Below are 72,089 nucleotides of genomic sequence, written 5' to 3'. Positions count from 1 at the left end.
GTGTAGCACGAGAGTCAATCAATATAGTAAAAGGAGAGCCAGCGCTAGAAAGCTGACCTGTCACTACCGAGGGACTAGCCTTGGCCTCTGCCTGCGTCAAGGTGAACACGCGAGTTGGAGTCAAGCTGTCAACCTTCCCTGCTTCTCCTTTCCTCGTTGTTGGGCAGTCTTTCTTGAGGTGTCCCACCACCCTGCATACATAACAGGCCTTTTGCCCAAAAATCGCCCGGATGGCGTCTTCTGCACCTCATGCACTCTGGGTAACTTCTCCATGTCTCACTGCCTCCTTCGCGGCCACCCTGAGCACCCCGACCCCTCCAATCAAGACCAGCAGTGGTCGAAGTATCAGGGGTCTTCCTCTTCAGATCACTTGGGCCTCCGCCCCTACCAGACCCTGAATATGGAGGCATTGCCCTGTGAACCTCCCATTTTGCACCGTTCACCCTCCAAATCTTATTCTATACCTCCTCAACGGTAAGAGCCTTCTCAACATCTTGGGCATAAGTCGTCCCCCCAGGTACTGTTGTAATCCTCACGTCTCGGGCTATCATAGCATTAAGCCCTCTAATGAATCTGTCTTGTCTAGTTGGGTCAGTAGGCACTAGATCTGGTGCGAACTTTGCAAGCCTGTCAAACTTCAGGGCATATTCTGTAATTGTCATGTTGCCCTGTACCAACCCCACAAGCTCATTTACTTTCGCTACCTTGACAACAACATTATAGTACTTCTGGCTGAACAAATCCTTGAACCCATCCCAACTCAGAGTAAACACATCCCTGGTCTATGATGCCACTTCTCACCAAATGCGGACATCATCTCTCAGCATATAGATGGCACAGGCCACCCTATCATTACTTACTACCCTCATGAAATCTAGGATAGAAGTAATCATACTCATCCACTGTTCGGCCTTCAATGGATCCAGTCCCCCCTCAAAGGTTGGAGGATGCTGCTTCCTGACTGTTCATACAAGGGCCCCCACCTGTTTCCAGTCTCAGGTGCCTGAAAAACTGGTGCCACAGTAGGTGGAAAAATAGGTGCACTCCCTGATGGAGCCTGCTGCCTCAATAAGAAAATCTGCTCTTCCTGACTCTGCAATCGAGCCTGCATGTCTGCAACTATCTGCTGCTAGTTCTCAGGGATTGGCGGAGGGTTCTGGCCCTGGTCATCATCTCTAGCCTCAGACCTTGTGCCGACTAGTCGTATGGATTTCCTTGGACGCATATCTATCCAAGTTTATCTGTAATTAACGACTCGACGGCTAGACTATGATGACATGGTAACAATCTGTTAGAAAAATATGTATTTTGCCTCAATGGAAATAATAATAAATTACAATTCTATGCAATATATTACAAATAAATAATGATTGATTAAAAAGAGTTACAACTCTATAACTAAAAATTACAAATAAACAAAGAAAATGAAGAAGATGATGAAGAAGAAGAGAATAGTAAAATACAACTCTAAACAAAAGGTTACAAATAAAGTAAAGTGTTTGAAACAAAAGAAAATAAAATAAAAGAAAAGATTACAACTCTTGAACAAGAAATACAAGTAAATAGAGAAGAACAATATAAAGATGAAAAGCAATAGAATGAAATAAAGGGACAAGAAACAAAAGATAAACAACTCTCACTCACAATACCAAAGTGAAGAGTGTTGGGGATCACCAACTTGAACAAGGTTTGAAACCTTTGTCCAAAAGCTTATTTCCCCCTAACTCAAGCATTAAGGGATCTCTCACAGATTATAGGAAATGCTTTCTGGAATTATCAAGCCTCAAGGTGTTTCTAGCCAAGTGCTCTAATGGATAGAAATTTTGTGTCTTACAAGTGAGCTATACGCTCCTATTTATAGAGTTTAGAGACACTCTTTGAATTTCAAATTCCACCAACCCCCATGGCTATTACCAATGTTTAATTGGATTAATATGGAATTAAAAATGAGATTTGGGAGTTATTTGAGCCGTTCAACAAAGATTGAAAAAACTGAAAAATTGATCAATTTTTGGCCTGTGGCCGCGGCCAGAGACATTAGTGGCCCCGACCACTAGTCTCTGTCCCACAGGCCGCGGCCACCAACATTCAGTGGCCGTGGGCACCGACCAATTTCAGCACTTAAAATTGTGCTGTTTTTCCAAACGGTTCCAAACCCTCCCAAATGATTTTGTAACCCCCAAAACACATTATTGGGGTTAAAATCATATCTCTAACAGCCATTTCTCAAATGGCTTTATGAAATTCATCTCAATATTGTGTAACATCAAATTTACACAATAAAGGGTAATATTTGGAAGTTACAAATTTGTAACACCAAATATGTTACATTATTTGGATATATCTCATATATCTAAATATTGTAACTCTCTATTATATGTTACAATGTTTGACACTCTTTGTCACATTTATTTAATCTAAAACATTATATTATGATATAATATAATATTACATTATATTATAAAATAATATAGCATTCTCCCACTAGATTAAATAGTTATCTATTATAACACTTATTTAATCAATCATTATATTTTGAATTATAACATATCCCCCGCTTGATTAAATAAGAACTCTTTCTTATAGGAGTCATTGCATTAGTGCATAAAGCAAAGTGTTTTTCAACTTGAACTTTACTATAGTGTAATTATCACAAAATTTGTCGAAAATTAGGTTGCACTAGGCATTGAACCATCTTTTCATGATAACAAATCGGTGATAACACACACACCTTTGCGATGTTCACTTGAGACCTCTATGTCTCGCTTTGCACCGTTAATGGCCATGTGCACTTTCCATTCATGTACGTTCTTGAGAATACTCCCAATTCTCATGAGAGGCGGCACCACCCCTAGGTCCATATAGGTAGAATTCTTACAGTATTTTGTTACCAAAAATACTTGTCTTTACAAGGCTGAATTCTATTAAAAAACCTTTTGGTTTTAACCCTCCACTTGGTAACACACAAGTACTCAATATCTCATATGGGACTTGTTTTGAGTACAACTAATATTCACTTGATTGACTTGTTATTACCTATTGAACCCAACACTAGTTGAATAACTAGTGATAAGATAGGTTACCATCAATCGTGAATCTCTTTAGGGAGTTTAAGTCCCATCCCTCGAGATGATGCAGCCACTAAATCCCTCGTTAGTGGCTTAGTGAAAGGACTTGCCAGATTTTCACTTGTTCTCACATAAGATATTGAGATGACTCCTCTTTGAATCAATTCTCTTACATATCCATGTCTTAGACTAATGTGTCTAGACTTCCCATTATACACTCCGCTGTATGCTCTAGCCAATGTCGCTTGGCTATCGCAATTAGGATGGCCTAGACACATGGCGCAAGGAGGAGCAAGGAACCTGGACACATGGCGCGAAGGGAGCACGACACTTGGCAGCTGGGGGCGAGAGGAAATAAGAGCTGGGCCTGGGCTTGGAGCTTCGGTTTGGGCCAAATTCTTTCAAAAATGCCATTTCCTTCATTTTCTGTTTCAGTTTTTAACTATTTATTTGTTCTCTTTTTTTTTATTAATGTCCAAATGCAATTTATTTCCTGAAAATTAAACACAATTAAATTTAAAATTAATATTTTCAATTATAAACTATATTACAATAAATTCATGAAAATATTAATTAAAACTTAATTTATTTTACACTTTAAAACCGATAAATTTGCATTTTTGAGCACTAATCACATATGTGGCCGCTTGACCACCACAAATAATGAGTTTCTCGGAGGAACTAGCGGGTTAACCCTATTTTTGCCGCTTAGGTCGGCAGGTTGTAAATTTTACATTGTAATGACCATTTTGTATTATAAATAACTTGTAAACATTTTTATGGGCCCATGAATAGTTTTATTTTTTGAATAAAATATATCATTTCCTTTTGATTGGTTTTTCACCTTAGCCTGTTAATAACACCTAGATGCACGTTTATAACCAAAGAACTCGATTAGCGAGTTAAGCACGGTTCAAAGCTCACAGTAACAGTCTTGGAGTAACCAGGGCGTTACAATGACCCACGTCTTTGGGGAATGCACAATACTTAGTTTGATCTCTTCGTTCCACCGACGAAGTTGTTTTAAATGGCTCCCTCCAAATTGGCTTATCTTTGTTCTCGTTGTAAATTTGATCCATCGACACTGTAGTTTCTATGTAATGCCCCGAAATCCCTAATGCAGTTTAATGGCTGGATTAGTAGGCCGGGAGGGCCATAATTGTTTTATTATGCCATTAAATGATTATATGCATGTTTATGTGAATTATAGTATAATATGATGTTAAATGCATGCATGTGGGTCCACATTTCATTGCAGGGGTGTTTTGGTAATTTGGCCCGTTGAGGGCGCAATTGTATATTTGTACGCATATCGGTGACCTATTGTTGAGGCCACATTATAATGTGGATTTGTTCGAGCCATTCGGCATGAGACGATCTTGAGTGCAGATTAGCGGTTTAGTCATAACGGGATAAAGTTCGGGGCTCGGGGCGAGTCTCGGGGTGATTTTAATGATTAGAGCGTTGCCGGGAATTAAAGGGGTGACAGGATATGAATTATTGGTAATTGAGAATAACGGGAATTGGAGAGTGTTAATTATGATTAACGAAATAGGCAGGAAATGACGGTTTTGTCCTTGTGAGCCTGTAGAAAACTTTATTTGACCCAGGGGTATTTTAGTCTTTTCACCCCTATGATTGATTTAAGCCATGAAGGTTGTGGAAGTTTGAAGAAAATAGAGCATAGAAATGTTATATTATTTTATAATATAATGTTTTAGATTAAATAAATGTGACAAAGAGTGTCACATATTGTAACATATAATAGAGAGTTACAATATTTAAATATATGAGATATATCCAAATAAAGTAACATATTTGGTGTTACAAATTTGTAACTTCCAAATATTACCCTTTATTGTGTAAATTTTTTGTTACACAATATTGAGATGAATTTCATAAAGCCATATGTGATATGACTGTTTGAGATATGATTTTAACCCCAATAATGCGTTTTGGGAGGGTTTGGAAAAACAACACATTTTTTAGGGCTTTAAATGGTCTGTGGCCGCGGCCTGTGGGACAGAGGCTAGTAGCCGCGGCCACAGGCCAAAAACTAACCATTTTTTTAGTTTTTTCAATCTTTGTTGAACGGCTCAAAAAACCCAAATAACTCCTAAATCTCATTTTTAATTCCATATTAATCCAATTAAACATTGGTAACAGTCATGGGGGTTGGTGGAATTTGAAATTCAAAGGGTATTTCTAAACTCTATAAATAGGAGTCTATAGCTCACTTGTAATACACAACATTTCTATCCATTAGAGCACTTGGCTATAAACACCTTGAGGCTTGATAATTCCAGAAAGCATTTCCTATAATCTATAAGAGATCCCTTAGTGCTTGAGTTAGGGGAAATAAGTTTTTGGACAAACGTTTTAATCTTTGTTCAAGTTGGTGATCCCCAACACTCTTCACTTTGGTAGTGTGAGTGAGAGTTGCTTCTATTTAGTTTGTTTGTTCTTTCTTTCTATTCTATTTTTCTTCATCTAGATATTCTTCTCTTTTGTTTATTTGTATTTCTTGTTTTGACTTGTAATATTCTTTTCTTTATTTCAAACATTTTACTTTACTTGTAACATTTTGCTTTGAGTTGTATTTTCACTATTCTATTCTTCTTCTCTTCTTCTTTAGTTTATTTGTATTTTCAGTTATAGAGTTGTAACCTTATTCAATCAATCAATATTTATTTGTAATATATTGTCTAGAGTTGTAATATTATTTGTTGACCCTCGTTTTGGTCAACTGACACGGAGTCAAAATGCTTGATGTGATAGAAAGTATTGAAATAAATCTAATGGAAAGAATAATAAATGACACAACAAATTATAATGGTTCGGCCCCACGAATTGGTAATGACCTACGTCATCTTAAGCTATTATTGATCTTGATTCTCAAATGAGTGATCAAAGAACTAGGGTTCTTCGAGTTTCACAAGCCTTAGAGGGATGAGTAATACAATCGAAAGATAATAGTTAAAATTCTCTTCTAAAGCATAAATCAAAATCAGCCAAAAAAATCCCTCCTTTGAGTTATTTCTCTCTATTTATAAGCTTGAGGAGGGTTACATGAATTATATACAGATATTTTTTCCTAACTAATCGGATCATCAGATATCATGGGAGATAATCTTTGATATGATTACAATTGTACAAGATTATCTCAAAATATTCAGAGTACACGACCAAGCTGGTCGTATATAAAACCCAAATGCTGTGTCAGGGGAATCTCCTTGGTCGATGGTCGAACAGAACCTCTGCCAGGTGTCAGCCACGTGTTAAAAATATTTGCCACGTCATCCACACCTGCTTTTTGGATAACATTATTATTAATTTCCATTGAGGCAAAATAATTTTTCCTAACAGAAAATACCTTTCCCGTACACCATTTCCCTTCATTTTCTCTTAGGATTTTTGAGCCTAACTTGAGGATTCAAGCTTGGGAAGTAAGTCTTAAGGGCTTGGGAGTGTGTTCCACCATTGAAGAGCATCATAACCTGAACTTGAGGTAAGATTCTAGCCATTAAATCTCTGGTTTGCTCTGTTTTTGCTTTGGATTTCAGTTGAGATTTCTAGGTTGGTTGATTGTCTTTGCTTGGAGTTTTTGGCTAGGGTTCTTGGGGTTGTGATGCCTAGGACATGTGGGGATGGTTTTTGGGTTCATTTGACACTTAATTTGAGGTTTGGAAGCATTTGAATCAAGTTGGAAATGGAGGAGTCAAAGGGAGAAGATTCAGGGCCAATCAGGTTGGGTGTAGTGCTGTAGCGACCACAAGGGGGCTCTACAGCACTACCCAGGGTTGGCTTTGGGCATTTTTGGTTCTGAGTAGAGCATTGGGGCGCTACTCTGTTCCTTCAGAATCTTGTTTTGAGTGTGTTATCCAAAAAGCAGGCGTGGGTGACGTGGTAGACATTTTCAACATGTAGCTGACACCTGGAAGAGGCTTTGTTCGACCATCGACCATGAAGATTTCCCTGACGTAACATTTGGATTTTATATACGACCAGTCTGGTCGTATACTCCATATATTTTGAGATAATCTTGTACAATTGTAATCATATCCGAGATTATCTCCCATGATCCATGATGATTCAATTATTTAGGAAAGAATATCTGTAACTAATTCATGTAATCCTCCTTGAGCCTATATATAGAGAGAAATAGCTAAAGGAAGGGAATTTTGGCTGATTTAAGTTTATGCTTTACAAGAAAATTAGAGCTATTATCTTACAATTGTATTATTCATCCCTTTAAGGCTTGTGAAACTCAGAGAACCCTAGTTCTTTGATCGCTCCTTTGAGAATTAATATCAATAATAGCTTAAGTGGACGTAGGTCATTACCAATTCGTGGGGTCGAACCATTATAATTCATTGTGTCGTTTACTGTTCTTTCCATTAGATCTATTTCAACACCTTCCATCACATCAAGCATTTGACTCTGTGTCAGTTGACCAAAACAAGGGTCAACATTCTGGTACTTTCATTGAGAGCTTGAGACGAGGTTGTTGAAGCATTAATGGCAAAAACAACAAAGAAGACTGGGCAGGTGGTTGGCGCTGCACCATCTCAACCTCCTCCTCCGAACATGGCTGAAAATGAGCCACACTTGGAATTTGATGAGGAGGAACTGGATTCTGAAATGCTAAGAAATACCCTGGGAGTATTGCAAGATGAATTGGCCAATCTGAGGGCCAGCCAAGAAAGTGTTGTTGAGACTATGGCACGACAGCAGCAAGAAATAGAGCGTCAGCACCAAGAGCTGAGTGAAAGACAGGCGGAAATGGACCGCTGTCAGAGGGAGGCCATGGCAGCCCTCAAAGCAGCCCTGCAATTGGCTAGGAATCAGGCTGCACCTGCCTCGCAGCCTGATCAACCCTCGAATGGGCCACCTCAAAGGGGTCCCAATCCTAGCCCTCTGATCCAACCAACGAGCCCTCAAAGGCCAGAGTAGCCACCAATGCCTCAGGATGATGTCCCACCTAGGGATCCTGAGATGCAACCTTCATCCCAGGTTGGTCGAGGCAATCCCCCACAGCCAAGGCAGAATAGGGCCGGGCAGCAGCCCCGCAATCCTATACTCCAAGGGGGTGAAGAACCCCACCCACCGAGCAGGGGACAGCATCCTTCTGGCAATAGAAGGAACTCGGAGATAAGCTCTGTGGTCAGGGGATCCCCACGGCATGATAATGCACGGGGACCTACCGACCAGCGCAGGCCTCCCCCTAGCGCTCGGGAAGTTCCAGCCCAAGGAGGCAACCGAGGGGATAGTCGGTCCCACCATAGCCAATCGAGGTTCAAAGATGGCCAGGGCTACAATGAAGCTGACTCAGGCAGAGGGAATGCTGGTCAGAGAAATGAAGAGAGAGGTGGAGGCAGAAGCCCACCACCTAGAGAAGACCAACAAGCGAGACGTAATGCTGGGGGGCAGCCCAGACAAAACAACGTCTTTAACCGGCTCGGAGCAAGCGAACAACGGGGAAGAGATGAAGACTTAAGGGATATACTCAACGATCGCTGGGAACGGCACGACGAGCACATTCCCCCGGCACCAGAGGCCCCGATGATTCCTGAAGCCGTGCAGGCCCAGATAGATGCCCTGAACCAAGCAGTGCAACAGTTGGTCGGGGGAAGAATGTCCCACATTGAATACGACAGGAGAAGGGGCACTCCTTTCGTCCAAAGGATTGCTGTGGCAGAAACTCCCAGCAAGTTTAAAATGCCCACACTTCCAAGCTTTGACGGGTGTGGTGACCCGGTATCTCATGTTAAAAAGTTTGAGATACAGATGGACATTCAAAAGGTGTCTGAAGACGCTCGGTGCAGGATCTTTCCTGCAACACTTTCTGATGTTGCACCGGAGTGGTTTTTTAAATTCCCTCCTGCAAGTATTGTATCTTGGGAGATGTTCGTAAATGAGTTTTATGGACAATTCTATGCGGGTCGTGTGAACCCAAGTGAGGCAAACCAGCTGGTTAAGATACGCTAGCAAGAAGGAGAACCACTGAAAGACTACGTCCAGCATTTTATGCGAGCAGCTGCTGGAGCCAAAACAGTGGGAGACGAAGGCAAAATGATGGCCCTAACTGCAAGAGTTAGGCGTCGTACGCCTCTTTGGAGTAACCTCAGGAAGCATGGGGTTAAGACTACCCAAGAATTCTTGGATTGAGCTGATCGATACATCAAGCTCGAGGATGCCATTGCCAGCGAGGGAAAGACCCCAAACAAAGATAAGGGGACTGAAGACCCTGCCAAAGCCGCCAATGGGTCAAAACCCAACGGCAACGGGAACGACAACGACAAAAATGGGGGGAAGAGACCCCATAACAAACCTTCTACCTCTGAGAATAAGCATGCTAAGGGTAACCGTTATGAGCCACGGTTCACTAACTACACTGCCCTTGTCGAGTCTCGAGCAGAGGTGTATCAGGCCACAAGTTCCAGTGTGCCTTACAAAAGACCCGCTACCATTCGAAAGGATATTTCGAAAAGGGATACCACCAAGTTCTGTCATTTTCATAACGACTACGGACACGTTATGAACAAGTGCAACCAACTAAAAGATGAAACCGAGTTCCTTATTAGACAAGGACACCTGAGGAGATACGTACGGGCCTCAGGGGCTTCCCAACAAGAGGCTCCAGGTGGCAACGAGCAGGAGCCTGCACGCCAACGCTCGCCACCTTTGCAGCCTGATCCCATGGCTGGCACTTTACTCACCATTTGCGGAGGCCCGTACCTTGCGGGAAACAACGGAAAGGCAAGGGAACGATATGCTCAGACCCTACACTATAACCAGGACATCGAGATGATGACTGTGGAGGACCGGGCATCAAAGAAGGCTCGGTCAGAGGACGGTGAAATAACCTTCTCTGATTGCGACGACCAGCATGTCTGGTTCCCACATTCCGATTCGCTGGTCATGGATGTTCAAATTGCCACCATGATGGTGAAGAGAGTGCTGGTCGATACAGGAAGTTCAGTTAACATCTTGTATAAATCTTCTCTGGAACGAATGAAGTTGTCCGTCAAGGACTTGGAGCCCTGCAACCAAACAATTTACGGTTTCTCTAGTGAGGGACTCGCTCCAACAGGGTCAATCAGGCTTCCGGTAACAGCAGGTACAGCGCTCGCTACTAGGACATTACTCACTACTTTCATAGTGGTCGATTGTCCTTCGACTTACAATGTTGTAATTGGAAGACCCATACTGGTTGACCTTCGGGCCATCACCTCAATATGGCACCTGGCCATGAAATTCCCAACAGACACAGGGGTAGGACGCGTATTGGGAAATCAAAGGGAAGCAAGGGAGTGCTATAATGCCTCAATTACGAAGGCCAAAAAGGGAATGTCGAGGAGCACTCCCCCAGAAAGGTCGCAGATGGCCATTGATATACATGCCCAATCAGCTGATGAAGTCACCAAATAGGGTGTTGCCCAAAGTGAGGATAGAGACTTAGATCCTCACTTTGGGGATTTTGAGGAAGATGTTGGACCTGTCGAGGACCTTAAGGAGGTCTTGCTTGACGAAGAGTTTCCGACCAGAGTTATAAAGGTCAGCAAAAATTTGGAAGCAACAACAAAACACGCACTGGTGGAATTTTTGAGGAAGAACCAGGAAGTTTTCGCCTGGTCACATAAAGACATGGCTGGGATAGATCCTGCAGTCATCAGCCATGTCCTGAATGTCGACAAAAGATTTCCACCCATGCAACAGAAAAGGAGGCTGCTCGATAAAGATAGATCGAAAGCCTTAAAAGAAGAAGTTGAAAAACTAAAGGAGAATGGGTTCATCAAGGTGGAATTTTATCCATCGTGGGTCTCTAATCTAGTACTGGTTCCCAAGCCTAACGACAAATGGCGAACTTGTGTGGATTTCATAGACCTTAATAAAGCCTGCCCTAAGCATACTCAAGATACAATCAGATTAGTATGTATCCCCCTGACGAGGATCACACTAGCTTTCGGACCGATACGGGGCTATACTGTTACAAAGTAATGCCCTTCGGATTGAAAAACGCTGGTGCGACTTACCAGCGACTAGTTAACCACATGTTTAAGGAGTTGATCAGAGTAAACATGGAGGTATACATAGATGACATGCTGGTAAAGTCAAAAACTTAAGGAGTTGATCAGAGTAAACATGGAGGTATACATAGATGACATGCTGGTAAAGTCAAAAAAGGCAGAAGGACATGTGAAGGATTTACAAGAGTGTTTCAATGTTTTGAATAAGTATCAAATGAAGCTAAATCCTCTAAAGTGTTCCTTCGGAGTAGGATCAGGGAAATTCTTGGGGTTCATTGTCAATTTGAGGGGAATCGAAGCTAATCCCGAGAAGATCAAAGACCTGATCGATATGAAATCGCCAGTAAAGATCAAAGATGTGCAAAGTTTGACTGGAACGATTGCCGCACTCAGTAGATTTATTTCAAAATCGACGGATAAATGCGTCCCTTTCTTTAATCTACTTAGGGGCAACAAGAAGTCGAGTGGACTGGAGACTGCGAACAGGCTTTCCAAGCCTTAAAAGCCCACATGGCACAGCCTCCTGTTTTATCAAAGCCTATAGATGGGGAAACTTTGTTCATTTACCTGGCGATCACCAAATATGCTTCTAGTGTGGTGCTAGTAAGAGAAGAAGAAGGCGTACAAAAGGCGGTGTATTATGTGAGCAAGAGGTTATTTGAGGCCGAATTGAGGTATCCTCCCATTGAAAGATTAGCCTATTGCCTACTTTTGGCCTCACGAAAGTTACATCCTTACTTTCAAGCCCATCCAATCACAATCTTGATTGATCAGCCCCTTCGGCAAATTCTACAAAAACCGGAGGCTGCTGGTCGCTTGTTGAAATGGGCAGTCGAACTCGGGCAGTTCGATATAACATACTCACCGCGAGCAGCAGTAAAAGGACAATTCTTGGCTGATTTCATTGCCGAGTTTACTGAACTCCCAGACAACAAACAAAGTGAAAAGCCTAGTGCGACTGAGCCTCAAGTTGGAGCTCCTTCGTGGAAACTATTCACTGACGGATCGTCCAACGAATCTCACGCAGGAGCAGGAGTGATATTGATAACGCCAGAAGGGCATCGATTTCACTGCGTAATTAGGTTTGATTTCACCGCTTCAAACAACGAAGCCGAGTATGAAGCCCTACTCGCTAGGTTAAGGTTAGCCAAAGACATGAGCATAAAAGTGCTAGATATTTATAGTGATTCACAGCTGGTAGTGAATCAGGTATTAGGGGAGTATCAAGCACAAGGTTTGAAAATGGTGGCCTATCTGAACAAAACAAAAGATCTGTTGGCACAATTTGAGAAATATACCCTCTAGCAAATACCTCGAGATCAGAATTCAAACGCAGATGCCTTAGCCAAACTCGCAAGTGTGAAGGATGCTGACACTTTAAATATAGTGCCAGTTGAACGGCTACGCGAGTCGAGCATACGAGCAGATGAAACCAATATGGAGGTCCGGTTAGCAGATACATGGATGGCACCATACTTGGAGTATCTCACGAGTGGTGTACTACCAGCAGATAGAAACAAAGCCAGGACTCTTCAGAGACAGACTGCTAGGTATATACTGATCGATGATGTTCTATACCGAAGAGGATACTCCATGCCACTGCTCAGGTGTGTCACACCAGAAAAGGCTAAAGAACTGATGAAGGAGGTGCATGAAGGCTTCTGTGGAGATCACGCTGGGGGGCAGAGCTTATCAAAGAAGATTCTTAAGGCAGGGTTATTTCTGGCCAACCATGAATGAAGATTCGATGGAGTTTGTGCAAAAATGCGATAAGTGTCAGAGGTTTTCCAAGATCCCCCGGGCAGCTCCTAATGAGTTAAAGCAGATGCAAAGTCCACGGCCCCTCGCAGTATGGAGTATAGATTTAATCGGGTCCTTGCCGACAGGAAAAGGCGGGGTGAAATACGCAGTGGTGGCGGTCGACTACTTCACCAAATGGGCCGAAGCTGAGCCACTCGCTACCATAATGACAAAGAAAGTGCTTGACTTTGTCATCAAGAACATTGTTTGTCGATATGGATTGCCCAGAAAGATTGTCTCAGACAATGGCACCCAGTTTGATAGTGACCTTTTCACAGACTTCTACGAGAGGCATGGGATCATCAAGAACTTTTCTTCAGTTGCTCATCCACAAGAAAATGGGAAAGTCGAAGTAGTAAATAAGACATTGAAGAATACCCTGAAGAAAAGGCTCGAGGAAGCTAAAGGAGCATGGCCAGAACAGCTGCCTGAAGTACTCTGGTCGTATAGAACTTCTCATCGAACAGCAACAAGTCATACCCCGTTTTCCTTAGGATACGGGTATGAGGCTATGTTTCCAGTCGAGTTATATCCGCCCTCACATCGAAGAATCACATACGACCAAGACCAGAATAGCCAACTGCTGATGGAGTCCTTAGACTTGATTGAGGAGAAATGAGAGAAAGCCCAACTCCGAGTAGCTGCATACCAGCAAAAAGTCGCTCGATATTTCAACTCCAAAGTAAAAGAGAGAAAGTTCAGTGTAGGAGATTTAGTACTTCGAAGAGTTTTCTTAAACACCCGCGACCCGGCTGCTGGAGTACTTGGACCAAACTGGGAAGGACCTTACCAGATTGAAGAAGTCCTTCATCCAGGCACATACAAACTTGCACGCTTAAATGGAGATCTCGTTGCGCGTTATTGGAATGGAGAACACTTGCACAAGTATTATCAGTAAACAGTCCTTCTTAAAGAACTGGCTTGTATAAATTTTTACTTTTTACAAGTTTTGAAAAAGGGTTAGTCATGTTATACGACTAATCGCTTATAAGTGTAAGATCTTTCAAAAATCACTCGTAAAGACATGTTTAGTCCATTTAAATACGAGATTTATAAGGGACTGTGCGCAGCCAGTCATTCTTGCCAAACTTTGTAATTTTTCTTACAAGTATTTGTTCATTACGCATGTTGTTTTGCTGTATTATAAGTTTCGCATTCTATACCGAGCAGTAATGTTCGTACAGGTTGTGGTCAAGGCAAGTGACCAAGGACTTGAAGCTCCTCACTCACTTGGGGGGCATATAAGGCACATAGAAAGCAAAGCATACAGGAGGTATGTAAACACATGAACAAAATAAGTGAAAGCATACTACGATACTTAGAGTATTTTTCAAAATTTATGTTTTGTTAAAACAAGCCAAAGTATTATGCTAAGTTCGGTCATGCAAACATATATTATAATAAAACAGAAATATTATAATGTCAAAGGAATCCTTTTACACCGCGAGTAGTATTTGTAATATCCAACATTTTCATAATACATTTATTTATTATAAATCAAAGTTTTAATACATAAAATGTACAACTTTACAAATTTAAGAAATAGTAACGGAAAAATAGTGTTTAAAATATGATTTTATGTTTTTAATGAGATTAAAGAGAGAGAAACTTGAGTAGTCAAGTATTGGACCCAAATGTCATATAATTTTAATTGGAGATTTTTATAAAATTAAGAAAGTTTTGCTAAAGGGCTTATTTGAAAAGAATTTTAGTATTTTGGGTCCAAGTGTAATTTTTAAAAATAAATTAAAAAAAAAAAAGAAAAGAAAAGAAAAGGCTTCAGCCTTTCTTTTTACCCGAGCCCCTCTCTCTCTCTCTCTCTCTCTCCTCAAAAACTCTCTCTCTCTCTCTCTCCCTCTCTCTCTCTCTCTGCGTGTTACTGTTGCCGACGACGCAGGAGTACTTTCCGGCCACCACTTTTAGCCACGCGCCGGACCGTTGGATTCAGAGGCCTCCGAACTATCGACCCACGCGGGAATCTAGAGCTCACTCGCCGATTAAACGCCTCAACCACTCGATTTAAGTTCGGCCACCCCGCGACTTCAAAGTTGCGATTCGGCCACCTCGGGCATTCGTTTGCCGATCCGTCACCACCATCGTGCTCCTCGTGTTGTGGGCTTCAAAACCCAATAACTTGTTCCTACATCTACCATAGTTGGGTGGTGGGCCCACCACGAGCCACCGCGATCCACCGTAGACCGACGGTCGAAACTTAGTGTTCGAGGTTTTGAAGTACGTTTTGAGTCTCAGAAAATCATCGTTTGACTTGTTGTGGAACCCGATCACTTTGGTATAATTTCTTTTACCTATATATTGTGATTTAATTGTGATTGATTAGAATAATTGTTATTATGTGTATTTATAGTATATAATTATATATTATTGATATATGAAATATTTTTCTGTAATTATACTGGCTGTTTGGGATTATATATATTTCTGATACAGGTTTTTATTTTGGGTTTGTCCACTTTATAGCCGTTGTGCTGTCCAATTTTCTAGAAAATATTATATATTAAATAAAGTATAAAATACATATTTAATTGATTTTATATTAATATGGAAATTATTATGATTAATTAATTTTAATTATTATTGTTATTGTTTTGTTAAGTAAATCAAGAATACAGATTCATATATATATATATATATATGAAAAGTATAATTTATAGTAAACCTATTATCTAACCATTATTATTGTATATTAATATTTTTATTAATATTTGAATATTAAAATAATATCAAATATTAGTTTCTTACAGTTATTGATATTTGTAAGACCAGTGAATTTTGGAGAAAGTATATTTATTATATCACTGGAATTGATATTATGACTAATTAATAATAATATAAATATTTATATTTATATTATTATCATTATATTGATTATTACAACTTTATGTTAAAAATATGATTTCTTTTATAAAATGATTATTTGAATATATACATTCATATACGTATTGCTATTGAAGTATTTTGTTATCAATATTGAAATAAGTTTATTTATAGACGATAATTATTATTGTTGTTAGGATTATAATTATTATTATCATTTATATAGTTTCTGGTATGATTAATATACACTATCAATAGTGTATATTTACGGATTAGATAGAATTTAATAAATTATGTGCCTTGAATAGGATTTGTATGGATTTGATTGATTGACTCTTGGTGAGCCGTTTTAAAATAAGCTAAGGACCTAAGGTAAGTAAATCTCACCTTTTTGTGCTTAAGTGTAAGATGCATGACTACATTGATTGTGTACATCTAATGAGTTAAGTATGGTATGATGATGATGCATATGATAAGTATGTGAAGAATGGTTATATGAACACCATAAGGGTGTTGTGTGATATGTAATTGATGAATTTTGTGATATGTGAAAGATGTCTTACTTGGTTAAGAATGATATGAATTATGTGCAAGTATGTGTTCTTATGTTGATGGATATGTGGATTACTCTATGTTCATGATTTGTTATATGTTATGATATATGAAGCGTTTAAGCTTTTAGGCTGGAAACCTTAGACCTGAGCCATAGCTCTACGTTAAGGTATAACAACGCCACCAACCCAAAGCTTCATGTATTATGACTAAAGATGTTTTGAGTTATATGAGATGTGATACAATGCCTTGATTGAATACCATCAACATGAATCATGAACATGAACATTGGCATTTCAGCATCAGCATGTATGCATGGCATGTACAGTTATGTGATACATTATTATGTGATATAAGACCATGCATATGAATATGAGAAAAGTTATGAAATGCCTTGAAAAGTCTTATGTAAAGTTAAACATTTAAATGACACAAGGCTTAAGCAAAGTGATAATAAGATGTTAAAAAGGGTGCCACTGTTTCGATGAAGCAATTAAGTAAGTGTAATGAAGAAGACAGAGGTCTATAAGACTTATAGTGGCTGCCCACTAGTGTGGGCTAGGTCTGAGTTGACCATTCCGATATGTTTGCCATGTTTCCGTCTTTCTCCTCCATATGTGTAATAAGTATGGAAGCTATGGCAACGATGAAATGAGTGTTATGATGAGCCTAGCTGCGATGATGGCTAGCCGGAGGAGAACCCATGGGATTCTATATGATATGTGTAACAAGCCCTGCAGGCATTGGCTGAATCAAACAGTGTGCACAAGTGATATTGGGCCCATAAAAATGTGAAACTAAAAGAAAGAGCATAAAAGTAAAGTTTGAAAGTGCATGAGCAATAAATGAAATGCATAAGTATATAAGTCAGCATATTAGTATGTGTGCACTACAAACTCACGACATTCATGTGTATGTGTATGCATGAGATTTGCTTACTGAGCGTTAGCTCATTATGTTATTTTCCAACATTTTTCCAGGTGTGGCTTTAGCTGTTGAGAAACTTGTGGAGCACGGACTCAGTAGCAATGCAATAATGGTTTAGAGTTTTCATATGGCTGCCTTAAATTTAAAGTATTCATACGTGTAATAATTTCTACTAATAAGTTTATATAAAAGTTTTAAATTTTTCCGTATTTCTTCGTATCATTTTATTTAATTCTTTTGGTCAAGTGCCTAACATACTCGTAAACTCTAGAATTACGAGTATGTGGCGAACGTACCCTACCTTAGGGACGTTACAGTATTGCTCGGATGTAAATGTTAAATTAAAAGATAAAGCTGCCCATGCAGCAATAAAAAAGTAAACATTGTCTTAACATCATGACCCGTTGGTCATGTAAGGAAAAGAAAAAGAAATAGCATGATAACAGATTAGGAAGCAGCAGGAGGATCCTAGGGAGCATTTTGGTCGACTGCGTCCTCTCCAGCTTCCCCTCCTTCCATCCCCGTGGCCAGCGAACTCTCTGGGGAGGCAGGAACTTTCCCTTTCTTCAGCGCCAATCGGGCATTACAGCGAGCCAGCTCAGCCTTCCTGGCATCCTCTGGAAGGTAGTCTGGCACTTTGGTTGCGTTTCCAGAACTCATAGAAACATCGAAGTGTTGCATTCTTGTACCTATCCAGATCTTTGGCATTTGTAAGCCTGAGCTGCTCCACCTAGCTCTTGAGGACAGCAATGCTCCTGTCCTTAGCAAGATTCTCCTCCTGAAGTCTTTTGACTTCACGCCAGTGAGTTTGGTTGACTTCTTGGTACTCCCCCCTCTGCTTCCTGGCGGTCTCCAAAGAAGCTTGCTTCTCTGCCAGTTCCACAGCCAAGGAATCCTTTTGCTGGTTCACCACCTCCAGCTCCCCCGTGTGCCTCGCCTCCGCGGCTTGAAGCTCCTCCGTTAGCTTCGCCTCCCTAGCGCGGGTCTGCTCGATGCTGGCACCCGCGCGGGTACGAGCAGCAGTCATGGTCAGCATAGCCTGCAATCAAAGAATAAGAGTTGGACCAACTTCAAAAAAGGAAAAAGTTAAGAGCATGATCACAAAAGAGGAGGAAGATTACTTACACTGGCCACTTCATTGAGGGCCCTATTAAGGATCTGGTCAACCCCCATTGTTTCAGCTTCAACCATGGCCTCTCTGCAACGGTCATGCTTGAGGATTTGGGCGAGGCGATCCTTGGCTGACCTTAGGGAGCGACCCGATAGTCTGGCCCCAAGGAGAACACCCTCGGCTTGCTGGGCTTGTTCGGTAGGAGCCGAAGGTGAAGGAGTTGTGGTAACAGGAGCAGGAGGAGGTGGAATTTCCTTCTCTATAGAAGTAGGAGGCTGGGCAGAAGCTTGGCCAGAAGGCTCATCCTTCAAAGGATCGGTAGCTCGATTCTTCTTGGCCGAAGGCGCCTGGCTGGACTCACCGTCGTGTTTCCTGACCGATTTCCTCCTTTGGACCAAAGGAACCTCTTCCTCCTCCTGAGTGCTGTATAAATAAAAAATGTTTGCGGATGCCATTTCTGCAAAGGAGATAAAACGTGCAAACAGTAAGCCAAAAATAGATGACAAGTCATGTTACATTAGAAAAGAAATATTGAAAATTACAGAGTCAAATACCCGAGCTATTACTACTGGTCGCTACACTATTGACTCTACTAGTCATACACTCACTCTCTGGCATGAAGAAGTCTGGCCCTAGGTTTGGAGCATATGTAAAATTGCCGTCCCCGTCGAAGAAATGACAGGGAATTGGCAAGTTATCTAAGAGTGAAATAACAATACCGTTTTCGTTGGAGGATTCGTCTAAATCTACGACAGCCTCAACTGCCTTTTTTTTTTCCCTTTCCTTGAGGGGCAGAAGACCCTTCTGCTGGGGGAGCGCCAGTAGGTTCCCTGATTGTAACCCCAGTCAGCCTCCGTCGAGGAGGAGATGCTGGTGGTTGCTGCTCAGGATGATTTTCCTCAGCAGTGGCACTTACTGCCGCGGGTTCCTTCACATCCTGGTGAGGGGCCATGAGGCCAGCTAGCCTTAAGTTGGCCTCAGTGACCAGGGACTTGACACTCTTCTCAATGTCCGTCATGCTGGCCAACATGGCAGACCTCAACAACATGTCTGGTGTTGGGTCTGGTCGTAACCATGGGCTTGAAAAGCACAAGGTATTTCAGAAAAATACAAGGAAATTTGCCAAATAAAAACAGCGACCAGTGGAAAAAGGCATTTACCTCCTCGAGCGAAGGCCAAGTTATTCGCGACCATGTCAGGCATGAGGAAATACTCCTGATTGTATTTCCCCACGTTGGAGATATGGGTGGTGTCACTCAGGAAGGTTCGGGTGGTCTCCTGGTGACAAAAATGAAAGAACCCCGTACCAGACTGTTGGGGGTTAGATTTAAGGTCAAAGAGATAATTGACCTCATGGGGGGTAGGCTCTGGGCATTTTTTATGATTATAGAGGATATAGAGTGCAACAAGCATTCTATATTTGTTAGGTGTAATTTGGAAGGGGGTGACACCAAAGTAGTTCGCCACCCCCTAGAAGAATGGATGAAGAGGAAGGGTAGCCCCAGCCTCTATGTGGTACCTCGACCAGGCGTTGTAAACGCCTCCAGGAAAATTTGCCCTCTGATCTGCAGTAGGGATTTTAAGAGTCACCCCAGTATGGCCATACTTCCTGAAGTAATTAGCAAGCATCCTGGGGGTTACTTGGCTAAGTGGAGAAAGGGACCACTCGACATCAGGAAGAACTGAATGCCGAGGGCGGGCCCTAATTTGTATATTGGGGTCTGGAACAATGTTTTCTCGACCACTGGTCGAGGGAACCCCAGCCTGCGAGTCAGGCTGAGCTGGAGAGTTTGAAGGGTGTTCAGGCCTTTTCTTCTTTTGGGCAATGGATTTGGCACGACCCATTCTGGCTGGAGATGGTTGAGGTATGGAAGGAGAGATTCTAGAGAAAGGAATCTCTTGAATGCGCTGGGCAGGCTGTTCTTCGGCTTCAAGCAATTGCGCAAGAAGATCATCTTCGATTGGCCTCTCACCTCCCCATAAATCTGGCATTAAAATCTGCGGACAGAAAAATGGGGAGGTGAGGATGGATAGCCTAAAAAGTTAGTTAGAATAATGCTGCTCGTGTATAAAAGTCAAACTTTTATACAACAACATTCTAACATAAAACTAAATTTTTCATGCGAACAGTTTGAAAAACATATCAAAAAGTGAAAGCAAAAAGTTTTTCTGAAAAAGCTTTTTCAACTTCAGTAAGGGCGGGAAAAACTCGGTTTTTCAACTAGCATAACTCCTAAATGGCAAAGATACATCACCCTATCTAGCATCACTCGATAAATACCCTATTCTCGTGCATCTCTACCCAAGAACGCAGACAATATCAGAACCTAAACAGTTAACTTACATCGGCATGCACGACAAAAATGAAGGGCGCAAAGGTTCTGAAGCTTACCTATGTGAAGATTACGAAGCTTTGAAGAAATTCCGAGCGTAGATGCACGAAGGGCCGGTTCCTGGAACGTCGAAAGATGATCTTCAGAGAGAGTATGGGTTCTGGCTTAGGGTTTCTTGGTAGAAAAATAGCTTGCGTAAAAAGAAAAGGAAGTTCTGGAGGCTCTATATATTTCGTCTGCGATATGGAAAAAGAGGTAATCATAAGTTTCCTCTTTTCAAAATATGGGGAAGAGTGATAGCCATCAATGAATTGTTTGGGAACCGAAAATGCATGATTAGACAGGGGTAGGACACTTTTTCCAAGAAGGCACGAACTACTCTGACAGATTTGGTGGGGTAATTGAAGAGTCGTTTTCCTTAAAGTTTATTTATTGCTAGTCGTAATAAATAAATTTGGGGGGAAAATGTTATCTAAAAAGCAGGCGTGGGTGACGTGGCAAACATTTTTAACACGTAGCTGACACCTAGCAGAGGCTCTGTTCGACCATCAACCAGGAAGATTTCCCTGACATAACATTTGGATTTTATATACGACCAGCCTGGTTGTATACTCCATATATTTTGAGATAATCTTGTACAACTGTAATCATATCCGAGATTATCTCCCATGATCCATGATGATCTGATTATTTAGGAAAGAATATCTGTAACTAATTCGTGTAATCCTCCTTGAGCCTATAAATAGAGAGAAATAGCTCAAGGAAAGGACTTTTGGCTGATTTAAGTTTATGCTTTACAAGAAAATTAGAGCTATTATCTTACGATTGTATTATTCATCCCTCTAAGGCTTTTGAAACTCAGAGAACCCTAGTTCTTTGATCGCTCATTTGAAAATTAATATCAATAATAGCTTAAGTGGACGTAGGTCATTACCAATTCGTGGGGCTGAACCACTATAATTCGTTGTGTCGTTTACTGTTCTTTCCATTATAACTATTTCAACACCTTCCATCACATCAAGCATTTGACTCCGTGTCAGTTGACCAAAATGAGGGTCAACAGAGTGTTTTTAAGGGTTTTTTTGGCTCGGGGTTTCAGTCCTTAAGGCTCGGGATCGAATCTACTCACCGTGTGGGTACATTTCAAGATCCCGAGAGTGGGGTTTAGGTCACGACCCTATTATTGTTGATTTTCATTAATGAAGGTTATAATTGGTTATGGCTAGGTAACCGCTAAGGAATCAAAAGGTCGATCGTTCTCAATGGTCGTTCTTATACTAATTCTCGCTCGAACCAGATGTAAGAAAACTGCTCCCTATATGTGACATGCATGGTTCTTCATGAGGCATGTTGAATGTTTAAATGTGGACATGGGTTGAATTTTGAATGCTTATCAAATCTTGCTCACTTGTGTATGACACTGACTGAATAGTCAGAATTGGCAATGGTGTCAGTATCAAATGTGAAGCTGTGACTCATTAGTCAAGTTCGGCAGTGGTACTGAGCACTGGTCACGTGGGATTGACTCATAAGTCAAGAACTGCTTTAGCGTGTTAAGGCAAGCCAATAACGATTAGATCTAATCGACATCTGCATTGAATGACTCGAATGAGCATTAATGCCGGACCAACCTCAAGTTCGATGAATACTATAAGTGCTTGTCTAGCCAAAGGATAGTCATTTAGAGTCAGGGCCAGCGAGCCCGGTGACTGTTTAGTCACATGGCTATGGGTGTTGAGCCCCGTAGTGACTTACTCATTAGTCACACATCTATTTAAGCTAGCGACTTACTCATCTGTTTAAGCTAGTGACCTACTCATCAGTCACTTATCTGATTAAGGCTATAAGCCTCAGTATGGTTAACAGAACCTAAGTGTTAAATTACTCATTTGTTCAGAGCTATAAACTCTGTATGATTATCATGATCATCGTTTGATATTATATACTTGCAATATTGAGTTTTCTTGCTGGGCTTTGGCTCATGGGTGTTATGTGGTGCATGTAAAGGGAAAGAAAAGCTCACTCAGTCTTGAGTAGAGAGTTTAGGTGGTGTTGTGTACATATGCGGCCGCTTGACCACCACGACCAATGAGTTCTCAGAGGAACTAGGGGGTTTACCCTATTTTTGCCGCTTAGGTCGGCGGGTTGTAAATTTATACTGTTATGACCATTTTGAGTTGTAAATAACTTGTAAATATTTTTTATAGGCCAATGAACAGTTTTATGTTTTAAATAAAATATATAATTTCATTTTGATTGGTTTTCTACTTTACCTTATTAATAACACCTAGAAGCACGTTTTTAATCAAAGAACTCGGGTAGCGAGTTAAATTCACAGTTCAACGTTCACCGTAACGGTCTTGGGGTAACCAGAGCGTTACATTCTATATGCGGGTATTTGATATCATTTTCTTCTCTTGAGCATTTTGGGCCATTCTTGCTTTCCATGATGGATTTCTATGCTCTCTTTTTGTCTCTTTTGCCACCTAAGGGAGGATCCCCTTCATTGGGCTTAGTAATTAATGATGTGTGCCTAACCTCTTCCTCTGTTATCTCTAATATCTTAAACACCCATTTTGCTCTTATTTGTATATCAGTGAGATCTCTTGGGGGATTTAGGTCAAGTTTTTCACTTAACAATGACCATTTTTGCAAGCTTTTGAGAATGCATAAATCAAACCCTATAACAATGGTGTTTGATTTGGGAGCACCATATGTAAATGGTTGGGAGGATAATGGAGAAACAATGTTTGCATTGAGTTGTACTAGCAGCTAAATGCTCCCAGACCGCAATCTACAAACAGTTCTACTGTAATACCATCGATGGCCTATAACTTGCAAAAAACCAACTATTGGCGCAAATCGCCATGCTGATTTGTGAGCTGAAATATATATGAGTAGAACGTCCTAGTGTGGATAGAAAATCTGATGATTATGAGGCCAACTCATTTACAAGAAAGATTTTTGTTGCCCTAATGCCATTGAACTTTAAAATGCCCCTTTTTATTAAGTACGATGGCACCACAGGTTTACTCGAGCACCTGAGTGAATTCAATATCCTGATGAACTTCATCACGTCTCTAAGGATACTTGTTGATTGGAGCAGCTCGCGAATGGTAACTAATGTATCAAGCAAATTCCATAGCATTTTTTTTTTAATTTAAGAAACAATTCCAAAAAAAAAGAACAAGACATTTACGTACAATGTTTGCATAAGATTAGAATGCTTCTACATACATCATTATTTTTTTTTCTCACCGATTTTTAAATAAGAAATCTCTCATAAATTATTAAAATTTCTTTTGACAAACCTTCTAAAAAATATTTAGTGCGAAATTACCCCTATTGGTTCATTAAAAATAATTCATCCTCTATAAATATTTATTGTTTTAAAAAATTAAAATATTTTTGACACGTTCAATTAAAATAATAATTTGTTAAGAATAAGAAAGTTAACCACGTTTTTAATTTATTTTTAACTAAAAAATAAGAACAAATATAAATATAAATAATTTGAAATATAAAAATTATCTTATTGGTAAATCCATTTATAGATTACACTTTTAAATGTTTATATTTGTACAAATTCTAATGTCAAAAAAATTATTTTTATTTAAGAATAATAAACTAATTAGAATAGAAGTGAAATATTATGGAGTTGTTGGGTATACTTTAAAAAATAATTTTTTTATTTAATTAATTAAAAATTTAAAAATTAAACATAAAATAGTGTTTGGTAACTCTATTTTTATTTATTATTTTTAAAAATTTTAATTAAAATTTATTAAATTTTGAAAATAAAAATTTTCACTTTCAAAATTTTTTTAAATAATTTTTCGACTTTTCGTTTTTTTTTTCTCTTCTTCAAATCAACATCTCATTTTATATTGTTGAACAAAAAATAAAAATAAAACTTATCAAACATATTTATTATTTTTTTATTTTAAAAACAAAAAACAAAAATAGTTATCAAAAATATTTTTATTTTTTAAAAATAAAGAAACAAAAATAAAAATAATATTTATATTTTTGTATTTAAAAAATTCAAAAATACAAATTTTACCAAACACAACCTATATTTAGTAATGATTAAATAATTAAGTGAAGCGATGAGAAAAAGAATGGGTACCAACAGTCTCATCTTTTTCCTAATAATTGTTTGGTATTTTAGATTTATTTTCCTTTGTTTATTATACATTTTTACTATTTTCAATTATTTTATTTATTGTAAACAAAAAAATTATTAAGTGCAAAGATTTTATTATTATTGATTTTAAAATATATCTAAACATCAATGTTTAAAATTTTCTTATTTGAGAATTTATTTTCACCGATTTCAAAAGAATGGATTTTTTTGTCAAAAATTTTGTTTGGAGATTTATTTCATCAATATCAAAATATTAAGGATTTTAGTGACCAGAAAAATTAGTGTAAGAGAATCATAATAAATACTAAACAAAGAAAGAAAGTTGCCACCCATTAGTTATTATACCATATAGAAAATATTATTTTTCTCAATTTGAAGATTTTCTCAATTTTTTTTAATTACCCTTAATTAATTCCCATAATTATGCTAAAATTCTAAAGGTAAATCTATAATTGTAGAATAAGGTGTTGACAGAGAGGTGCTATTCAAGAAATATAATTATTATTTAAACTTTTTTACCTATAATATAAAAGCTTAATTATATTACTACAAAATTAAACTTTAATTTAATATAGCCTAATGTTTTAGCTGTCAAATTATGATGTATTACATAGATGTGATGAAAATGGAAACCCAAAAAAAAGCTTCCTTTTTATATATGCAACATGAATGAGTCATGATTACATGAATATGGGTCCATATACACACTCAAATACAGTCATATGCTTATATTATATACATTTTTTTTGCATACCTGTCTACATTAAGTAAGAAAATACAACTTTATTTATTATTTTAAAATTGGCTTGAAAGGGAAGAAAATTATAACTTGGGAAATAATGAAAGGAAAAAAGAGTCTTTGAAAGTTGTGCACACACATTCTTTTCGCTGGCACAATGATGCTGTAACAAATCACTTTGACAACTCATTTATGTTGCTGTACCACTCTTGACATTTTCTAAAGCTGTATTTTGAAAACTCATATTTTTATTTATTTGTTTTATTATTAATTATTGTACCTTTTTCACTCATATTTGATGAAAAAAAACACTATATTGAGGTCATAAATAAACTCTTAATTTTTCCATTTCTTACATGAGTGTTATGTTACTCCTAGATAAACAATACAACATGTTTAACTTTATTTTCTTATTTGGGTATTATCTCATAATAATGCCTTCTTTTTCAATAAAAACATAATAGAGACAAGTGTTATTTTTTAAAAATTTATAAACATAGTGACATATTGAATGAGTATAGTGTAGAAACAAATTGACATATTCTTTCATTAAAAAAATATATTTATTTGAAGTGGTCTTTGAAGAAAATAGTGAAGGTTATTTTTTATAAGGAAAAATAAATAGTAAAGTAAAAAAAAAAAAAAACTACAGATCCATCCAAATATATCATTATCATGATATGTTTCCTTATAATTTTTTATTAAAAAAAATATAATGTAATTTTTTTCACAAAAAAAAAAATCATGTTATATGTAGGAGTTGCCTAATTTGGGGTGGCAACCAAAACAAAAGTAAATCATTTGAACAGCTGGACCCATGTCCCTTATGGTCCCCCACATTTTCCATATTTTCAAACCGACCCAACAGCTATACTTGCCAGCACTCGCCAATCCCACCGTCCACCAACTTACCGTTACGCCTCAAAAATTTGATCGTACGGTTGGGATTCTACCACGTGTCGGTTAAAGAGTTGAAACGGCTCATTACCCTTAACCGTGTCTTTCCAGACCGAGTCGGTTACTCGTTTTCGTATAGGTTAGGTCCAAGTAATTGACTGTAAAGCAAAATAAAATCTGAACCGTTGAATTTCGCCAAATCATCAAAAAAGAAAACGTCTCGAAATCCAACGGTCATATCAACTTTAGCTCTTTTGACTCTTGAGTCCCTCACTTCTCTCTATAAATAGCCTCAAAACCCTGACTACTAACTCATAACTCAAACAAGCCAATTCATCTCTCTCTACATTTCTTTCCTCTATACTCAGAATATTCACTCACTTTCTCTTTCCAAACACTCACTTTCTCTCTCTAGAAATGGCTCACTTCGCTTTGGTTGCAGCAATGGCAGCATTGCTAGTTGTCTCCGCCGTTGCCCAGTCTCCGGCTCCTTCACCCTCCGTACAAACTCCCAGGAAAATTTCTCCTGCTCCGGCTCAATCTCCCACGACAACCGCTGCTCCTGCTCCGTCGGTGACTGCCACCACTCCGGCGACTGCCCCCACTCCATCCACCGATGCTACATCTCCACCATCTCCTTCACCTGTTGCCGCTGATGTTCCAGCTTCATCTCCATCATCAATCGGTGGATCTCCTTCTGACTCTCCGTCAGGGATAGCTGAGACTCCTACTGATGCTCCTGCCCCAGCTCATAACGGCGCCGCTTCTGCTTCCTTCACTGTCGTTGGATCCATGGCCGTTGTCGTTTTGGCCTCAGTTTTCGTCATGTAGAGAGCTGACTTGAGTTTTTTTGTTTTTCCTTGGTCATTACGGGATTCGTTGATGTTTATAGATTTACAATTGAATTTTTTATATTATTAATTCATATGTATCCATTTATTTGATTCACGATTTATTATCATCACTTATATTTATAGTGAATGAAGGCAGCATTTGCCATTTTGGTTTATGTGATTTTCGTATTGCCCTTTTGATTTTTTTTTTTTGAGTAAATATTAGTACGACAATATAAAATTATAAATGATATTACACCTGTCTAATAATTTTATTAGGACCAATTGTTAATGTTTTTTTTTAAAGAGCAGTGCTTTAAAACTATAGTAATGAGTCTGCTTTTTAAATATATATCCAAATATTTGCTTTAAATAAATATTTGGTTTATGTTTTTATTATTATGTATCCAAATATTAGAGAATAATTTTGAACTTTTTTAAAACTATTTATTAATTGGTTAGGTGTGAAAATCAATTATATTAAAATCGTAGGTTAATTTCAAGTACAAATTCGTTTATGGGTAATCTATTGATATATAAAAAAATTAGTTTAGATACCTTTTACAATTTACAACTCTTGTTTTGGCTTATAGGAAATATATAATTTTTTTTTGTAATGAGGTTTTTAGGAAGCTCTTGATTTTATATGATCTCCCATAATATCCTCAAATTCAAATTCCAATTCAAAGATTTTTTTTTATTTATTTTAGATAATTAAGCTTACAATTGCCATTTAAAACAAAAAAAAATTAGGAAACTCTTAATTTTGTAATTAATTTAATTTTATATGATATCCATATCCTCAAATTCTAAATCAAATCACCAAAGATTTTTTTTATTTATTATCTCCAATATATAGATTACAAATTATGCCATTTATATTTATTTATATAATATATATATTCAGCAAAGATTTTTTTTTTTTGAAATCCATAGATAGAAAATAATATTTTAGATAAAAAAATTCTCGATTTTTTATTTATAACTTTTTTTAGGGCTTTCTACCAATAAATTTGATATAATTTCCAAATATTCTGTTCATTTCAAAAAATTTCTCAACAAACCTGTGCAAGCAGAAATTTCAAATTTAAAATATTTCAAAGAAACAGTAACAATAAAATAAAATAAAAAAACAAAACAAAATTAAATTCACGAAGTTACATGTGTAGTTCTCCAATTTAGATTTTAGAACCGTTGTAGAGAATACCTATAGCCTTTAAGATCATCAATTTGTTTAAATGAAAAATTGTTCGTTTCAATTTCAAACTTTGTTAACCACTGTGTTTTAGGCTATACAATATAATTTCCATAAAAAGTTAATTATTAGTGAGTTTCCAAACGATTAAAAAACCCACCTTCGAAAGCAAAATCTAAAATTAATAAAAAAATCTCAAAAAAAAAACCAAGTCTTCTTTTTCTATGGAAAAATTGAAGCTTAACACCTTTGATTGGACCCACGCATATAAAACATAAAAAAATAAATTAAATTATAAAAAAACAATAACGTGTTCCTTATTCTTCAAAAACAAGTGGTCCCCACCAATACTACCCGTTGTCTCAAAACAAGAACCTTCCTTCCAGACCGTTAGACATATATTCATTAAATAAATCAGACGCTTCAGATCAGCCAAAGTTTTCCATATCGGCCACGTGTACGGTTAGGATGAATTCGACATCTGTACCTCAGTGGCGGAGCACGAAGCATACTCTTAAAACAGGAAACGAAGAGAGATCGTCTCTATTATCTAACTCCATCATCATTACGTTCATTTAAATCACGACACGTGTCAATCAAAGACTAATTTCAGCCGCTGATCTGTCTTGAGATTCGTGTCCCGAAGTTCTAGGTAATCTGACGATTTACGCGTAAAGAAAAAACGATCGTATCGTAAATATAAAACTCGTTGAGTTGACCTCGAGTCAACTCACTCACTCCCTACCACTGCTCTCCCTATAAATACTGCTCCAACCTAATTTTTTTTATTCTCAGAACAGAACTATCGCCCTCTCAGTATCACGAGATTTCTCTGTCTTTCTAAAATGGCTCACTCAAGCGCAATCTTCGCTACTTTCATCGCAGCCACTTTGTTTTTTAGCTTGACCACAGCTCAGTCACCGGCCTCATCTCCGACTGCATCACCGACCAAATCTCCACCTGTGGCGACTCCTCCACCGGCTCTTGCCCCGGCTGCCATTCCTCCATCTCCAGCAGCGAAACCACCAGTCTCTTCTCCTTCAATTGCACCTTCTCCAGATGCAACCGCACCTTCTCCCCCTTCTCCTCCTGCGATCGCACCTTCTCCGCCTTCTTCTCCCACGATCGCACCTACTCCTTCCACCGCCGACTCTCCGCCGTCTCCTCCTCCTCCCTCTCCGTCATCTCCTCCGACGAACTCTCCCCCGTCGATCTCTACTCCACCAAATGTTGCACCTTCTCCGTCTAAAAACGGCGCTGTTCTTAACAGATTTGCTTCATCAGGATCGATCGCAGTCGCTCTCTCCGTTGCTGCCGTTTTGTCCATGTAGGCTTGTTGTTCTGATCTGATCGGATCTTTCTTTCTATTTTAGCGATCGAGTATAATGTCGTTTAGTATTTTTTAGTCGTTTTTAATCTTTGATGATTAAACATTAAGTGGTTTTGTCAATTTATTTATTATAAATTGTTCAACTGCGGTGGGTCTGTTTTTTTTGTTTCTATGATTTTTATTCACCTTAGTTGTATTCATATTAGCTTTGCTTTATGATTTGATATGAAAAGTACTTTACCAATTAGAATATTCAATAATAATTGGATTACAAATCCGAATTGGTGTGATTATTTTTCAAAAATTTTTATTATCTGATACATCAAAAGTTTTGGAAGAGATTTTGAATTTCAAATCCAATAAGAAGGATAATAAACCGAAATCAGTTGGTTGTTTTGGGTATTAAATTTACATTTAAATTTAAATATATAAAAAATAATTGTTGACTCAGTATTGACCTGGGTCGACATTTATATTAAAATAAATAATAGGGAAGGGGAGTGGTTTTAGTGTAAATAATATACAGTAGGGTTGTGATAAAGTCATTTTGTACGATGAGAAACATTGCAATTTACATGTCAGCTGATGTTGGCGTCGTTCATTTTTTTCTAAAGCTTTTGCAAAAGCATAATATGGTGGGAGACTCCATGTGTAAATACTGTTATCAAAAGTTTGTGTTAATATATGAAAAAAGCTTTTGGTTCATATTTAAATTAAAAAAGGTTAATATTTTATTTTGACTATTCAATAGTGGGGCTAATATTTAATTTTTTGGGTGCTTGCTAATTTGATTGACTTTTCTTGGGGAATAGTGTGCTAGTGTAGTAGTACATTTGAGGGGGCTTTATATGGCTCTAAAGTCACAACTTAATCACAAAATTCGATATATTTATTTAAAGAGTTTATACTTTTTAATTATGATTTTTCTGAAATTTTTTGTTTGAAGTTTGTGTTTTGAATTTGTAAAATAATTAAAATAGAACCTTAAATCTTATTTTGTTTTTCTCAACTAATATCACAAATAATTTATCAAATTAATAATTTAAAACAAAAATAAAATAATTTTTTCAGAACAAAAATAAAATTATTCTGCTTAAAACCTGTTGTTATATTCAATTTTTTCTTAATTAAAATTAAGTTTAATCAAAATTGGTAACTTGACAAACCCCAACATTCAAAAATATAAACCTTATTTAAATTATGTTAAATTCCATTAAAAAATAATTGTTGAAAATGGTGTGGATAATTTAAAAGCATTAGCACTAGCTTAGAAAGGTTTTAAAATAAATTAAATTGTGAAGAGAGAGAGGCATAGTTGTCAACTCCCTCCCACCGTCACAATACTTTCTTCTTCTCCAAGCTTTCACATCTTCCACCCTTATATGCTCTAAAGATTCTTCATCTTAACACAATTCAAAATCCCCCAAATCCAGTTCAAACTCAGCCAACCATGCTTCTCATCTTCGCTTTCCTTCTTCTAGCATTTTCTTCTTCTTCCTCCTCCTCCGTCGTCGCCACCAGGCTTCTGATCAAAGATGTTGACTTTCTCTTATTGGAGAATCTCGCCGCCGCCGAGGCAGCTCATCGGAATCTGGTTCTTCCAGGAATCTTACCAGTGGTGAAAACCCAGACGGAGGAAGGTTCTCCGGGTGGTGGACTACGCTACCTTGTGTGTGATTCGGCGGTGGTTTATGGGAATAGAAAGGTTGGAGAGGCGGGATTTCATGCCCTAAGACTATGCGGCAAACGTAGCCAGCTTGGTCTGAGTATGCTCCCCAAAGGTGGAGTCCCGCCCTCCGGACCCAGTCATCGAACCAACGACGTCAACAACTAGTTCGATCGATTCACAGTTCGGAGATGGTGCCCAACTCCAATAGTTTTGTCTCTGTAATGTTCTTTTTATATGTGTACATAAGCATGAGAAATTGAAATATACGATAACTTGTTGTATGTTTTTTTTTTTAAATTGAAACGATTGGTGATCATTATGATCAGATCTAATATAGTATTATTTTGAGGTTTGAGTTATACCACGTTTATTTATCAATCAATCAAATCTGGATTTGCAATCCACGATCGACATTTTTTTAATTTCTTTGGCATTATTTAATAATATGTAATATCATTTTGATTATTAGTCCTAAGAATGTGACCAAACAAAAGATAATGAAAGCGTTGTTCTATCTTGGGACGAAATGCTTAATGTGGTGTGTGTTAGAGTTTTTATCTCTAGTCTAGTGATTCATTATTCTTTGTTGATCTAATAAGATTTAATTTTAGATGTTTGTATTAGGGGTGTACAGAATATATCAAATCCAATTACAATCGATATTACAACTGACCGCCAAAAATTGGATATCCAATTAATATTGGATCAAATCGGAAAATTGAATCAGTCAGTTGTTGGATGTGGGTCCAACATCCAATAAAAACCGACCAAACTGATCTAATAATCATAAAATTTCATATATACTTCTAATTTAGATGAATTTGTGTTGCATGCTTCTAAATTATTAGAACTAAATAGTTTATTTTTTATTTGGATGAGTAATTTGTGTGTTTTATAATTGAAATAACTAGGGGATGAATCCAATGGATGGAACCAATCTTATCCAATTATCCATTGGATCGAATCAGATTAGTTGACTCAATTCAATTGGATTGGATTGGTTGTAAATCCAAAATCCAATGGATAATTGGATTGACTTAAATCCATTCAATGTGATCCAATCAACTCCCCTAGTTTGTATGGCTTGGTATTGATTTTTTAGTGTTATAATTTTTCGCATCTCCAAAAAAATGTGGTGCATTGTTATATTTAGCACATTTTAGCAAAATTATCACTCGTTCTAAAAAATGTGTCAAATTTGACACATACTAAAAGTTGTGCCAAATTTGGCATAAGATATATCATGGGCCAAATTTGCCACAACAATAAATGTCACTTTTTTTATTTTCCATGTTCACACTAATTTATTAATTAATAATTAATTACTACATTTTTTACAATAAAAAATGAAAAAAGATTATTTTTTTTGTATATTATCAATAAATATTAAATGAATTGTTAATTTTTTTTAGTTAATTTGCCTATTGTGTATTGGAGCCCAATTATAAATATTTAGCAAATAGTTTATACTTTTTTGGACCCTGTGTTTTGTCCTATTAATTGTTTGGACCCTTTGTTTTGACAAATTACTTTTTGGACCCTATGTTTTGTAAAATGGTTAAAATAGAACCATAAACTCAATTTTGATAAAGAAAAAATTGAATATAACAATACAGTTTTTAAGCAGAATGATTTTATTTTTGTTCTGAATTATTAGTTTGGTAAATTATTTGTGATTTTAGTTGAGAAATCATTGACCAAAATTGAATTTAGGCTTCTATTTTAACAATTTTACAAAACATAGAATCTAAAAAGTAATTTATCAAAACATATGGTTCAAAAATATATAAACTCTTTAGCAAAATATAGCATTGACTTAATTTTTTGTGTGCCAAATTTGGCACAAAATTTACATCTTCCATTTGATATTTGAGATAGTGTGAGGGACATATATAAATGTTAGTCTTTTTATTCTTTGGTCCTTTCAAGCTTTTATACATGTTGTCGTTCTCAATATTTTAGATAGTTCTTCATTCTCACTGCTTTTTTTCCTCCCCACAATCTCAGTCCAAGACCAACAATGAAAATCCAAATTCATTTTTAGTTTAGCATTGCCAAAAGTTCATCTAATGGTATATGTTTTGTAACAATGTACAAAATAAATAAAAAATATTCGTAATTCTTTGAAACTAAGAATTAAAACTATATTAAGAAAAAACAGTGGGACTCAAAATAATATAAATCCAAATTTATATGATAAAATGTAAACAAAAATAAATTTTTGAAAGGACAAAAAATATCTTTTTCCATGGATTACATTATTATTAAGTTATTATGTGACAAATTTGGTGGTAAACATTGGGTAATTCAATTATTACTAGAGCTATCTTTTCAAGTGATATGAGGAAACAATTCAATATATAATTGCCTTTTCCAAGCAAATTGTGACAAATTGTCATTTCACAATTAATGAAATGAAAGTATTTGATCAAATATGAGTCAATGCCAATTAGTCTGCAAAGAGGTAAATGTGGAGCCCAAAGGCAGTGATATAGATGTAGTAATCAAAAGCTGCATTAACTAATAAGAAAATAAAAAATTTCAATTAATTAATATTTGCCACCACCCCATACGCTATACTTAAATTCTTTTGACTCTTTTTTGGTCATAAAGCTACAAGTCTACCATCATTTATTAGTTCCTTTAGTCAGGTGACTAATTAGATTTTTTTTATGACCACCCAAACGAGAACTAAATTGTTATCTTCTAGTGTACAAAGTGTCACCCTATAATTGACTAAACTAGTGCCCCTTACCATACTAATTAGAACTTATACATAAAATAGTTAAAAAAATATGTTATATAATTAATATAATTTTATCACACAAACTTTTCAATGAATAATTATATGAATGCTTAAACATGTTTTTGACCATTAATGGTAGAGTTGTTCAAGAAAAGGTTGATGTTACCGAGCTTGGAATTCAAGATGAGAATTAAGAAGTTATTAATGGAGACTGAGTATACTTAGACTTGAATTTTGTGTGAGAAAAGAGTAGGGAAAAAAATAGAGGAAAAAGACAATTTTTTAATATTTCTTATATATGTGTTGGAGTGTTCATAATTCAATCCAAATTATTATTAATATAAATATATATTTATATATTTGATATAAAAATATAATAATTATTATTAATGATAATTAATAAAGTAAATATTTAAAATCTCTCATTATTGATTAATGACAATTTAGTAATTAAAAAAATACATATTTATATTATCGTGTCAAATTTGACCCTTATATATATATATATGCGAATTTATTTATAAGGGCTCTACTTTAAGATCTACCGGTAGGACTCTCAGTGTTCTCGACCCGTAAACAGTTTTCAGCGTGATTTTTTTATGACCGTGTATATTGTAGTTATTTAGAGCATCTTGCAAATTTTCAGAAAATTCTAAATAATTTACAGTACTGAAAACTAAGTTCAAACATATTGTCGCACGCGTGACTAATTTTTTTATGCGAGTGGAAATCAACATGTTTGAACCTAGTTTTCAGTACTGTAAACTATTCAGAATTTTCTGAAAATTTGCAGGATGCTTTAAATAGCTACAACATACACTGTCATAAAAAAAATCGAGCCAAAAACTGTTCACAGGTCGATAAATATTGAAAGCCCCACCAATAGGACTTAAAGTGAATCCCTATAGAAACATTGTCATATATATATATATTTAAATATACATTGGTGAGTTTTTTTTTACAAAACCACTAAAATAAGCATTACTTAAAAAAATTCGACACTCCATCTTATGTATAATATTGTTTTATCAAAACATATCTTCAAATACTAAGTTATTTATATATTAAAATACATTGAATATGTGTATGAAATCTTTAAGCTTGAAGCCTCAACTAAATTTGCATTGAACTTAGTCATCGTTACTCAAATATGGTACACCAACTTTAGAGGTCAAATGGGATAAAAAAGAAAAGAAAAGAAAAAGTCTAATATGTTGAACAAAGCTAGGCAACAATTCCATGTGTACGGTTTCTCTTTTATATTTATGTTTCGTGGAGCCATGGATCAATATAGAATTACTAAATGATAGTTAAGTTCGATAAAGTTATTAAGAAAAGAAAAAAAAGAAAGAAATTACGATGATATCTTCCTCGTTCTTGTCATGAAATTACTGTCCCAAATAACTTGCCTTCCTCGACGTGTCGTGTGGGCCAAACCAACAAACCTATTCTGAGAAAATCCTCGTTCAAAACAATATATTAAAATTCCATTGATGATGATAGGGTTTAGTTAATTGTCGTATATAATAAGTAAGTATAAATATATATATTTATATTTATACTTTTCACGATAGCCATGAAATAGTATGAAGAATACTTTTTTTTTATATATAGAATTTATGATTTTTTTTTTTTGACTAACTTCAAATATTTTTGTTATGTGAAATTAATGAGAAAGGAACACGACTTTGTACACGCCTTTCACGTTAAGAGGAGAATTTTGATTTGATGAAGAATAATTCTATGAACAATAATTGCAATTCTATGAAAAATAATATGAGAAACTGAAAACTGATCAATATGACTTTATTTTGGGTAATCATATCAACAATCCAAAATTTTATAAAACTACTTTATTTATTATTAAAAAAAATATATTACAAAATATTGTACCACATTTTTGTAGTCCCTATTTGTAATTTAAGTGAAAAAGAAAAAAATATATATATTGTAGACGTTGGCTTTTTTTTTTTTTTTTTGTTAAAAAAAATAAACATAAAATATGCGTAACCACAAAAACGACGTCTCATGCACCATAACACAGACCAACAATATGTATATGATCATAATTAGTGATTTTATTATAGTATATGATTCTAATATCTTATGTTACATTTGTTATTGCATTAAAAATGTTTTAGAGCTTCACTTTTGATTCGACATTGTGGTTGATTTGTTTGGGTTTATTTTTTCTTGTTTTATTTGCAAAAGTTTTGAGTTGCTGTGTATATATATATACACATTACTTGGCCCAACTATTCCAAACCGCTTGGCATATAAGTGGAATGACTATCGCTCTTCCACTTTATTATATAAATATTATGTATTAAGTAGGTGTTGTCCACAAGTACATTTTTATGTACTATTCTGACAATTGATTTATAGGGTGAATGTCCATTTTTTATTTTAATATACAATTTCAACTCATGATAACTGGTTTTGGTTACCGGTTGGATTTTTTAATATTAAAAAAATTAATTGAATAAAGATATAAATGTCTTTCCATATAAAAGTAGTATATTGAAATTGTTAGTATACATAAATGTAATAGCCAACTACATATTATTTACAAAATTTAGCATAGAGATTTCATAAAAGTTACAAAGCAGTTGCTCTAGGATTCACATTTATATTTAATTTGTTTTTTGCTAAATCTCATGGCCTTCAACATTTATATTAATTTTTTTGACTTGAAAGATGACTAACAACTATTTATTTAGCTTTTTATAATTTTTGAAATACATGGTTAAATTATTTTCTTAATAATGAGATTTTGATTGTAAGCTTGTTATTTTAAAATTTAAAATTCTAGTTATTTAAAATACAATGTTTAAAATCATATGGGAATTTAAGTTATTTAAAAAAAATAGTTTATATTGTATGCAATATATTTATGAAACACAGAGTGCTTAAATTTGACAAATCATTACAGACGACCGAGGCACTCGTTAGGGTGATTACACAAGATCTAGACTCGTTTCGATTCACCGAGACACGAGCTCAGGTCAGAAGTATGACGCTGGACTCGTTCGGATGCACCGAGTCACGCATTAGTGTGATTAACACCCTTTCGGTGCTCTTTCGGGTGCACCGACTTCCATGCAAATCATTACAGGTGGCCGAGGCACTCGTTAGGGTGATTACACAAGATATGGACTCATTTTGATTCACCGAGACACGCTTTTGGGTCAGGAGTACCAAGCTAGACTCGTTCGGATGCACCGAGTCACGCATTAGTGTGATTAACACCTTTTTGGCGCTCTTTCGGGTGGACCGACTTCCATGCAAATCATTACGAGTGAGCGAGGCACTCATTATGGTGATTACACAAGATTTAGACTCATTTCGATTCACTGAGACACGAGTGCGGATCAGAAGTCCGGTGTTGGACTCGTTCGGATGCACCGAGTCACGCATTAGTGTGATTAACACCCTTTCAACGATCTTTCGGGTGCATCGACTTCCGTGCAAATCATTATGGTAGACCGAGTCACTCGTTAGGGTGATTACACAAGATCTGGACTCGTTTCGATTGATCGAGACATGCATTCGGGTCAGGAGTATCGAGCTAGACTCGTTTGGATGCACCGAGTCATGCATTAGTGTGATTAACACCGTCTCGACGCTCTTTCGGGTACACCGACTTCCATGCAAATCATTACGGGTGACCGAGGCACTCGTTAGGGTGATTACACAATATCTAGATTCGTTTCGATTCACTGAGACACGGGTTTGGGTCAGAAGTCTGGCGCTGGACTCGTTCGAATGCACCAAGTCACGCATTAGTGTGATTATCACCCTTTCGACGCTCTTTTGGGTGCACTGACTTCCATGCAAATCATTACGGGTGACCGAGGCACTCGTTAGGGTGATTGCACAAGAGTTGGACTTGTTTCGATTCACCAAGACACGTGTTCAAGTCATGAGACCGGCGCTGGACTCGCTTGGATGCTAATCTCTCATAAATTGAGAACTAAATTGGTAACCATTTAGTAATTATGTTACTAGGTATGATATATGGAATATTTTGGTCGTATTTAGTATTACTTATGGTACTAACATCCTTAATAGCCCATTTACTCGCCCAACAACCTTACTAATGAAGGGAACCACATCATTTGTACTACAATTTGCAACCTTTTAGCTAATCTACCATAATTTGAGAACTAATTTCGTAACCATTCACTAATAAGGTTACTAGGTATGACATTTGAAACAATTTGAATATGTCTGATATAACTAAAAGTACTAATATCCCATTTAATTACTCGAGAGCCCTACTAACATGGAAACCACGTCATTTTACTTACAATTTGCAACTTCCAAGCAAATGTCTCACAATTAGATAGTTAATTTGGTAACCATTCACTAATTAGGTTACTAGGTGTGATATTTGAAAGATTTTGACTATGTCTAGTGTTACTTATATCTCCAATATCTCATTTACTCACTCAACATCCCTTCTAATGAAGAGAAATACATCATTTATACTCACAATTTGCAACCTCTGAGCTAATAAATCATAACTTGAGAACTAACTTGGTAACGATCCACTAATTAGGTTACTAGTTATGATATTTAGAGCATTTGACAATGCATAGTTCCACTAATTGTACTAACATCCCCTAATATCCCACTTTGTTACTCAGGAGCACTAATAATGAGGTAACCACATTATTTGTATCAACAAATTGCAACCTCCAAGCTAATCTCTCATAATTTGAGAACGAATTTGGTAACCATTAACTAATTAGATTACTAGGTGTGATATTTGAAACATTTGACTATGCCTAACGCCACTAATAGTGCTAACATCCTCTAATATCATATTTAGTTACTTGAGAGCCCTACTAATATAGAAACTAAATGTAAATTGCAAAATTAAACTAACAAAAAGAACACGAGCTTAAGATGCACATTTATATTTTAATTTTTTTTTTGTTGCTAGAACTCATGGCCTTCAACATTTATATTAATTTTTTTTAACCTGAAAGATGAATATCAACTATTTATTTATCTTTTATAGTTTTTGGAAATACATGGTTAAATTATTTTCTTAATAATGGGATTTTGATTGTAAACTTGTTATTTTAAATTTTAAAATTCTAGTTATTTAAAATAAAATGTTCCAAATCATATAGGAATTGGGGTTATTTAAAAAAAAAATAAAATTTAGTTTATATTGTATGCAATATATTTATAAAACACATAGTGCTTAAATTTGCTTGTAGATAAATAATCGATATGTTCCGTCATCATATGTTAACACAACTTGGTTTGGCCTTGATCTTAAAATTGTTGCATAAGTTGCCTATGTACTGCCAAAGTACCGCCGATCATAGGTCTACCTTTCTTGACGGTTGGTATTTGGATCTAGACCACCTCGAAGGAAGAAGTCTTCATTATAACCTATATGTTGGTATTATATTGTTACAGGCTCTCGAAGACGTGATCTGATTGGGAACATGTGATCTGGTATTGTAATGCCCCGAAATTCCTAATGTGGTTTAATGGTTGGATTAGTAGGCCAGGATGGCCATAATTGTTTAATTATGCCATTAACTGATTATGTGCATGTTTATGTGAATTATATTATAATATGATGTTATTTGCATGCATGTGGGTCCACATTTGATTATTAGGGTGTTTTGGTAATTTGGCCCGTTGAGGGCATAATTGTGTATTTTGGTGCATATTGTGAGTTATGGGTGAGATCCCATTATTATGGAGATATATTCGAGCTATTCGTCATGAGATTGTCTTATATTGTGAATTAACGGTTTTGTCATAACGGGGTCATTTATTGGGATATTGAGTAATGAGAATGTTACTTGATGATAAATTGGGAGTTATTGAGATCAGGAGGAAATTCTGGGAGTTTTGACTATAATATCCTCGGGGGTGTTTTCGGGACTCCGAGCACTAGGTTTTATTTGAGGTTACTTAAGCTTGAAGTAGCTTGTCAGATAGAACCGTACGTTAGAAAAACACTTTCTCTCTTCCTGTTAGTTTATTTTACCGTTCAAGGCATTTTCGAAGAAATCTTGAGTTTTAGGAGTCGGAATCAAGCGAGGATCGAGGCATAGCGATCCTAGGAAAGATTAGAAGCTTCTTGACCGAAGGATTTGACGAGAAACAACCCAATCAAAGGTAATCTAAGTTTTGAGTTTTTAGAGTTTCTAAGCTTCGAATTGGATTTTGTGAATCGTTGAGTTTTTGGTTCATTTGAGCCTCGGGATTTGATGGTTTTGGAACATTGGGAAGTTTGGGAACTTTGATTTTTGGATTTGGAAGTGTTTAGGTATGTTTTTGGAGGGTTTGGAATGAAGAAGATCGAGTTTTTGGCTGGTTTTGGGTGGGGGGACGCATCCCTGTTCTTGGGCGCTGTGGCCCAAGCTCGAAGAAGCAGGTGAGGTATTTTGGGCGTGCTAGGCGCCACGGCCCTGGGTAAGGGGCACCGCGGCCCTTGCTGCTGGTGTGGCTGGGGGCTGTGGCTCAAGCTTCTAGGGTCGCGACTTTTGGGTGGTTTTAAGGCCGTTTGAGTGTTTTGACCTTGGGAACTTGGTTTGAGGCCTCGGGATTGTTCCTATTACCCGGATTAGTGGGGATTGATGTCCCGGAGGCTCGATCTTGGTTTGGGAACCTTTGTTATTCATTTTATTGATGGTGTCCCATATTTGGTTATGACTAAGTGACCGCTAAAGGACTAAAAGTCAGATCGTTCTCAAGGGTCGTTCTTTTATTCATTCTCGCTCGAATAAGAGGTAAGAAAACTGCACCCTGTGTATATGACATGCATGATTGTTGTTGAGGCATGTTGGTTGATAAATGTGGACATTGATTGCAAATTAAATTCTTAGTAGAGCTTGCTTACTTGTGTATGACACTGATTAGTTAGGGACGGCACTGGTCGCATATTATTGACCTGAGAGTCAGAAATGGCATAAGCGTCCTGAACGTAGGGTCGATTAAAGATTAGATCTAATCAATATCAGTGTTGAATGAATCTAGAGCATTAATGCTGGACCAACCCTAAGGTCGATGAAATTATAAGCGCTTGACTAGTCTAAGACTAGTTACTCAGAGCCAGGGGCTAACGCCTAGGTGACTGCTTGTCACATGGCTAGGGAGCGGAATCCCATGGTTATGACTCTATGGTCATGAGGTAGGTTATGTAGGTGACTAGTCATCAAGCACCTATCCTGTTTAAGCTAGTGAAAGGATCACTTATTTGTAAAGCCCGGTGACCCTATCGTCACATGGCTAGAGGGAACGGAACCCACCTTAGTGGCTTTTGCGACTATCACTCATCTGTTTTGGACTGAAAGTCCTGAATGATGATTATGATCATTGTTGATACTATATTCATGATATATTGTGTTTTCTTGCTGGGCTTTGGCTCATGGGTGCTATGTGGTGCAGGTAAAGGGAAAGAGAAGCTCACTCAGCCTTGAGTGGAGAGCTTCGGTGGTGATGTGTACATATACGGCTGCTTGACCACCATGGCCAAGGAGTTCTCAGAGGAACTAGGGGGTTTACCCTATTTTTGTCACTTAGGTCGGCGGGTTGTAAATTTAAACAGTAATGACCATTTTGAGTTGTAAATAACTTGTAAATGTTTTTGATGGGCCCATGAACAGTTTTATCTATTAAATAAAATATATCATTTATTTTTAATTGGTTTTCTACCTTAGACTGATAATAATACCTAGAAGCACGTTTTTTATCAAAAAACTCGGGTAGTGAGTTAAATTTCCAGTTCAACGTTCACCGTAATTGTTCTTGGGTAACCAGGGCGTTACAACTTGGTATCAGAGCGTGCCAAGGTTAGGGTTCTTGTAGACTGGTTAGGCATGTACACACATCACTGAAGTTAAGTTCAACTCATGGTTTGGTAACTATTTATGTAGTTATATGTATAACTGCTTAAATATAGTATGTATGCTTTACCTGTATGCATGAGACACCATGTTAAACTTGTGCCCTAGATAATACATTCTCAGCAACCGTGTGCTAAATAGTACTAAAATTGCTGGAACATACTTATTAGTATTGTTGATTGTGAAGTATTATGTGATACATGCTAAGTGCTAAATGTTATAAAGTATAATTGTATGACTGTGGAATATGATAATTGTCTGCTTGTTCTTGGACCGTAAGGCGGCAAGAGGTTTAGGTATTACTACCTGACTGGCCGTATTGATCATTGTTTCAATAAGGTATCAGTAATAAGAATGAATCCAGGGCAAACAGATATGTCAGCTGGCCAGAGTGATCAAGGCCAGAATAATAACAATGAGGGTCAAGAAAATGACTAAGGACAGATTCCACAGCCAACTCCTATAAACTGGCAGCAAATGATTAGTGATATGCAGGCTACAGTGTTGAGACAGGGAGAAGAGCTTCGTCTCCTGAGACAACAGCAAGCACCTGCAGTGGCCAGTATATCAGAGGCACCTCCTGTATCGGTGCCAGCAGCTGGGCAGCTTCCTGAGGTTGGAAATAAATGAGAGCCTCTTTATGAAAGGTTCAGGAAGCAACAACCTCCAGTAGTTGAGGGCAGTGTAGATCCTGCCAAGGCAGAGCAGTGGATGAATATGATTACCACCATCCTAGATTTCATGAGGGTGACTGGTAATGAGAGGGTGGCCTGTGCCACTTCTATGTTTCGAGAGGATGCCCGAATTTGGTGAGAGGTTATTACCCAGACCAAAAATGTTAATGCCTTGAGTTGGGAAGAGTTTCAGACTCTGTTCAACGAGAAATATTACAATGATGCCATCACGGCAGCAAAAGCTGAGAAATTCATTAGGCTACTTCAGGGAAGTTTGTCGGTCATTGAGTATGCCTTGAAATTTGATCGTTTGGCGAAATTTGCCATGGAGCTAGTGCCCATTGATGGGACCAGAAGAGAGAGATTTCTTCAGGGGCTACAGCCCAAATTAGCCCGTGATGTACGTATTACCACTGTAGCTAGGGTTACTACCTATGCACAGGTGGTTAAGAAGGCACTCACAGCTGAGAGTGCAGAGAACAAGATCTGGCAAGACAGTGCAACCAGAAAGGAGTTTAGGAGGATATGTCCTCCATTTTTGGGTTCAAGTAGGGGTGGAGGCCCCAGTGATCAGAAAAGGAAGGTTCCTGACACCTTCCCAGTTCTAGGTCCTGATAGGCGATCTCGTGGTATTTCAATGGGTCATCCAGGTGGTAATGAAGCCTGGAAGTCTTATCCTGAATTCCCTAGATGCAAGAGGCGTCATTTGGGAGAGTGTAGGGCAAGGGCCTGCTTCTCGTATGGAGCAGTGGGCCATCTTAGAAAGGATTTCCCTAAGGCAAGAAAAGAAGAACCTATGAAAGCGGGCAGCTCGACCCCAGCTCGAGTGTTCACATTGACACAAGCAGAAGCTGAGGCTTCTCGCTCAGTAGTTACAAGTCAACTTCTTAGTGTTGGAACCCCTTATAATGTTTTGATTGATTCTGGTGCTACACATTCTTTTGTTGCTAGTAGTATTATTGATAGACTGTGTAGACCCTGTGATTTTTATGCTTTGGGGTTTGGAACTTTGTTACCCACTGGGGCGTTAGTGGTATCCAGGAGATGGGTCAGATCTTTGCCAGTGACAGTGGAGGGCAGAGAATTGTCACTGGATTTGATAGAGTTAGTTATGACTGACTTTGATATGATATTGGGTATGGATTGGTTAGCGAAGTATGGGGCAACCATTGACTGCAGAAGGAAGATGGTCACCTTTGAGCCTGATGGTGAGGATCCTTTTGTATTTGTTGGTACTGTGGACCTCGCATACCTATGATTTCTATATTGAGGGCTAGGGATCTATTGCAAGGAGGTTGCATTGGATTCTTGGCCAGTGTGGTTGATACCACCCAGGTCGTGCCAGTGAGACCAGAAGAGACCAGACTTGTTTGTGAATTTATGGACGTGTTTCTAGAGGATTTTCCAGGGTTGCCACCGCACAGAGAGATTGAGTTTGTGATAGAACTGGCATCAGGAACAGAGCCAGTGTCTAGAGAACTGTACAGAATGGCCCCAGCTGAGTTGAAAGAATTGAAGGTACAGTTGCAAGAGCTGTTAGATTTGGGTTTTATCAGACCTAGTTTCTCACCTTGGGGTGCGCCAGTTCTGTTTGTGAAGAAAAATGATGGTCTCTGAGGATGTGCATTGATTACAGAGAACTAAATAAGTTGACAATCAAGAACAAGTATCTTTTGCCATGGATAGATGATCTGTTTGATCAGTTGCAAGGTAAGAAGGTTTTCTCAAAGATTGACCTTCGTTCTGGTTATCATCAGTTGAGGGTCAAGGAAGGAGATATACCGAAGACTGTTTTTCGTACTAGGTATGGGCATTATGAGTTCTTAGTGATGTCTTTTGGATTGACTAATGCCCATGTTGCTTTTATCGATCTGATGAACAGAGTGTTCAAGAATTATCTGGACCAATTTGTAATGGTTTCATCGATGATATTCTCGTATATTCTCAGTCTGAGTCAGAGCACGAGAAGCATCTGAGGTTGGTTCTACAGAGACTGAGGGAACACAAATTGTTTGCAAAGTTCAAGAAATGTGAGTTCTGGTTATCTCAGGTATCCTTTCTTGGGCACATTGTCAGTAAGGAGGGGATTAAAGTAGATCCAGCAAAGATTGAAGCGGTCAAATATTGGCCAAGGCCAAATAATGCTTCCAAGGTTAGAAGTTTCCTTGGATTTGCAGGTTATTATAGACGTTTCGTGGAAGGGTTCTCAAAGATTTCTACTGCATTGACTGAGCTGATGCGCAAAAGTCAGAAATTTGTGTGGTCAGATAAGTGTGAGAACAGCTTCTAGGAACTAAAGCAGAGATTGATTACAGCTCTGATTCTAAGTCTCTCGACAGATCAGGAGAAGTTTGTGATTTATTGTGATGCTTCTCATCAGGGTTTGGGCTGTGTTTTGATGCAGTCAGAGAAGGTAATTGCTTATGCTTCTCGTCTGTTGAAGGAGTATGAAAAGAGATATCCCACTCATGATTTAGAGTTGGCGGCTGTGGTCTATGCTTTAAAGATACGGAGGCATTATCTTTATGGGGAGAAGTGTAAGATCTATACAGACCACAAGAGCTTGAAATACTTCTTCACTTAGAAAGATTTGAATATGAGACAAAGGCGTTGGCTGGAGTCAGTAAAAGATTATGACTGTGAGATTTTGTATCATTCAGGAAAGGCCAATGTGGTAGCTGATGCTTTAAGCCGGAAGGGTCCGGGACAGATTTATGGTACGAAGGTGATAGCTAGAGAATTAGCAGATGATATGAACAGAGCTGGTATAGAGTTGGTGGTGGGCTAGTTGGCTAATATTTCGCTACAGTCTACACTGTTGGAGAGAATCAAGGAGGGCCAGTTGAGTGATCCACAGCTGATTAAGATCAGGGAGGATGTTTTGGCTGGAGCATCCAGAGATTATACAATGTCTGAGCTAGGCTTGTTGAGATACAAGGGGCGGATATGTGTTCCGTTAGACACTGCTTTGAGGCGAGAGATTCTGGATGAATCTCATACTACACCTTTCTATTTGCATCCAGGCACCACGAAGATGTATCAGGATGTGAGATCGTTGTATTGGTGGCCGGGGATGAAGAGAGATGTAGTGGAGTATGTGGCTAAGTGCTTGACATGTCAACAGGTCAAGGATGAGCATCAGAGACCGGCAGGGATATTGCAGCCTCTGAATATCCCAAAGTGGAAGTGGGAAGACATCACGATGGATTTCATGGTGGGCTTACCCAAGACTGTTGGTCAGCATGATTCTATTTGCATGATAGTGGGTCGCTACACCAAGTCAGCTCACTTCTTGCCAATGAGGACTGCATATACAGTTGATCAGTATTCAGATCTCTATGTGAGAGAGATCGTGCGCCTACATGGAGCACCGAGGTCGATCGTGTCAGATCGGGACCCCACTTTTACTTTCAAGTTATGGGGGAGTTTACAGAAGGCCATGGGAGCACAGTTGAAGTTCAGTACTGCTTATCATCCTCAGACAGATGGGCAATCTGAGAGGACGATCCAGATATTGGAAGACATGCTGCGAGCATGTGTGCTGGACTTTGGTGGAACTTGGAGTAAGTATCTACCTTTGATAGAATTTTCCTACAATAATAGTTATCAGTCTACCATTGGAGTTGCACCTTATGAGATGTTGTATGGTAGGAAGTGCAGATCTCCCATTCATTGGGATGAGATAGGTGAAAGGAGATACTTAGGTCCTGAGGCAGTTTAGAGGACCAGTGAGGTCGTTGAAAAGATTAGAGTTCGGATGCTCGCTTCTCAGAGTAGGTAGAGGAGCTATGCAGATCCCAAGCGTAGGAACGTGGAGTTCCAAGTGGGAGACTATGTCTTCCTTAGAGTCTCGCCATGGAAATGGGTGAGAAGGTTTGGGAAGAAGGGCAAGCTGAGCCCTAGGTTTGTAGGTCCATTTGAGATCCTGGAGAGGATTGGACAGAAGGCTTACAGGCTAGCCTTTCCACCGGCGTTGTTAGCCATGCATAATGTGTTTCACGTTTCAGCTCTTTGGAGGTATGTATTTGAAGTGAATCATATTTTGAGTTATGAAGATCTGGAGCTTGAGGCAGATCTCTCATTTGAGGAGCAGCCAGTCCAAATACTTGACAGAAAGGATAAGGTCCTCAGGAATAAGACGATACCTTTGGTTAAGGTATTGTGGAGGAACAACAAGGTCGAGGAAGCGACCTAGGAGCTGGAGTTTGATATGCAGAGTCAGTATCCCGAGCTGTTCAGATAAATTTCGAGGACGAAATTTCTGTAAGGTGGGGATAGTTGTAATGCCCCAAAATCCCTAATGCGGTTTAATGGTTGGATTAGTAGGCCGGGAGAACCATAATTGTTTAATTATGCCATTAACTGATTATGTGCATGTTTATGTGAATTATATTATAATATGATGTTATATGCATACATGTGGGTCCACATTTCATTATTAAGGTGTTTTTGTAATTTGGCCCGTTGAGGGCATAATTGTGTATTTTGGTGCATATTGTGAGTTATGGATGAGATCCCATTATTATGGAGATATATTGGAGTTATTCAGCATGAGACAGTCTTATATTGTGAATTAGCGATTTTGTCATAACGGGGTCATTTATTGGGATATTGAGTAATGAGAATGTTACTTGATGATAAATTGGGACTTATTGAGACCAGGAGGAAATTCTGGGAGTTTTGACTATAATATCCCCGGGGGTGTTTTTGGGACCTCGAGCACTAGGTTTTATTTGAGGTTACTTAAGCTTGAAGTAGCTTGTCAGATAGAATCGTACGTTAGAAAAACACTTTCTCTCTTCCCGTTAGTTCATTTTACCGTTCGAGGCTTTTTCGAAGAAATCTTGAGTTCTAGGAGTCGGAATCAAGCGAGGATCGAGGCATAGCGATCCTAGGAAAGATTAGAAGCTTCTTGACCGAAGGATTTGACGAGAAACAACACAAGCAAAGGTAATCTAAGTTTTAAGTATTGAGTTTTTAGAGTTTCTAAACTTCGAATTGGATTTTGTGAATCGTTGAGTTTTTAGTTCATTTGAGCCTCGAGATTTGATGGTTTTGGATCATTGGGAAGTTTTGGAACTTTGATTTTTGGATTTGGAAGTGTTTAGGTATGTTTTTGGAGGGTTTGGGATGTAGAAGATCGAGTTTTTGCCTGGTTCTGGGTGGGGGGCCGTGGCCCTGTTCTTGGGCGCCGGGACCCAAGCTCGAAGAAGCAGGTGAGGCATTTTGGGCGTGCTGGGCGCCGCGGCCCTTGCTCCTGGTGTGGCTGGGGGCCACGACTCAAGCTTCTAGGGCCGCGACTCTTGGGTGGTTTTGAGGCCGTTTGAGTGTTTTGACCTTGGGAACTTGGTTTTAGGCCTCGGGATTGTTCCTATTACATGAATTAGTGGGGATTGATGTCTCAGAGGCTTGATCTTGGTTTGGGAACCTTTGTTATTCATTTTATTGATGGTGTCCCATATTTGGTTATGACTAGGTGACCACTAAAGGACTAAAAGTCAGATCGTTCTCAAGGGTCGTTCTTTTATTCATTCTCGCTCAAATAAGAGGTAAGAAAACTGCACCGTGTGTATATGACATGCATGATTGTTTTTGAGGCATGTTGGTTGATAAATGTGGACATTTATTGAATATTAAATGCTTAGCAGAGCTTGCTTACTTGTGTATGGCATTGATTAGTCAGGGACGACATTGGTCTCATATTACTGACCTGAGAGTCAAAAACGGCATAAGTGTCCTGAACGCAGGGCTGATTAAAGATTAGATCTAATCGATATCAACATTGAATGACTCTAGAGCATTAATGCTGGACCGACCCTAAGGTCGATGAAATTTATAAGCGCTTGACTAGTCTAAGACTAGTTACTCAGAGACAGGGCCTAAGGCCTAGGTGACTGCTTGTCACATGGCTAGGGAGCGGAATCCCATGGTTATGACTCTATGGTCATGAGTTAGGTTATGTTGGTGACTATTCATCAAGCACCTATCCTGTTTAAGCTAGTGAAAGGATCACTTATTTGTAAAGCCCCGGTGAACCTATCGTCATATGGCTAGAGGGAACGGAACCGACCTTAGTGACTTTTGCAACTGTCACTCATTTGTTTTGGACTGAAAGTCCTGAATGATGATTATGATCATTGTTGATACTATATTCATGATATATTGTGTTTTCTTGCTAGGCTTTGGCTCATGGGTGCTATGTGGTGCAGGTAAAGGGAAAGAGAAGCTCACCCAGCCTTGAGTGGAGAGCTTAGGTGGTGATGTGTACATATGCGGCCGCTTGACCACCACGGCCAAGGAGTTCTCAGAAGAACTAGGAGGTTTGCCCTATTTTGTCACTTAGGTCGGCGGGTTGTAAATTTAAACAGTAATGACCATTTTGAGTTGTAAATAACTTGTAAATGTTTTTGATGGACCCATGAACAGTTTTATGTATTAAATAAAATATATCCTTTCTTTTTTATTGGTTTTCCACCTTAGCCTGGTAATAATACCTAGAAGCACGTTTTTAATCAAAGAATTCGGGTAGTGAGTTAAATTTTCGGTTCACCGTAACTGTTCTGGGGTAACCAAGGCGTTACAAGTACTGTATGGTACTAAAAAAAAGGAAATATAAGAAGGTTCTTACAGTTTTGCACCCACTATAACCACCATTGTGACAAATATGATTCTTCACCCTTTTGTAAGAAGAATCATTCCAAAATTTAATTGGAGGAACACTCCGGTCAACAGAAAATTTGGGTACATCAATATGGTTAAAGTACAAAAGCTATAAAGAAAAATAAATACGGGTCAGTAACAAGTAAAACAATGTATGCAAAGTAAAGTTAAATAAAATATGATAAAGTGAATAAGTTAGATATTAAAGAGAATAATTACCTGAAGAAAAGCAGTGCATCCGTTTATGTGATATGTAGAATTAAACTGATACTTGCCAATGGATTTCATTAGCGTGTTGTACGAGTGGTCGGCCCAGTTGTAAGACTGAATCTTGGTGGCATCACTTACTGCATTTATGTAACTGGCTTGAATATCCAGTCCAGCACCAGGGACCAAAATGCTGCCAGCAATCATAATAATGAAATTTCCTAGGAAAAAATCATCAGCCAGCTTGTAATTATTAAGACTTCTCTCCAAATATGCAAGAGAGATTCGAGGTTTGCCACCCAAAATCCTAGCCTTCAGATCCTTATCATGGACCCTTTCATCAACTTCAATAGGAAAGTTTCCATTCGGAATGTCCATTACACGTTGTAAAGTCCTACTAGATAATAAAATCTTCTGGCCATACAGATTGAGACATTTACTACCCACATCAACCCCCTGAACAAGCCACTGAGCTAGTGGACTGTACACATGTGGAAAATCTACATTTAAATAAGAACCAAATCCTGCCGCTACTACCATTGCTTTTTGTTCATTAGATAAGCAACTCACTATCCTAACTACCCATTCAAAGGAACATCTTGTGACTATGTCACGTGAATCAACCTCTATACAAACCTCATCTTCTCCAGACTTGCTAGAAGATGCCGTATTAATTACTTTTTTTTTTCCCAGACTTGCTTGGGGAGGCTGGATTGAAAGCAGCCCTCCACTTTCCAGCCAGCTCCTTCTGCATCTACATGAATCCAAATAATATCATTGATCATTGCTAATAAATAACACATGAAAAATATAAAGTGTGATTATATTCCAAGTACAGTATCATACCCCAGCGAGCTGAATTCGAAATTGCTCTCATATAGTGGCCTCCATTTTTTGGGCTGTTTCTGCTGCCATTTTCTCTATTGTAACACTCCTAAGATAATAGAACATATTAAACATTAAATACAAAATAATGTGGCCAGTTAATCAATACTCAATAGACTAATTGAAAAAGACACTGGTAACAAATACCCACATTAAATTAGTCACATTGTCCTTCTTAGCAGCAACCCTTTTGTTCTTAACCACACCCTTCTTAGCCACCTTATCATTACTAGCCACAACACCACGCTTCCGTTTAATCGTCATTTGAAAACTGATCAATCAATTATGACTAGCATAGGGATTCAGGCAACAACTAATTAATTTAGCTTGCAAAAAGTCAAGAATTAGCTCCAAAATTAAGGACAATTCTACTTGTAAACTTATACAACCTCTACTTCATATAATAAATTAATCCTAACTGTTTAATTGGAGTTTCCAGCATTTTAAAAAATATATATTAGTTTTTTTTTTAATAATTTGTCCCCAATAAATTACTACTTACAAAAGATACATTTAACAAATATAGATTACAATTTAACAACAAAGAGATGATAGTACTACAATAATGAATATTTGCTAACATTTTAGTGGATATCTTTTTTAGTTTTTAAGCATTGCATCAGCGTCAAGTTGTGAATGTGGAAGTTGAGTTGACTAGCTAAGAAAATGAGTCGAGGCACGCATATTGGGCAGCCAAAACAAGTTGCAATGGGAGCATTTATGAAGCATTAAGATAATTAAATAGGCTTTCTCTGTTTTCAGACATAATTTGGAGATTATTTGTTATTTTTAGTCTTGAAAAATGGAAACAAAGAGTAAGGAGATTATTATTTTTTCTAAAGTTAATGATCCTTCACAGAAAAGAGAAATGAACATATGAGTAATGAATGCAATGTAAAGAATATGATTCTAAACATAAAAGGAAAACCAAATCAGTGCGCTAGATAGGTATTAAAGAATAATTTCCACAACTTGCATAGCTTATTTGAGAATCATAGGTCCTTGTCAACAAAAATATACATATCTCAAGGCATGATAAGCCAATCTATAATAAACAAGTTCTATTATAGCTAACAAGAAGAAAGCAATGACTCAGTTTTGTAACTCCATTTTGAAGTTCAGACTCATGAAAAATAATGATACCAAGAACAATGCTCATTTGCATCAATTGATTCCTCAAAGTAACAAAACCAACATGATGGTTAGCCAATCCAAATAAGTATTCAGAAAAAAAATTTGACTTATGCAAGGATAAAATATTAACAATTGAAAAAGTTGCTAATGTGTCATAGGGAAAAAGTTTACAATTTCAATGTGATGTCTATGATGCCCCTAAGTTTAGATTATCTGATTTTTCATAAGTAAAAGCAAAAGATATTTAGGTCAACAACTAGTTAAAGGTTCACTTTCAAATATTTATTTCACTTAGGCCCTAAATTAGTCACTCTACTTGACAATGTATCAAGGAATTTTCTTACTATTGCAAACAAGTAACTGTCAGACACTCAACACAATAACAATAATTAAATAGAAATAATAAATAAACTATTTTCTACATACATATCAAATCCAACTAAATCTCGAAATCCAGACTTGGGTATCTCACAATCAAAATAAGTCTATAAAATATAACAATAAGTAGTAGTTGTACCTTTTTTTAGAGCATTCAATCAAATAGGTTATATGCATGTTTAAAACTCAAGATATACTATTTAATATCACGCCTATACACCAAAATTAGAATGATACCAACATTAGGAGTTCGACTTATGAACTAAATATGCAATACAACTCTAAACATGCAAAAAGTTTAATCACACATTATTATTAGGCATATTGATTTAATGTTGCAGAGCTAACCATTAATTACAAGATTTATTAATTGGACATTTTTGCAAAGTAATTGTCACTGCAATTTTCACTTTATACAAAATCTACTCATAAAAAGATAGTATGCTGCTTATAAAATAGAATTAAAATTATCATCTTTAGAATGAATACAAAATGAAAACTGTTTGACATGTTGATCCCAATATGGTTTCGGTGATACAATACATGCAACAACATTATGGCTGAAGTTAGACTAATTTCCTCAAATTACAAACTCAAGTTTCGTACCTCAAGAACATCAAATGCTAATTTCAGTTCCACTTTCTCTGTCGTATGTTCAACGAAGGAACCCCTTATCACTCTGTGCCTGTTACACAATCAACCAGACGCAAGAAACCAGCTGTGACAGGAGAGAAACAAGTATGGTTTTGATTTAAAAATTATGAAAGGAAATACAAAATTTGATAACTGTGTTTTATGTGAACTAATTTTTTGTTTTCATCCATATAGTTGCATAAAGTATTCAAAATAAAAAATGAACTTCCACTTTCATATCAAGTATACTACTATTAGCTATGCTTTTAGTAAACTAAACTAGACTGTCTTTTTGTTCCAAAAATTCAAAGTATCTGTACGAGTGTCCTCAGTCTCATATACAAGAAATCAAATTATTTTCCAGAAACCCATTTTCTACTCGTATAAGGAGCGACTTTTGAATATACTCCACAAAATAAAAAAAAACTTTTCAACGAAAAGCCTCTACGAGTGAATCACAGTAAAGAACAATGAACAAGATCAGACAAAACTTTATACCCGGATTTCGTGCCTGAGGAGGCTCTAATGCTTTGTTCTTCTCAGGTTTCTACACCGGATATTGAATGCCCCTACAACAGCAAGAACAGTCGATTGAAAGTGACACAAGCAACTAATGGAGTATTAAAGGATGAAATCAAAACAAGAAAAAAAATGCAGGGGTTTTCTTCCTGAGAAGAGGGTCAGGAAAATAATATAATTTTAAGAAAGATAATGGAAATGGGAACCGACTCTCTCTCTCCAGCAATACCACTGTAGAATTGAAGCCATACCCCTACTCCCTAGTCTATAACTATGAAATTAGTGACAGTTGCACAATCTCTTTGCGCAGGCCACTCCCCAACCATTGATTACATAAAGGGTCAAGATTAAAAGAATATGGAAGTACCAGAACCATTAGATCATTTTAATTGTATTGGACGGTTGTGATTCTCAAACGGAATTGCTTCCGTTGCCATACTGAGCAGGACTGAATCATGGTCCTGTTACTTGTATCTAGTATATATATATACATTTATGTTTGGGATTTTTGGGCAATTTTGTTTTTGGATGGGAGTTACCTTCGTAATTTTTTTGGTAGGTTACTATTTTGGCTAATAATATGTTTTTTTGGGATGTTTAGGTAACGTTTTTCGGATTGGAGTTACCTTGGTAGTTTCTTGGTCGGTAACTATTTTAGTGTTATCTATATGGAGAAAAATTACATGTAAAATAGGTCTATCTGCGCTTAAAATGGAAGTGTATCGTCATTTTCTGGAGAATGGAGGAACAAAAAATAGCCTTCTTTATGTTTTTATTTTTATTTTTTATGAAATGATTTGAATTTCAACTTTTCTATCATTAGATATTTATATTTCTTTCCTTTTTCATAAAATAATTAATATGGTTGATTTATATATTTTTATGGTAAGATTCGATTTCCCTATTTAACTGATTGGCATTTGTTAAATGATGATTTGTTTTTGGTATTAGTTCTCGTAGATTTTGTATTAATTTATCTAATTATCTTTTTATAATTTGAAATAATTTTATACTAGTTGTATTTATGTGTAAAATAAGGATTTTACAATGGTCCTAGGCCTTTCAACCTGATCCACAAATTTTTATTTGGGTTTTTTTAGAGATTTTTTTCTTAAATATACTTTTTTTTTGTTTTTACTTTTTTACGGTTACTATTTTTTTCTTCAAAATACGCACTCAAGTTTAAAAAAAATATGATTTTCAAAGTTTCATAATTATGAAAATACGATTTTTAGGAAAAACAACTAAAAATTAACTTGAAAACACTCACTGGACCAATTAAACTTAAAAAAAATAATTAAAAACAACGTGAAAACACAAAAAAAAACTTAAAAACAATTTGAAAATAACACAAAAAAAGACAAAATCGTAAAAATGTAAAAATTTCCTTAAAATTGTAAAATTGAAAAAAAATGTTTGATCATAAATACGTAATATTTTAGCGAAAATTAGTATTTTATGTAATCTCCCCCCCCCCCCCCCCCCTCTCTATATATGTGGGATTTTTAAAGGCCATTTTTTAAAATTTGGGAAAATTAGTAATTTTTTTAAAATATGGAACTTTTAAATTGGGTATAAATAATGAATTTCCATATTTGGCAACTAAGAAAACTCTTCCAACGATAGCACCATTTTCTCAAGCCGATCCCAAATTTGAACGCTACCATTTTCTTCGCCCAAGACCACCATTTTTTTCCGATCGCTTTCCAGTGAGATGTTTAGATCACCAAGATCTGAACAAAGAGCAATCCTCAAGATCACCACCTGCATTTCTCTTTCTTGATTTAGACTGATTGAGAATAAGGTAATTTTTATTGATTTTTTGTTATGATATAACCTTGTTTACCGAGTTTTTCGGAAACTATAAATATATTGAAAAATAAGAGCTAGAAAGAAAGGTTAAGAAATGAAAAAAGATCACAGTTTTTATGTGGTTGAGGCGTTAATGAGCCTTAGTCCACGAGTCACTATTATTAAGCTTTAGAGAGTTTAACAATGGAGGTTTTCTGAAAGTTCAGCAACATTTTTGCATACAAGAGAAAAATTGGGATCCTCGCGACAGTGCACAAATGACCCTATTTATTGGCAGTCATGTGACTTGGGCCAAACTAATCCAGGCCTAATGAGGATATGATGAAAAATGTTATCTAATGGAGCAATAATACAAGAAATGTAACATGATTACAAGCTATTAATCTAGGCCAATTGGGTCGGCTTAAGTTAAGTAGAGCCTTACAGCTGCCCTTTGTACGTTGGCACAGACTGATTCGCATGGGCTACCAAGAGGATCCTGGGGGCATGATCTGTCATAGTAGTGGCAGTACGGTTTCCTAGGAACATTGTACATTCCGTGCGTACTCCATTATACAGGTTAATTAGAGAGACAAACTGTCAGATTTATTGGGGACACGCCAGCTGTTGGAAAGACTAAGCTTTTTTTATCCGGACATATGGTCCATGTTCGTTTACCAATGCCCATGTTCATTTACCAAGACCTGGGATCATTTACCAGGGCGCCCATCAGCTAGCGATGATGGATCGAAGGACATCCTGATGGCGAATTAGAATGTTGGGGGTGGACCCATAGACTTCATAAGGATTCTACTCGATGGGATCTACTTCCTAGAATGGATTGTCCACCACCATAATCTGAATCCCAGAGGATAGAGAATGGGTGAGCCTGGAAAGGTAGTTCGGATCTACATTCCATTTTCGGCCCCTTTACTATGCTCATGCTACTCACTAGTTACTAGGCTTGGCATGGTCTGGACCGATAGGGCTTGGTTGCTCGTTGTCCACTGGGCCTTGGTTGGGCCCGGGCCTCCCCCGAGAGCCCATGAAACTCGTTTGGTTGTGCCACATGTCCAAGGTGGAAAATATGGATAACAAACCATGAATTAATTTATCATTTGATTTTTTATATATCTCGTAATCATTGAAATTCCACATTCCAAAATACCTGCATTTTAAATTCTATTTTGCTAGGGCTTCAGTTTTTTTTGGAAAAAGTAACCTGAAACTTTATTCCCTCCATTTTATTTAGTTTTTCAGAGTAACTTGTTGTTTGCATTCCTTATGTTGAGATAATTTCATTTGCTTACTTTGAATTTTGAGAAAACTAGCCTGAAAGGTGGAAACGTAACCTGAAACTTTATTCCCTGCATTTTATTTAGTTTGCCGAAGTAACTTGGTACCTATATTCCTTATGTTGACATAATTTCATTAGCTTGCTTTGAATTTTGAAAAAAAAAAAGTAGCATGAAAGATGGAAAAGTAACCTAAAACTTTATTCCCTGCTTTTTATTTAGTTTGCTAGAGTAACCTGGTACCTGCATTCCTTGTGTTGACATAATTTCATTAGCTTACTTTGAATTTTGAGAAAAGTAACTTGAAAAGTGGAAACGTAACCTGAAACTTTATTCCCTGCATTTTATTTAGTTTTCTGGAGTAACCTAGCACCTGCATTCCTTATGTTGACATAGTTTCATTAGCTTACTTTGAATTTTGAGAAAAGTAGCCTCAAAGGTGGAAACGTAACCTGAAACTTTATTCCCTGCATTTTAATTAGTTTTTTGGAGTAACACGGTATCTGCATTCCTTATGTTGACATAATTTCATTAGTTTACTTTGAATTTTGAGAAAAGTAGACTCAAATGTGGAAAAGTAACCTTACTTTCAAAAGGCAGGTTACCAAACATGGACAAGATCTCACTCACCAAAAAAAGATATACCAAGATGACCTCGAATATAGCTGAGTCTATCAATGCAACAATTAAAGCAACAAATGTAATGCCCTGGAATCCTTAATGTAGTTTAATGGATGGATTAGTGGGCCGAAAGGGCCATAATTGTTTAATTATGCCATTAATTGATAATATGCATGTTTATGTGAATTATATTATAATATGATGTTAAATGCATGCATGTGGGTCCGAATTTCATTACAGGGGTATTTTGGTAATTTGGCCCGCTGAGGGCATAATTGTATATTTGTATGCATGTCAGTGATATATTGTTGAGGCCACATTATAATGTGGATTTTTTTCGAGCTATTCGGCATGAGACGATCTTTGAATATAAACTATCGGTTTGGTCATAACAGGTTTAAGCTCGGGGCTCAGGGTGAATCTCGGGGTGTTTCGGTGATTAGAGCGTTGCCGGGAATAAAATGGTAATGAGATATGAATTATTGGTATTTGAGAATATTGAGAATAGCGGGAATTGGAGAGCGTTAATTATGATTAACGAGATAAGTGGGAAATACCAATTTTGCCCTTGAGAGCTTTTAGAAACCTTTATTTGACCTAGGGGTATTTTGGTCTTTTCACCCCTAGGATAGATATATGCCATTGAAGGCTGTAGAAGTTACCAAAAACTGAGCAAGTTCCTTCTATCTCCCTTAACTTCCTCCTCCTTCATTTTCCTTTAGAATTCTTGACCTTCATTTGAAGAACTAAGCTAGGAAAAATCAAGGTTTGAGCTTAGGAATTTGATTCAACCATTGAAGGGGTTTCAAAACCAGTTTGAGGTAAGACTTTGTCCATGAATTTCAAGTATTGCTCTATTTTTCCTTATAGTTTTCAGCCCATAGTTTTGATGTGGATAGTTGGAATTAATGGAAGTTTTGATTGGTGTAAAGCTTGGGTTTTGATGCTTGTATGGGGGGTAAGTTGTGGTATCAATTGGTGGTTTTGTTTGGTGATGTTGGGAGAGTTTTAATAGGGTTTTAGAATGAGTTTGAAGGGAGAAAAAACCTGTTTTTTGGCTGAGTGCAGGTAGGGTCGCGGCCCTTAGTGGCATTTTGGCCAGAAATGGGTTTTTGGCTTGGGGATTCAAGCCTTAGGCCTCGGGATCGATCCTACTTCTCGGATTAGTAGGATTCGATGTCTCGGAGGCTAGGTTTTGGTTTGGGAACTTTTGTTATTCATTTTCATTGATGAATTCTATATTTGGTTATGACCAGGTGACCGTCAAGGAATTAAAAGGTTGATCGTTCTCAATGGTCGTTCTTATATTAATTCTCACTCGAACCAGAGGTAAGAAAAATGCACCTCATATGTGACATGCATGGTTATTCATGAGGCACGTTGAATGTGTAAATGTGGACATGGATTGATTATTGAATGCTTATCAAATCTTGCTCACTTGTGCATGGCACTAACTAATTAGTCAGAATTGGCAAAGGTGTCAGTATCAACTGTGAAGCTGTGACTCATTAGTCAAGTTTGGCAGTGGTACTGGGCACTGGTCACACAGTGCTGACTCATGAGTCAGGAATGGCCTTAGCGTGTTCAACGCAAGCTAATAAAGATTAGATCTAATCTACCTCTGCATTAGATGACTCAACAAGAGCGTTAATCCCGGACCGACCTCAAGTTCGATGAAAACCAAAAACGCTTGTGTGGCTTACCCATCAGTCACTCATCTGTTTAAGCTAGCGACTTACTCAGCAGTCACTCATCTGTTTAAGCTAGTGACTTACCCAGCAGTCATTCATCTGTTTAAGTTAGTGACTTGCTTGTCAGTCACTCAGTATGGTTTACCAGAACCTCAAGTGTTCAATCACTCATCTGTTTAGAGCTATAAGCTTTGTGTGATTATCATAATAATCATCTGTTAATATTTATATGCATTACTGTGTTTTCTTGCTGGGCTTTGGCTCATGGGTGCTATGTGGTGCAGGTAAAGGGAGAGAAAAGCTCACCCAGCCTTGAGTGGAGAGCTTAGGTGGTGATGTGTACATATGCAGCCGCTTGACCACCACGGCCAAGGAGTTCTCAGAAGAACTAGGGGGTTTACCCTATTTTTGTCGCTTAGGTCGGCGGGTTGTGAATTTGAAACAGTAATGACCATTTTTAGTTGTAAATAACTTGTAAATGTTTTTTATGGACCCATGAACCGTTTTATGTATTAAATAAAATATATCATTTCCTTTTGATTGGTTTTCCACCTCAGCCTGTTAATAATACTTAGATGCACGTTTTCAACCAAAGAACTCGGGTAGCGAGTTAAATTTTCGGTTCATCGTACACCGTAACTGTTCTGGGGTAACCAGGGCGTTACAACAAGGAATTTACCAATAACATTAATGTTGGAATGCATAAGAAGTTTGATACAACAATTGGTATGGACTAATGGAAATGAAGCAAAATGAACATTCACAGATATATCATCATAAGCACAAGTTGTTCTCAGAGAAAACTACTTGAATTACACAAAATTTGAGGTAATGAGTGATAGTTAAAAAATTGAAATTATTTTTCAAAATGAATATAACGTAACCTAGTACTTTTATCATTTGAATATTTTAAACCATGTTACCTTTTTAAGAAAAACTGTTTCTTTTTTTATATTGTTTATTGGTTAGATCATGCACCGCCACCATTTTCCAAGTAATTGAAGAAAATGGAACATTTACTGTGAACATTCATGAGAAGACTTGCTCATGCTGACGATTTGATCAAGATGAAGAGTCATGTTCACATGCCTTTGTGTTATGACTATTTTTCCAACTACTACAAAACTAAAACAATGAGAGCTACATATGCAGAAATAGTACATTCACTTCCAAATTAATTTGAATGACATTTACCAGAAAATTTGGACATCTTTGTGGTACCTCCAAAGTGAGAATTCCTCCCAGAAGGCCAAGAAAGAAAATGATAAGATCACGTGGGGAGCCAAAAGTGATTATGAAGTGCATAAATTGTGGAAAACGAGGACATAATAGGAGAAATTGTAGAAATCCACCAATGGGGAAGTCACCCAAGACAATGAAAGCAAACAAATTATTCATTTAGACTTACTGTAGAATAAATCATTTTGTACATTCATATTTCAAAAGCAAAGTTACTATAGACAACATATTACATGTTCTTGATAGATTCTAAAAATTTTATTGGGGAAAGAGATTAATGAATGATTTCTTAAATGTACATGATCAATAGAGTATTAAGACTAAAAAATCCTTCAAATTGAAATGTATATTTTGTTCTTTTGTTTTTGGTTAATGAAGTAGTATAGTATGAATCAATTGAATGCAATACTTGAATTAATGCATTTAATTTAGCATGTGGATGTAACTTGGTAGTTGGCTTTTATTTTTTCAAATAGAGAATATGTTCAACATCTTTCAAGTTTTTTTAAAATATATATTATCCTGGAAAAGTAACCAATAACTTGCTTCTGTGTAATTTTTATTCAAATTAAGTAACCTGATACGTTGACTGTCTTATACATACAATATGGGGAGGAGCATTAATGAATATTTTAAATGGTAACTTGGCAGAGCAAAGGATCACCTATACTTATCATTTTTTTAGTAGAATATGTTTATCATGTTCTAAATCTAAAAAAAAATACTGGTAGAGAAAAAGTTACCTATAAAAGTTTCTTTACTTTTTTTTTTCACATTTAAGTAACCTGACTATTCATTAGTTCCTTTTCTTATCTTATAAAAATAACCTAGTACTTGTCATTTGTTGTTTGTTATACCCAGATTTCGAGCTATGTTAAATGTGACCTCGAAAGTTGGATTCGCAACGAATGGACTCGTAAAGTTTGAAGTATGCTCTAGGACTAAATATCGAGCCTGTAAGACTAAGACGACCTCGAATGCGGTGGCCTCGAAATATTCACGATCTCGAAGGATAGCTTCCGAGACACATCTATCCTCAGAGAAGACCTCGAATCAAGGGTGTCGAGCTTGACGCATGTGCGACCTCGAAGCCATGTGACCTCGGGAGATGTCATTAGCTCGAAAGCTGATGAGAAACCTGGGAGATTAAGGCCTTGGAGATATATGATAATGACTTTGAATATCTATAAGTTTTGTTTATAAGGGGCGTGTTCTGAATTTATTATTGTAAATCCCATAAAATCATGGGATATTATTCGATTAGTTATACGCCCCCTGGTCTTCAGAGGACGTTTCCTTTTATATCGGATCGCAGGCATTTAAAGCCATTTATTTTATTTACACCAAAAAGAGTAACTATCCAAAACATGTGGGATAGTATTCTGCATCCTTCTCTATAAATAGAGAAGTCGTGCACCATTGTAAAGGACCAAAAATTATGTCCTTGAGAGAAAACTCTGAAGAATTCATGCTTAAGAATTTTCAGAGATAATCTTGAGTTTAATAACAAAGACTCGAGGACTAGGCAGATTTAACTACTGAACCACGTAAAAAATTGTGCTTTATATTGTCATATTTTAATTGGCCATTACTAGTAATTGTTTACGTGCTCTTCTTTCACTGTTGACGAAAAACGGCGTCAACAGTTTGGTGCTTTCATTGAGAGCCTTAAGCATTCATCCCTGAAAAGTCATGGCCACTAACAATCAGAACACACCAGAAGAAAATTACCCAAGACGTCCTGGAAAACAGCCAATGGAGAACCCGGATGTTGAAGAGAGAAATGGGTCTTTTGATTCCCGGGGACCACCTCCTCCACCAAGGGATGAGGATATGTATTACAATCCTGAGCGGTATGTTCCTATTGTAGAACTTGAAAACCGGCAATTGAAGTAGCTGTTAGCAGAGGCCAACAAACGGAATGAGGAGTTGACAAGGATAGCCGCAGAGGCGCAGGTGGCTCAGCCCCCGCCTCCGCATGAGAACCAAGTCCCTCCTCCAAGGGACGTGCATGTTCCTCCCCATAGACCCCGTGGGCGTCCACGAAAAGACGCTACCACAAAGAGGCCGACTCAACCTCCGGCACCAGCAGAGCCATCCGCTCCACCTAGGCCCCAGAGGAGTACTCGGGCTCGGGCCCCGACTAACCCGCCTGTGGAAGTGCCTGCAGGAATTGAGAATAACCGAACCCCTGCAGAGGCTCGGACTCAGATACCTGGGAGCGCACCAAATGCGACCGACCCATCTCGGGAAAATTCTAGACCCTCTAGGCCACGACATGGGTGGCAGCCACCGTCGCCTATACGGTTCCCTCCATCACCCATAAGATATCCTTCGCCCCCCCGCATGAACGCTCAACCCGTTTGAGATCAGGGGGAAGGGCGTGCGGGGGGAAGACAAGGAAATGGGGAGGCTTTCCAGGAGCGGAGAGGCGCCCCATCTGAGAAAAGTCAAACGTCTCGGTCTCGCACGGCGGAGACGAGGCGACGTGGGAAGAATCCATCACGAAATAACCAAGCAATGAGTTTTACCAGTGATGAGTCCGGAGATACCAGGTCGGTCAGTAAGCATGACCGAGGTCGTAAGAATACCGGAAGCCGCAAAAATCATCACGACATGCGAGATCACCTGAATCAGAGTCGGGGTAATGGTGACCAAACGAATCCGGACTTAAGGAATCGCTTGAATAGGCGTAGAGATCCCTTGCGGAGACGCGAGCCTGGGATTATGATCGATGACAGCCGATTCCAGACAGTGCCTCTTGCGGACCCAGTCCAAGAAAGAATTGACCAGCTTGAAAAGGCTTTTAAGCTTTTGAAAAATGAGCAAAGGAATGATCGGTATGAAGACTTTGAAGAGGAGCTCGAACCATTTGCTCCTCATATTTCCAATACTCCATTTCCTCAAGGGCTCCGGATCCCTCACGTCCCAACGTTTGAAGGAAAGACCGACCCATGTAGTCACCTGAGCACGTTCAACACTATCATGAGAGCCAATAACGTGGGTTACGAGCTCAGGTGCATGTTGTTTCCAACATCATTGGCAGGACCTGCCAAAAGTTGGTTTGAAAAATATAAGAGACACTCAATAACTTCTTGGGATCAGTTGTCTAAAGACTTTAAGAATCAGTTCAGAGCAATGATGGGGGTCAGACCAGAGGCATCCACCTTAACTAACGTCCGACAACAGCCGGGCGAAACACTAAAAAGTTACTTAACAAGATTTAATCTGGAAGTCGCCCGAGCTCGGGACGTGGATGACAGTGGGCACCTAATGGCTGTCCGAGCTGGCGTAATGCCGGGAAGTGCCCTTTGGGACCACATGGAAAGGAAACCGGTAAGGTCCATAACCGAGTTTAACAGACGAGCGCAGAGGTTTGTCAATGTAGAGGAAGTGAGGTCGACGCTCAATGCGACTTCCCAGCCCGAAACTACAGCGATAAACATCAACTCTGCCTCAACCTCGGCGGACCCAGCAGCTCCAAAGCCTGCCACGGAGAACCCCTCCAAGAGGAAAAAGAACGAAGGAAGTAACCTCGAAGCCGAGGGAGGAAAGAAAAAGAAAGGGGAGAGATATTTCTCCGTGTATAGAGTATACACCGAGCTCAATGAGTCTCGGGAGAATATATACCTGGCTAATGAAAACCAGGTCCCCTTTAGGCGTCCAGACCTGATGAAAAATCAAAAGTCTAAGAGGGACTCCAGTAAGTATTGCCGATTTCACAGAGACACCGGCCACACAACCGATGAATGTCGATAACTGAAGGACGAGATCGAAGGATTGATCTCGAGAGGTTACTTCCGGCAATATGTCAAAAACCAGAATACTAGTCAGGCGGCCGCGAGCCAGAGAGTAGCCGCGCCTTCGACGACAAAAAACAATAGTTCCCGAGCTCGGGAAGAAGACAGGCCCCCACTGATAGATGGAGAGGATGTAATAACCATCTCGGGAGGGCCTCATCTCGCAGGAGTGGGCAGGAACGCCCAAAAGAGATATGTTAATGAGCTAAAGACTGGGGACAGGTCTCCTTATGAACCCGAACCTAGGGCTCCAAAAAGCCAGAGGATTGAGACACAACCAATAACCTTCATCGAGGAAGACGCATCCCATGTCCAGTTTCCTCACCACGATCCGCTGGTCATTACTCTTTAGCTGGCAAACAAAAGGGTCCACCGAGTTCTCATAGATAATGGGAGCTTAGTCAACATTATTTACAAAGCAACCCTCGAGAAGATGGGACTCTCCCTTCACGACCTAAAAGCGTGTGCAACTACTTTCTATGGATTTTAAGGAGAAGGAACCGCCTGCATGGGATCCATCGAGCTCCCCATGACCTTGGGAGACTACCCAGTCTCGGCAACCAAGATGATGGAGTTCGTGGTAGTAGACTTACCTTCAGCCTACAATGTGCTGCTCGGGAGACCCGCCCTGGTCGGGCTGGGGGCAGTTTCATCAGTAAGGCATCTGGCCCTTAAGTTCCCAACCCCTAGCGGAGTTGGGACATTGAAAGGAGACCAATTAGCAGGGAGGGAATGCTACAGCATCTCCTTGAGAGGAAAGAAACAGATGAGCGCACAAGCACTCGTCATCGTACAAAACAAAGACGGAACGGTCTTAGAGATTGACGAAGAGATTGATCCAAGGATTGAGGAGAAAGTTGACCTTGAACCTTTAGAGGAGCTCGAAGAAATTCAGCTCGAGGAAGCTGATCCCTCGAAGAAGGTGAAGGTCGGAAAACACCTCCAAGATGAGGCAAAATAGCAATTAATTTGCTTTTTGAAGAAAAACCAGGATGTCTTCGCGTGGTCACACTCAGACATGGTGGGGATAAGCCCGAATGTAGCAAGCCACGCACTGAACATAGACAAAAGCTTTCCCCCGAAGCAACAAAAGCAAAGACAGCTGGACGAAGACAGAAAGAAAGCACTGAAGGAGGAGGTTGACAGGTTAAAGGCAAACCGATTCATTAGGGATGCCTTTTACCCTGACTGGGCAGCCAATCCGGTGTTGGTCCCAAAGCCCAATGGGACGTGGCGAACCTGTTTTGATTACTCAGACCTCAACAAAGCTTGCCCAAAAGACTGTTTTCCGTTACCAAGGATTGGCCAGCTCGTGGATGCCACGGCGGGGCATGGCCTGATGTCGTTCATGGATGCTTATTCTGGATATAACCAGATTCCCATGCATGCCCCCGACCAAGAACATACAAGCTTCATCACGGATAAAGGGCTATACTGCTATAATGTCATGCCATTCGGGCTCAAGAATGCTAGAGCCACATACCAGTGGTTCGTAAACATGATGTTTTCAGAACAAATAGAGAACAACATGGAGGTCTATGTTGATATCATGCTTGTCAAGTCTCAACTCAACAAGAAACATGTTGATGACCTCGAAGAGTGCTTCAGCGTGCTTAGGAGGTATAACATGAAGCTAAATCCTCAGAAGTGCACTTTTGGGGTGTCTTCAGGAAAATTTCTGGGCTTTATTGTAAACTCTCGTGGAATCGAGACTAACCCCGACAAGATCAAGGCCCTGATTGACATGCCCTCACCTCAGAGGCACAAAGATGTCCAAAGCTTGACTGACAGGATGGAAGCCTTAAGAAGATTCATCTCGAAATCTATGGACCGTGGTCTTCCATTTTTTAACTTATTAAGGGGAGGTAAGAAATTTGAATGGATGGAGGAATGCGAGCTGGCTTTTCAGGAGCTCAAAAAACACCTTGCAGAACCACCCATCCTGTTGAAACCTGAAACGGGAGAAATACTGTACCTATACCTTTCAACCACCGAACACGCGATAAGCGCGGTGCTCGTTCGAGAAGAAGAGAAGGTGCAGAGACCCGTTTACTACATCAGTAAAAGATTACTGGGGGCAGAGTCAAGATACCCATTGATGGAGAAACTCGCGCTCAGTTTAATTCATTCATCTCGTAAACTCCGCCCCTACTTTCAGGCGCTTCCCATCCATGTGCTGACTGATCAACCGCTTAGGCAAGTCTTGTCTAAATCAGAAGCTTCAGGTCGACTTCTTAAATGGGCTGTTGAGCTCGGACAGTTCGAGATCACCTACCACCCAAGAACGACCATTAAGGCACAGGCATTGGCGGACTTTATAGTGGAATGTACTGGAATAGCCGACGATGAGGTAATAACCACGGCCCACGAGCTGTGAAAACTTTACGTCGACGGTTCATCAAATGAAAATGGAGCGGGGGCAGGGGTCATTTTGGTTACCCCCATAGGGAGAAAATTTCATTCTGCCTTAAGATTTGGCTTTAAAGCATCGAATAATGAGGCCGAATACGAGGCCTTACTCGCGGGACTTCGTATAGCAAAGGAGCTCAAAGCTAGAGCTATACATTGCTACAGTGACTCCCAGCTCGTGGTTAATCAAATCCTAGGAGAATACCAGGCTCGTGGCACAAGGATGGCAGCTTATCTAGAGAAGGAAAAATCCGCATTGGAGTATTTTGAGTTTTACACAATTGAACAGGTTCCCCGAGAACGGAACTCAAATGCAGATGCCTTAGCTCGACTCGCCACATCCACCAAAAATGAGGAGCTGAATGTTGTACCCATAGAACACCTATCAGCACCTAGCATTAACGAGCCAGAAGAGGAAGATGTGTGTATGATCGAAACAGAGCCGACCTGGATGACTCCAATAGTTAATTATCTCGAAAATGGAGTCCTCGCAAAAGATCGGAACCAAGCTCGAAAGTTGATGTATCAACTTCCCCGTCACACCATTTCTGACGGAAAGCTATACAGAAAGGGATATTCCATGCCGTTACTTAGGTGCGTAACCCCTCCCGAAGCTAAGAAGATCATTGAAGAAATTCATGAAGGATTTTGTGGAGATCACACTAGGGGGCATAGCTTGTCCAAGAAGATCATACGCCAAGGATATTTCTGGCCAACCATCAAAACGGATTCTTTCGAGTACGTGAAGAAATGCGACAAATGCCAGAGATTCGCCACGATACCCCGAGCTCCACCATCCGAGCTGACCATGTTGACTTCCACATGGCCTTTCGCGGTATGGGGCATCGACCTTATAGGCTCTCTCCCGACCGGCAAGGGCGGAGTAAAATATGCTGTGGTCGTCGTGGATTACTTCACAAAGTGGACAGAGGCTGAACCATTGGCGACTATAACTTCAAAAAAGATCCTTGATTTCGTGGTAAAAAGCATCGTGTGCCGATATGGGGTACCAAGGAAGATCGTATCCGACAATGGAACCCAGTTCGATTGTGACTTGTTCACCAACTTTTGTGAAAAGAACGGCATAATAAAGAGTTTTTCATCAGTAGCCCACCCTCAAGCAAATAGCTAGATCGAGGCTGTAAACAAAACTCTCAAAAGTTCTCTGAAGAAAAAGTTGGAGGAAGCGATGGGACGGTGGCCCGAAGAATTGCCCCAAGTCCTTTGGGGATATAGGACCACAACTCGAACATCAACAGGGCATACCCCGTTCTCTCTAGCATACGACTGCGAGGCAATGTTGCCCATCGAGGTCGAAATCCCAACGATCCGAACTTAGATTTACGATCAAAGTTCAAACCACACTCAGCTTGAGGAAACCTTAGACTTGATTGAAGAAAAGAGAGAAGAGGCTCAGCTAAGAAACGCTGCTTACCAGCAACGAACTACCAGGTATTTCAACAAGAGGGTTCGAGATCGAAAGTTCGGAATGGGAGATCTGGTGTTAAGACGCGTATTCTTGGCAACGTGAGATCCAGCAGCTGGGGTGCTCGGGCTGAATTGGGAAGGACCATACCAGATAGAGTCAATCATCCGTCCCGGTGTGTACAAACTTGCGAGATTGGACGGGAGCCTGGTACCACGAGCATGGAATGACGAACACCTTAGACCTTACTATCAGTAGTGTAGGAAAAGTGTTGCCTATAACCATGAGTTTCTATCTGTATTAGTTTGTTTGCTTTTGAATTCCTTCAAATAAAGATTTATTTCGTTCAGTATATTATCTCTTTTTATTTTTTATTTTTGCAATCTCTCTTAATTTAATAACCTATGGTCACACTCATAGGATATTAAGGGGGCATCATTGGTATATATACCATCAGCTTAAAAAATAAAAAATATAAAGTATTTGGATATAACCAGATACGCGAGCTTAGATAGTTCGGACGTAACCGAATTATCAAAAACATGAAGTATTTGGATATAACCAGATGCGCGAGCTTAGATAGTTCGGACATAACCGAATTATCAAAAACATAAAGTATTTGGATATAACCAGATACGCGAGCTTAGATAGTTCGGACATAACCGAATTATCAAAAACAGAAAACGTTTGGAGTTAACTTGATGTGCAAACTTAACAGGTTTGGAACAAACCAGCCAAAAAACTAATCGGCGAGAACCTAAACCTACTTCGGGATAGGTCGAGATCGAGGCTGGAACATCTTAAAGAAAAATAATTTCAAACTCTTAACCTTGGAGTAAAAACAGAGGACGAGGAAAAGTAACTAAGCAAAAAAAATATAACCAAACCATTCACATTACATACCATATAAGTACTTTCAGGTTCATGGTTAAAGTAACATCCGACTTTGATGAATAACGAGGTCGGGAGCAGATAATTTGAACAAACTATGCATGAATGCATCGAGTTTCGAGCCTAAATCCACACTATGTTTGTATGAATAAATAAACATAAATGATTCATCAATATAAAATGTGCAAAATATTTCGAGCAGAGAAATGTAAAGCATAAGAGAAATTGTATCAGCCCCGTGGGCATAAATTAAAATAATTACAAAAATAAGGGGACGCAGCCCCAATAGTTGATTTCCCCGAGATCAGATTTAAGAAGGAGGAGTCTCCTTGGCATTCTCAGTATCAGCAGCACCGGACTCCTCAGGACGAATAGCATGACTATCCTCCTGGACTCCCTCTGAAGCGGCCTCCCGAGCAGCCTCTTCCTTCTCGAGCTGAGCAACCTCTTCCTTCTCGAGCCGAGCATTCCACCTATCAAGAAGTGTCGCCTTGTGAGGACCTAAGAAGCTGGTATCCAGATCTTCATTGTTGGCCCACATTCGGTACATGGCCGAGTCAACCGCCTGCTCCTTCTTCTCTTTGTACTCAGCAAGGAGACGAGATTTTTCATCCTCCATGTTGTCAAAGGTGGCAGCCTTTTCATCTTCAAGCTTCTTTTTGGCCTCCTGGAGCCGCATGACCTTCTTCTTAAGATCTGCGAGCTCGGCATTCTACATCTCAAGCTCCTCGAGCCTGGCTTTCAACTTCCCGAACTCGGAGGCCGTGCCTTCACGTTCCTTACCTCCTGCATCATGCTTTGCATTGGCTGCCTTCAATTCATCGCTTTCTTTGAGGTGGAGATCCTTTGCCTCTTGGGCATGAGACTTGCTCGAGTGGATCTCGTTGTTCAACTTATAGTTGAGCTGGGCAGTAAAGGAAAGAGACTGGCAAAGGAAGAAACTATCATTAGCTCCAGGTCAATGTGTTTATAACCAAGAAGTAAGACTATAGAAGGACACTTACAGCGGCTGCGAGCTCGATACTCTTCTCATAAAGGACAGTGCAGTCTTGGGTGACGTTCAAGCATTGCCATTGGGGAGCTTCGAGACTGCCAAAGCTCTGGCCGATCCGAGACATAACATCCGAGACCAGCGTAGACCCATGAGACCCAGCGGCATTGTCAACCACATATGCGTCCATATGGGTGGAAATCGACAGCTTTTGAGCTCGAGAAGTAGAAGGCTTCCTAGAAGGTGGACCAAGTGTCGATCGATCCACTGCAGGAAGTTGGGGCTCGGTCGTGTTAGAGGCATCGATCTCCGAAGTCGATCCCACAGTTGCGGCACCGACCTGCGAAGACGGCGCCGTGATGGAGCTGGTAATAGGAGGAGCTGGGGGAGGAGGTGTCTTCTCGGTCCTTTTGGGAACCTTGGCGGGCCGGTCCACCCTTCGCGATGGTGCCCTGGGATGCTTGGTCCTTTTGGCACCACCGCTCTCGATGATATTGTCAAGGTCGGACTCCATGGCACCTGCTCAGTTCCAATCAGAGTTAGACATAATAATAATAAGCTTGGAAAATAAAAAGAAAAAACCAAGTGAAGAAAAGACCTAACTGAAACTCTTCCCCGAACTAGAGCTCGGGGACCATGAAATTCCCCCATCTTCAGAAGAAGCAAGGGAAATACCTTCCCTATAGGTGGGTGATAACCTCGAAAGGTCCCTATAATCGTTGGTCCCGTATTGGACAGTTATCCCATTCCACACCTCGTCCGAAGTATACATGGTGTCATACTTCCCGAGCCCACTATCAAACCTATGAACACAGTCGTTTACCCAACTCCATATGTAGAAGTGGTATCTATCATGTGGGCATGAGACTAACCTATTGGGCTTATGCCTTAGTAAGGTGGGGGACCATATTCTCGAAGTATGGAGGGCTTTACCTTCATCCGAGTCTGAGCTCGAGGCTTCGTCATTAGCCTCGTTCCCCGACGGCGGACTCCTTATGCGAACTGGAAGTGGGGGCCTCACCTCTCTCCTCGGAGGGAGGACGCTTGTGGGTAGAGGCACCTACTCCCAGTGTTCATACTTTTTATTGGACCAGTCAGAGGTAGACTGGCCCTCCCCCAAAAGTCCGCATTTTCGGAGCTTATCCTCATGTAAAAGGTACAGGAGAGACCTCCCACCATGAGGGAGTTGGAGCAGGGTCTCCTTATGTCCCTTCATTGTCTCGTCAGGAGTGGGACGCTAAAGATTGGCTGAAAGACAAGACATATTTCAACTAAGTACGGATCTAACAGCTAAAATCCCGAGCACAAAGATAAAGAAAACTGGAATACTTACGAATCTGCTTGAACGAGTAGTGTCGAGACGGGGACAGGCCGTCTGTCCAGAAGAAGGCCTTTTTGAAATCATGTGGATGATTGGGAAGATCTTCAAAGACCTTCTTCTCTTTGGGATAGCTAGAAAGGTAATAAAAGCCATCTCCTCCTCGAGCTCGGGAGGGGTTGCTTTTCAGACAAAAGAGATTTAAAATCTCTTGAGGCGAAGGCCCTTCCCACGTCAGCTCGTGGTATTGCGACCTCAGGGCAGACAACACCCTGTAAGAATTGGTGTTGAGATGGAACGGAGCCAACCCAACGAAATCCGTGAAGTCCTTGAAAAAAGACTTCAAAGGCAACAATGCCCCCGCCCTCATGTGTTCCTTGCTCCATGCCGCGTATTTCAGCTTGGCGTCGCGGCCCCCAGGGGCGAAACAGCTTCGTTCGTGGTCGGCTGGAGCTCGACACTTCAAAGAACTTGATAAGATGAGGCCATGGAGGGCCAAGATGTCAGTTATCTGACTAGTCGAGGTGACCGAGCTCCAATAGTGCTCAGCCTCGAACATTTCTTTCCTCGGCTGTGAGGAAGAAGGTTCCCCCATTAGTGAAAATTGAAGTTCTCCTGGATTGTATGCGACAGTGACCTTTAGTGCAGGGTCGAGGGGAATCGGCCTAGGCCCTGAATTGGATTCTGGATAAAGGGCCTCCCGAAGAGTTCTCCTCTTCTTCTCTATGACCTCGTTTATCTGACGATGATAATGAGCTCGAATATCCTCCTGCTCGCGCGCAAGCTCGTACTCCCAAATCCGGCGTTGATTCCGAGCGAACAGCGACTCCGAGCTCGGGGTTTTGGCGAGTAAGGGATTGCTAGTAATGACCCCCACCGTTTTTCCAGATTCTGTGACATCTAGCGAGAAAGAAAAAATGGTGAGGGCCATGCATGCAAGAATTACGAGTTCGATAGAGCGAGCTCGGAGTTTAGGAACAAAACGAGCTCGATACTAAAACCCAATAAAAAAGCCAGAACGTGTATTCTACGGGAAAAAAGGAGGAGAGTGGACATAACTTTTTGAAAATCCCGAAGTATTAGGGAAAAAAGGTGGCGGTTATTCAGAAAAGGTAACGTGGGGTATCGTGCATTCTTTAAAAACCAAGATTGTGTACCCAAATATCTTGGTGTGCAAGATACGTTTTTTAAGTTTTGAAAACCCAAAAATGAAGAAACCATGTTTGGGTTCGTTCTACACAAAAATTGGATTTGAAACCAGAGATTCAACACCTAATATGGGAACGTAAATGTAGAAGCCTATTGATCAAAAATTTCCTAGCATATAATACTAAGGAAATATATCAGAGCATTCCCAGAAACAACAAGAACACTATGGACAGAAACTGGCAAAAGGGAAAATAAAAATTGTACACTTACACAATAATGGCGATTG

The 72,089-nt window shown here is 38.7% G+C and overlaps 2 protein-coding genes across 2 annotated transcripts; one reads left to right on the top strand and one right to left on the bottom strand.

The window, feature by feature from the left end:
* Positions 1-26,856: 26,856 nt before the first annotated feature.
* LOC133784892 (classical arabinogalactan protein 1-like) lies at positions 26,857-27,270 on the top strand. The gene has a single exon (XM_062224159.1). The coding sequence runs from the start codon at positions 26,857-26,859 to the stop codon at positions 27,268-27,270; it is 414 nt and encodes a 137-aa protein (XP_062080143.1).
* A 2,110-nt stretch (positions 27,271-29,380) lies between these two features.
* On the bottom strand, positions 29,381-29,794 carry LOC133784891 (uncharacterized). The gene has a single exon (XM_062224158.1). It carries the CDS (start codon positions 29,792-29,794, stop codon positions 29,381-29,383), a length of 414 nt encoding a protein of 137 aa, XP_062080142.1.
* Between the last annotated feature and the right edge of the window lie 42,295 nt (positions 29,795-72,089).

This window comes from Humulus lupulus, chromosome 6 (genome assembly GCF_963169125.1).
Source record: "Humulus lupulus chromosome 6, drHumLupu1.1, whole genome shotgun sequence".
Classification (NCBI taxonomy): domain Eukaryota; kingdom Viridiplantae; phylum Streptophyta; class Magnoliopsida; order Rosales; family Cannabaceae; genus Humulus; species Humulus lupulus.
The sequence above is the reverse complement of the archived record's forward strand: the minus strand, read 5'-3'. Positions and strand labels throughout refer to the sequence as shown.

Bases quoted from the DNA above. Each gene is read 5' to 3' on its own strand.
- LOC133784891 (XM_062224158.1), bottom strand. From the start codon at position 29,794: ATGGACAAAACGGCAGCAACGGAGAGAGCGACTGCGATCGATCCTGAT.
- LOC133784892 (XM_062224159.1), top strand. From the start codon at position 26,857: ATGGCTCACTTCGCTTTGGTTGCAGCAATGGCAGCATTGCTAGTTGTC.